Source organism: Lepus europaeus, chromosome 1, assembly GCF_033115175.1.
Source record: "Lepus europaeus isolate LE1 chromosome 1, mLepTim1.pri, whole genome shotgun sequence".
NCBI lineage: Eukaryota > Metazoa > Chordata > Mammalia > Lagomorpha > Leporidae > Lepus > Lepus europaeus.
The window spans coordinates 49,229,786-49,301,671 of record NC_084827.1 but is presented as its reverse complement, the minus strand read 5'-3'; the positions used below and the strand labels follow the sequence as shown (position 1 = coordinate 49,301,671).

The 71,886-nt window shown below is 42.3% G+C and overlaps 2 protein-coding genes across 5 annotated transcripts; one reads left to right on the top strand and one right to left on the bottom strand.

Moving 5' to 3' along the window:
• Nucleotides 1–47,786: 47,786 nt before the first annotated feature.
• DNAJB9 (DnaJ heat shock protein family (Hsp40) member B9) lies at nt 47,787–52,160 on the bottom strand. 2 transcript variants are annotated; one of them, XM_062177165.1, is made up of 3 exons: nt 51,941–52,160; nt 50,248–50,474; nt 47,787–49,300 (listed from the first exon to the last, which is right to left on the bottom strand). In XM_062177165.1, the coding sequence occupies exons 2-3, from the start codon at nt 50,462–50,464 to the stop codon at nt 48,849–48,851; spliced, it is 669 nt and encodes a 222-aa protein (XP_062033149.1). In that variant the 5' UTR covers nt 50,465–50,474; nt 51,941–52,160; the 3' UTR covers nt 47,787–48,848. The 2 variants fall into 2 exon arrangements, with proteins under 2 accessions (XP_062033149.1, XP_062033064.1); XM_062177080.1 differs by having other exon boundaries at nt 51,935–52,159.
• Nucleotides 52,161–52,357: 197 nt separating this feature from the next.
• THAP5 (THAP domain containing 5) lies at nt 52,358–70,358 on the top strand. Of its 3 annotated transcripts, XM_062176961.1 has the most exons (4): nt 52,499–52,559; nt 55,412–55,539; nt 56,803–56,995; nt 57,464–70,358. In XM_062176961.1, the coding sequence occupies exons 3-4, from the start codon at nt 56,849–56,851 to the stop codon at nt 58,364–58,366; spliced, it is 1,050 nt and encodes a 349-aa protein (XP_062032945.1). In that variant the 5' UTR covers nt 52,499–52,559; nt 55,412–55,539; nt 56,803–56,848; the 3' UTR covers nt 58,367–70,358. The 3 variants fall into 3 exon arrangements, with proteins under 3 accessions (XP_062032773.1, XP_062032945.1, XP_062032859.1); XM_062176789.1 differs by lacking the exon at nt 55,412–55,539 and having other exon boundaries at nt 52,358–52,559; XM_062176875.1 differs by lacking the exons at nt 52,499–52,559; nt 55,412–55,539 and adding an exon at nt 52,947–53,146.
• Nucleotides 70,359–71,886: the final 1,528 nt, after the last annotated feature.

Below are 71,886 nucleotides of genomic sequence, written 5' to 3'. Positions count from 1 at the left end.
GTGGCCTTACCACTATGCCATAACACAGGCCTCAGGCAACTTCATTTTTATAAATACAACAGGTCTTGGAATTACAAAAGGATGTTGTTACCTTGGAAGGAAATAATAGCATACATAAGAAAAAATGGAGACTTGGTGCCACATAAATCCCACTTCTGCACTAGTTCTAAGGGATCTTACATCACTTAAACTTTTGATTCTATTTTCTCATCTGTGTACTGGGGGTAATTCCTGTTTTATGGTTCTTTTGAAAAAACAAATGAGAGGGGTCAGCACTGTGGCATAGAAGGTGCCTGCAGTGCCAGCGTCCCATATGGGCACTTGTTTGTGTCCCAGCTGCTCCTTCTCTGATCCAGCTCTCTGCTATGACCTGGGAAAGCAGTAGAAGATGGCCCAAGTCCTTGGGCTACTGCAACCACATGGGACACCTGGAGGAAGCTTCTGGCTCCTGGCTGAGATCAGCCCAGCTCCAGCTGTTTGGGGAATGAAACAGCAGATGGAAGACCTCTCTCCCTGCCTCTCCCACTCTTTGTAACTCTGCCTCCCAAATAAATAAATAAGTCTTTAATAAAAAGAAAAAGAATAAATAAAAGTAATGCATACTAATCACTCATCTTACTCTTTCCCATTTTTTTTAAAGGTTTATTTTATTTATTTGAAAAACTGAGTTACAGAGACAGAGAGAAAGGTCTTCCATCAAGGTTCACTCCCCAAATGGCCACAAACAGCCAGAGCTGAGTTGATCCCAAGCCAAGCGGGAAGGAGGTACATGGTCACTCCTGAGCAAATAGTGTTGCATACAAGGCTATGGAATTGCTTGCAACACATCCTCATATATTTCTAAACAAACAAAAATTCACTCAGAGCTAAGGTTGGTAAATAAAGTGCTCCCGCGGGGTAACATCATCTGTGTAAAGATGTAACTCTAATGAGAGAGGGAGATCTGAAACTCACTTGGAGTCAATTCTCGTGGAAGGGTGTCCAAAGTGTTTTGAGAAATGATAAACTTTTGGGAGGCCTATGCTGTGGCACAGTAGGTTAATCCTCTGCCTGTAGTGCCAGCATCCCATATGGGCGCTGGTCCTAGTCCTGGTGCTCCTCTTCCAATTCAGCTCTCTGCTATGGTCTGGGAAAGCAGAAGATGACCCAAGTCAAGTGCACCCACATGGGAGACCCAGAAGAAGCTCCTGGCTCCTGGCTTCGGATCGGCACAGCTCCGGCCATGGCGGCCATTTGGGGAGTGAACCAGCGGATGGAAGACCTCTCTCTCTGCCTCTGCTTCTCACTGTCTGTAACTCTACCCCTCAAATAAGTAAATAAAATCTTAAAAAAAAAAAAAAGATAGACTTTTTTCAAATTAGTTCATAGATTCTCAAGGTGTTACCACAAAACAGCAACCTTAATCCAGATGATTGTGTCCACATTCATTTTTTAAAAATCACTTGCATTTTCATTTCTCTGACATAATCAAAATTAATTCTGCTTTCAGACATAGATTTAGATATTCTCATCACCTCCCTGATTCGTCATCAACCAGAGTTGAAAATTGTTTCCCATTACATAAATTATCTGGGGTTTGTATAACCAGGAATAAACTGTATCCATCACACATGTGGTACAGCCAGGAGGAAGAAGAGGTTTATTTCTCATTTTTTCTTTTTTTAAGATTTATTTTATTTATCTGAAAGACAGAATTACGGAGAGAGGAAGAGCCAGAGAGAAGAGAGAGGTTTTCCATCTGCTAGTTCACTCCCCAACTGGCCGCAATGGCCGGAGCTGCACCAATCCGAAGCCAAGAGCTTGGAGCTTCTTCCATGTCTCCCATGTGAGTTCAGGGGCCCAAGGACTTGGGCCATCTTCTAATGCTTTCCCAGGCCATAGCAGAGGGTTGGATTGGAAGTGGAGCAGCCAAGACTTGAACTGGGGCCATATGGGATGCCAGCATTGCAGGACAGGGTTTTTTGTTTTGTTTTTTAATTTCTTTTTTATTTTCTTTTTTTTTTTTTTTTTTTTTTTTTTTTTTGACAGGCAGAGTGGTCAGTGAGAGAGAGACAGAGAGAAAGGTTTTCCTTTTACCGTTGGTTCATCCTCCAATGGCTGCTGCAGCCGGCGCACTGCGCTGATCCAAAGCCACGAGCCAGGTGCTTCTTCTGGTCTCCCATGCGGCTGCAAGGCCCAAGCACTTGGGCCATCCTCCACTGCACTCCTGGGCCACAGCAGAGAGCTGGCCTGGAAGAGGGGCAACTGGGACAGAATCCGGCGCCCCGACCAGGACTAGAACCTTGGGTGCCAGTGCCGCAGGTGAAGGATTAGCCTATTGAGCCGCGGCGCCGGCAATGGACAGGGCTTTAACCCACTGCACTACAGCGCCGGCCCCTGTTTCTCATTCTGACGTGGAGCAGAACACTCCCCATATGCTGCTTAAAAATCCTTTTGTTTCAGCGTGATTGAAGAATGTGTGTTAGTGTCTGTTCACTTTGCTGTGAACTCTTGGCCCCAGTGCGCATTATCAGAAAGAGTGAGATATGCTCCCTTGTTCTCTTATTTCTCAATGTAAGAGATTTTGCTGCTCATCCCGGCTGCCATAACTGTCTCAAAGGGGAAAAAAATGGCCATGACCACAAAGTTAAATTATAGAAGAATTGAAAAAAAAAAAAGTTAGGTTTACTGATGTAAGAGGCACTTCGTGAGCTTTCAGACCTCAATTAAGGCTGTGATTTGAGAAAAAGAAAATGAATTTTCCAAGCAATTAGGTGGTAACAGATCTGATGGCTTGGTGGGGGGATGGGTGTATTTAACTTTGACAGGTGGCTGCAGTGCGTGTGTTATATGACTTCTTTTGATAAGTACTTTTGCTCCACAGGCCAAATACCTTTGCTAATTATCTGAAAATGTCTTTTGCAGGGAATTAGAAAGAGTAACAACCACAAAGGAGACAGGCCTTCTGCCCACTGAGCCAATAGCATTCATTTTCCAAAACCATCTCACGTTAATTTCATAATACTCATTTTAAAGGGTTCAAAAATATGTGCTTACCGGGAAACCATATGGTCTCAGAAGGATATTTTGCAAGAAAATGTGTCAGCTTTCATAAACTTCCACAGGGGACCCTTTTCCTTTTGAAAGAAAAAAACCTGACATTGAAAACACAGTGGAATTTGAACATGAAAAGACTTTTTAGTAGCATGAGAGTGCAACAGAACCCAACAAAATCAGTATGTTTCATATTAAAGTAAGACCCTCTCTTCAGTTCATTCAGGGGACAAAAGAATAAACCATCGGTTACAATGACAGAGTGCAGGTATTCAAAATTAATGGAGATTCAGGCTCCTCATTTATTTATTGTTAAAGGACAGGCTAAGATTGATTCATCTAAAAATAGAGTAACTCTGCTTTGCCTTATTCCAAAGATATAAACCTATTTTAAGCTTGTTCATAGTGTATAGTTTTCTTGATTATTTAACTCCACTTTTTTCCCCTACCAATTCTTTTTTCTTTTAATCTATATGTATTTATTTGATAGCGAGCCCACCCCTGGTTCACTCCCCAAATGTATGCATTAGCTGCACTGGGAGTGGGATTGGGCCTGCGGAGCTGGAAACTCAATTTAGGTCTCCTCCTACTTGGTTGGCTGGGATGCAACATCACTGCCTCTGAGGGTCTTGCATTGTCAGGAAGCTGGACTCAGGTGCCAGAGCTGGGAATTGAACCCGAGTGCTCTGATTTGGGATGCAGCTGTTTTACCTGGTAAGCTAAAATGCACACTCACCCCCACCCCCCACCCAATTCTTAAGAGCATCAAATCTTCTGAAGTCTTATGAGAGGGAACCCTCCATTCACCTGTTCTGTATGAGCAGTAAAGAAGTTCTTTGAGCTTTGTTGCCTTTCTCCTCCAGGTCCCAGAAGCCTGATCTCCAACCTATAGGAAACCAAAAGTTTCAAGCTAATAGATGAATGGGATAGCATACAGCATTAAAACAAGTAATGAATGGTTCAACCTAAAACTTGGCTGGAAACAAAGGAAGCTGAATAGCCACATTGCTGACATTGTAGTCATTGTCTTTGGAATGGGGACTGAGGCCTTACTTTCAACTGATGGGTCATGAGTAGAGCAATAGCCAGGTAAGACAGTCACTTTGGCAACCACCTGTGATGAATAGCAATTTCTAAAGGCAAACCATTCTGAAGTTGCTCTGTAGCGTGTACTCAGAAGACAAAATCAACCTGTCAGTGCCATGGTGAGATCTGAAGAGCCTTTGCTGGGCTCTGGGATGGGAGCATAATGACTTCCAGGCAGGAGTTTCCCTCACCCCAGCAGCCCTGTCCTCAAGCAAGGAAGCCAGTGGACCTTATGAGAAGCAGAGAGCGCACCCAACTCAAGAAAAGCGAACAGAACATCAGTGCCGCACAATTGGATGGTAGAAAGCAGCACCCTGTCATAGAACCAAAGCAACACATAGTCAAGCTAAGAGCAAACGCAGCTATTGATAACAGCTGGCATGTAATGAACCTGGAGATTAGTCAGGCATTGTGCTTATCTCACCGAATCTTGTTAACAACCTTTCCAGGTCAGGTGCATCCAGAGGAACTCAACCCAACGATCTGACTTTCAAATGCATGCGTTTGCCAGAACCTCTAGAGAGCACTGGACAGAAGCCAGGAAATAGCCGGAATGAGAAGGAAACTGGGATGAATCAGGAAAGCAGCAGGAATCCAGTGGACAAAATTTCCAGGGGCAGAGCCCCACAGCCAGGGTGCACAGGTGAATGTGTGATGCTGCCTTCAAAGCCTCAGTCAGAAGCCACAGCTCATTGGTCTTTCAGTAGCTGCATTTATAAATCACTATCAAGCAGGTGCAACTAGACCTAGCCATCTTGGGAACTACGGATAACTCAAAAGCAAATTCTACATTTCTGGTAGAATTTTTTCATTTCCCTCACTTACAAAAAAATACATTATGTCAATATCTATTTGAAAATCCTGTTTGAGAAAAGTGTGTTAACATGCAGAATATCACACCTTTCTTCTGAGTAGCTCAAAATATTTCATGAACACTCTCTCAATTGCCCTAGTGGAAGAATCCATGTTCCTGAGTGCCTTGAAGCTAGGATTTGCAAATGAGTGAAGATTCTAGTGTCTTCCTATGGCCCCATAGGGTATTCTGTACTTTCACGGAGAGTAGAGAGAAGAAAATAATGATATAGAAGCTGGAATTTCCCAGGTTGATTTGTAGAGATCTGTCACACTTCCGAACCTCTGAAGTCAGAGTGTGTGTTATGTTGTTCATTATGAACCAGGGAATTAGTGGCAGAGTCTAGGGGACCTGCCAAATCAATTATTCTGCTTAAGTTGATTTGTTAAGCAGGGAGAATACACGCCATATAGTCTCATACCCATTATATCATGCTGATAAACAGTAAGCTCGACTCTTCAGTAACTTTAAATGGTTACCATTATATGATACTGTTCTTAACTGATCCATCAATCTCTGCTTATACTTCTTGTATTTCTAGAAGTAAAAAAATAAAGAAATCCATCTGACCAGTAAAAATGGTACTATAGAAATGATTATCTTTATTAAGAAACCTATAGCACTTTATGGTTATAAGAGTTTTTGTTTTTGTTGTTGTTGTAGTAGTGGTTACTAGTTGTCTTTCTCCATTGGGCTGTTAAATGAGAACAGCTGCTTCACCTTATCCCTGAGGGCTAAAGGAATTCCCACCACTAAACCAGTGATGAAACAATTAGAAATCAGATGCTGACACTCAGGAAAGTGCTGGGTCATTTTCTCTTCTGATGGGGCAAAAGGCACAGAAATATGACCATGAGCCAATTTCCAGAACCTCTGTGATAACAGATACACAGGGTGGTGGATAATTTTAGGTGTCAACTTGATGGAGTACACCACGGAGGCCTCAGGTATTTGGGTGTGTCTGTAGGGTGTTCCTGGATGACAAGAACATCTGAGTGGGTAGACTGGGTAAAGCAGGTGACCCTCCTGTTGTGCACATCCCCCATCCAGTGAGCTCAGGGCCTGGATAGGACAAAAAGCTGATCCTCCCATGGGCAGGGGGTGTGCTTTCCTGACCCTTGAGCTCAGACATCACTCTTCTCCTGCCTTCAGACTTGAATTGAAAATATCAGCTCTTTTTGAGTCTTGAACTTGACAGATTTTGGACTGAAGCTCAAACCATTGGCTCTCCTAGATCTCAGCTAACAGAAGATCAGATCATCAGGGACTTCTCATCCACCATAACTGTGAGAGCCAATTCCTTGTAATTTCTCTATTCATATCTCCATTTAGATACACACACACTCATCCTATTGGTGCTCTTTCTATGAAGAACCCTGACAAATACAAATATATACACATTATTTATATATACATATATATACATATATATATAATGACTCAGGCCAAATCCTTCCCTAATTGTCATTTTACATCAGTAGTAGTATTTCTGGTGAGAATTGCCCACTGGGTGGTGTGTATTGACTGGAAGAGCAATAGGCTAAGCACTCTATGGGTAAATGAGGGCCAGTCCAGGTGACAGTGTACTTAGGATGACATAGCACACACTCAAAAAATGTCCTGAGAAACCATTGTACCCAGAAGTATAAGACAAGATTCAGGTCAAATTCTAATAAATAAACCAAACTGCAGAGCTGTGAAAAGAAAACTTTCTGGGCCACAGTCAACAGCTGCTCAGTTTCAAATCAAACCCAATCAAACCAAACTGCAGGATAACAAATAAGGAACATTCTTTAGACTTGGCCGTGATGACAGTTGACTGCTCAGACTGCCTGAATGCTCATGCTTGTTACAACTGTGGCTTTCAGAAACTAGTTAGAAGTGCATATTGACTGGCGCCATGGCTCACTAGGCTAATCCTCTGCCTGCGGCGCCAGCACCCCGGGTTCTAGTCCCGGTTGGGGTGCCGGATTCTGTCCCGGTTGCCCCTCTTCCAGTCCAGCTCTCTGCTGTGGCCCGGGAGTGCAGTGAAGGATGGCCCAAGTGCTTGGGCCCTGCACCCACATGGGAGACTAGGAGGAAGCACCTGGCTCCTGGCTTCGGATCAGCGTGGTGCGCTGGCCATAGCGGCCATTTGGGGGGTGAACCAATGGAAGGAAGACCTTTCTCTCTGTCTCTCTCTCACTGTCTAACTCTGCCTGTCCAAAAAAAAAAAAAAAAAAAAAAAGTGCATGTCTAGCACACGACTTCAAACCTTCAAAATCAGAAACTCAGGGATGGAGAAAGGCAATCTGTGTTTTTTTAGCTTCTTCAGAGGATTCTCACATCCACTAAGGAGCCATCATCAGCTTCACGTGCAAGAAAATCAAGACTGTTTCCTGGGAGCTGGCATTGTGGTATAAAAGGTTAAGCTGCCATCTATGGCACCGGCATTCTATATAGGCACTGATTCACTGGTTCAAATCCAGTTTGCTCCACTTCTGATCCGGCTCCCAGCTAATGAGTCTGGAAGAGCAGCAGATGATGGCCCAAGTGCTTGGGCCCCTGAACCCACCTGGGAGACCAGGAACAATCTCCAGGCTCCTGGCTTCAACCTGGCCTAGCTCTGGCCATTGTGATCATTGGGGAGTGAACTAGTGAATGGAAGACTTATCTCTCTCTCTCTTTCAACTCAGCCTTTCAAATAAATAAAACAAACTTAAAAAAGACTTTCCTGAAGGAAGAGAATCTTGAGGCAGATTTCTCAAGAATTAGAAGACTTGCCTGATTTTTCTCTCTTGATAAAAAGCTCTATAAACAAGACCAAAAAGACATATTAAATATTTACCTTTTCAAATAAGTTTAGACTCCATCTAAACGCTAAACCATATCATACAATTACTTTATCTGATTTGCTTTCCAGATGTTGTAGCCTCAAAAATATACTCCCTGGGGCTAGCATTTAGCTTAACCATTAAGATGCCCATGTACCTCAACACAGTACTGGTTTGGTACTCAGCTCCCCCTCCTGGCTCCAGCTTGCTGCTAATGCAGACCCTGGGAGGCCCAGTGATGACTCAAGGAGTTGGTTTACTGCCACCCACATAGAAGACCTGGATTGAGTTCCTGGATCCTGGTGTCAGCCCCAGACATTGTGGGTATTTGGGGAGTGAACCAGTGGATGGGAGCCCTGTCTCTCTCTGTCTCTCTCTCTCTCTCACCCAATATCTCTACCTCTCAAATAAATAAATAATATATTTACCTGCCAGCCAAACGGTCATTTGAAAAGAACTGATAATTATCACCCAAATACTTGAGCCTTCATGTGTTAGCATTCGAGATGAAATGTGTAGTATTTCCAATCACTAACAATTGCTATTCCTTCTCTTTACCCATTTTGTAAACTGCATAGTTTAAAGGTGCAATTTGTAGGAAATGTATAAATTCGAAAGAGGCTGCAGTTAATGTGAACATGCGACCTTAAGGATTGCTAACTTTTACATGACTTTTTTAGATTTTCTTATTTCTTGATAGGATGCAGTTTTTGTTAACACAACTATGCATAGTACAATCACTCCTTCATTAGCTCCAATTTCATTACACTACACTGTTAGTGTTCTACTTCCCCCTTGTGGTTAAAATTAGACTTCCACTCTTTCTGAACTAAAAGGTTGATCATAAATAGCAAAGATGAATAGGTAAACAAATATCACAGATCATTAAAAATTGATGAAATCAATCATTTCATTTTAATTTCTCTATTATCAAATTCAGAATTTCTAGAAATCTCTGAAGTTTGGTAGACTTGTTCCTTTGATCCAGGTTTTTGGCTTATCTAGATGGAGACAAAAACAATCTGTAGGAGTGGCCAATTCTGTTCAAACAATATTAAATTGTGGGTTTTTTTTTTTTTTTGGCTGCTTGAAAATAGAAATTACATCCTGATAATGTAATTGCTAATGACTACTGAGAAGAATTTGCATTGGGCTTTTTACCATTTGTTTTTTAAATAGTGTGCTACTTCACGGAACAAATGTAGGAGGAAAAAAATCCCAGTTTATTCCAAACTTTCTTATAAAATCTCATACTTACAGATCTAAACTGACTTCTCATCGGTGCCGGATTAAGTGTTACCAAAGTGGTATATTCTAGTCACTCATCAGAACAGACTTTGGGTTGAATCACTGAGGTTATAAAGGTAGTGCCAGTGCCAAACCTTAAAAATATAAAACCCTGAAAAGGAAAACAAATAGAAAGATGACCGTTCAACAGCTAATTTGGCATTTGTGATACATGGAGTTCTCACTCCTGTGTGGCATCCACATGCTCATCTCAGGAACACTGATTATTCGGGGGTCAAATGAGGCTGTGCTAGAACCACACAGAACTCTAATGAATGACTGTGATCTGGTTCTGCCTCAGTCCAGGCAGAAAACTGAGGGGGAAATCAATTGACTTAACCTTCAAAGAATTTCATTTTCCTCTCTCTCTCCCTCTCTCATCCTCTGCCTCTCTCCCTCCCTCAGATGATTAGGCAATGACATTTACTAAACGTTTGCTATATTCAGGATGCCAAGCTAATGAGATACTCAGAAACCGGACTGTCCTTCAAGGCTGAGCTAAAATGCCAGACTGTCTCTGAAGCCAGACAGAATTAATGCTTCCCTCCTCAGTTACATAATAGTATTTTATTCCTACCACTAGGAACACAATTCACACATTGTTTTGCCCATCTGTCTTCCCCACTAGATTCTGAATTCTTTAAGGAGAAGCCCACATACGAATCATTTACAATCTCCCACATCTAACAGAGCACCTGGTACATAGTAGGCACTCAAGTTTGCCAAACGAATCAAATAAATCAGAGTCGATGGTGTGATACCAAAAAGCCTAATCATTTCCAACAATCATCTTATGCTTTATCTGCAAATGCCCCTGGGTGAATCTCCTTCCCTTCTTAATGGCTGATTTGGCTCTTTGTAAAACTGTTCAAAGTGTAAAACCGTGCTAAGTCCTCTCCTGGGGTCAAGGAAAGAGGGAGCTCTGTCTGCTAAATGCCCTTGAATGTGCCTTTCCAGCACCTCTTTATAACTGGCCTTCCCCACAGGCAAGAAATCGCAGCCCAGTGAGGCTTGCCCCCTTTGCTTCCTCGCTCCACAATAGCTTGAAAATGCCTCCAAGACCAGGACGTAGGTGGTCAGTATGCTGTGTTTTTCAGAGCATGAGAAAACAAAAAGAGCAGCATGAAGATGAACTCCATCAGGGCAGGTGTTCTTTCACAGCTATTCAAGACACCTCTTTTGACGCCCACATCCCATGCCCACTGCCTGCAATCCAGTCATGTCTCTGCTTCCAATCCAGCTTCCTGCTAATCCACCCGGGGCAACCAATGATGAACCAGGTACTTGGGATCCAGTCATCCATGTGGGAGACCACATAGAGTTCCTGATTCCTGGCTTCAGCCTGGCCTGGTCTCAGATTTTGTAAGCATTCAGGAAGTGAACCAGTGGATAGAAGACCTTTCCCCCACCTCCCATCGCCCCAATTCTCTCTGTCACTCTGCCTTTCAAATAAGTAAATAAAATTTTTTGAAAAAAAAGAGAACCCTTTCATCCAATAATATCTTCCCCACAACCACGGCAACTAAAAATCCCACCAGAAAGTCTGAGACCTCAGTGAATCTTACGGGGATACAGTTCAGCACATCATATTAGAATGAACAGCAGATCAAGAGATTGGACAGTGGCCAGCGCTGTGGCTTAGTAGGTTAAGCCTCCGCCTGTGGCACTGGCATCCCATTTGGGCACCAGTTAGAGTCCCAGCTGTTCCACTTCCAATCCAGCTCTCTGCTAGTAGCCTAGGAAAGCAGTAGAGGATGGCCCAAGTTCTTAGACCCCTGCACCCACATGGGAGACCCGGAGGAAGTTCCTGGCTCCTGGCTCCAGCTGTTGTGACCACTTGGGGAGTGAACTAGCAAATGGAAGACCTTTCTCTCTCTGTCTCTCCCTCTCACTGTCTGTAACTCTGCCCCTCAAATAAATAAATCTTAAAAAAAAGAAAAGAAAAAGAAACTGGGCAAATGATAAGAATAGGAAAGATGAGAGAACAAAAGGTAATGATGCCTTTATGAAGGCTGGGTCACAACTCTGGCTCTGGAGCTCATAGCTGCTGATGTGCACAGGAGACTTGATCAGTTCCAAGGAACAACATGGGCTTGAATAGTGATCTTCCAGAGGCAATTTTAGTTTAGTAAACACTAGGACTCCAATGGTAAGACCCTCAGGCCATGGAGGATGAAGAAGAATATTGTAAGAAATTAGGGATTCCAAACCCTAGAGATTTCCTTCAAGACACAGTCATGGGGGCAACTCTGTGCTTTGACACTGGGAAGACAAAATGTGTCAGGAAAGAGGAGACAGACATGAAGCCACAGTCACACTAGGGTTATTTAGAAGAATAAAGCCTGAGAGGGGCTCACTCCCAGGTAAAAATGATGTGGGAAAACTTATAGATAATTTTAAGTTCCTGAGCTGAAAGCCACACCTCTTTTGCTCTGTGTTCATCAACCTGTCACTCAGGGGACCCCTCCCCAGAAAGCACCTCCTCTTACCTGGGATGTGGGGCCGGTATCACATAAACACTTCCATTTTTCTAAGCACATAAGCAGCTAGAAAAATGGAAGCACTCTCTCTCCTCCATGTGGACTCAGGACAAGCAGAGCAGAGTATGATAATTCCCTTTCTTTGGCTCCATTCACCCTTAATAAAGCTCAAATGGGCCTGTGTATTTTTCTGACTTTGTAAATAAAGTTTATCTATCATACCGCATGCCATGTTTGGGCCTGTATTTAGAATTCTCCCAAAAAAAAAAAAAGATTTATTTATTTATTTGAAAAGCAGGGTTACAGAGAGGCAGAGGCAGAGATTTGGGGGGGGGGGGTGAGGGGGTCATCCATCCTCTGGTTCACTCCCCAAATCAGCTGGGCCAATCCTAAACGAGGAGCCAGGAGCTTCTTCCAGATTCCCACATGGGTGCAGGGGCCCAAGCACTTGGACCAAGCTCTGCTGCTTTCCCAGGTCATAGCAGAGAGCTGGATCAGAAGTAGAGCAGCCAGAACTCCAACCAGCACCCATATGGGATGTTGACTGTTAGTACTGCACACCACTGTGCAGTCTTATCTATGGCACAATCTACACCCTGACACCATCCTAGGCTCTAGCCCCTGCCTCCATTGCTGGAAGCCAGGTGGCCACATGGCCCAACCACCTGAGTCAGCTCCACCCCCACCTTAATGGGATTCGATACTCCTACTTCCCTGCCCATCCCTCCACCCGCAAAGTTTTAAAAGGACCAGTTCCTGAACACGTGGCTCTCTTTCTCTTTATCTCCTGATCTTTCTGTCTCTGGCTTGGTCTCTCTCTCTCGATCTCTCTTTCACTCTCCTTCTCTCTCTTTTTCCCTCTTAGCCCTTTCCCTCCAGTCTGTCAGGTTTCCCCCAATAAACCCTTTCCCTTACTCCGGTGTTTGATGTGTTTTGTGCCGGCCTTACATTGACACTGTAGACCATGGCTTTACCCGCCACACCACAGTGCTGGCCCCTAGAATTTCTAAGTAAAAGGCAAGAACTTAGAACATTAATTTAGGCCCTAAACCTAGCCCATAGCAAATGCATGGCAGAGAGTTGCCAACAAACACACAGCAGAGAGAAAGCACCTTCCCTTAGAGATGAGTGGTTTCTACAGTACAAAGCAGCAGGAAGGGGCCTGGGGTCTGAACTAAAGCTGGGCTGCCGAGATAGAGGGAGAGCTTGGGCTCATTCTAAAGGTCCTTCGCGATAACAGTGTGAGCTGGCAGAGGTCTAGGCTGAGGCTGAGGCTGGACTCCGAGGCTGAGCTGCAGAGTTGGGGGGTGAGAGCATGGGAGGAGAGGAGAGCTCTCAGACTGATGGCTGGACTCTTCAGATAGTGGTATAGGCAGGGCGGGGCTGGTCAAGGCAGGGCAGGGCTGTATTAGTGGGACAGAGAAATGGGGCCTGCTTGTTGTTATGTAGGTGAGAGGAGAACGTGAATCTAAGGCTTTTTGTCCTTGCTCCATCAAAATGGGTCTCCAGAGTAATCAGTATTTTGTAAACAATACATACAAGAGTACTTCCGAAAGTTCATGGAAGTGGAATTTAAAAGATACATTTATTTCGGTGCAAATAATTTTGAAATCCATGCACAGTTTTTTTTTTTCATAATATGCATTTTCCAAGAACTTTTTTGAGACTCCCTCATCTTTACATATATCTCTGCACACAGTTTTCAAAAACTGCTCCCCCCCAAAAAAATCCTAAAATTAACTACAGTTCTAATTTATCAACTACCAGAAGTCGTGAGGAATCCTTAGCTTTCTATTGGCTCTTCATGGCTGAATCCTTGTCCAAAATGACTCTTAAAGTCCCTTGCAGCACCAGGGTCTGGGACGATGAATGTCCGGGTGCTAGAACCACAATATACACCCTGTAACCCCCATGTTCTACAAAAGACAAAGCTCATCTTTGGCAGGGAAGTGGCTACTGGGGACTGCGGAGACAGGAAGGCGCACACCAAGATGAGTGGCAGAGGCTGGTGTCGCTCAGAGGTGAGGTCTAACTGCCGGACTGGAGGGAATTATTTAGTTGCCCTCTCTTCTGCCCACAGACAGGACGTCTAGTACAGCGCTAAAGGGACATGAACTTGGGAGACAAGCTGCCTGGCTTTGAGTCCCAGAATCACCATTTATTCAATGTATGACCTCGGGAAGCTCGTCAAGCTCTCTGTACCCTGGTTTCCTCATCTGTTGGGGGCGAGGACAATTGCACCTCTTTGGGAGGTTAGATCTGAGGATGTGTGGACTTAGATGACGTCAGGAGCTTCCCTACAGCATCAGGCACATAGTCACTGCTGCTACTATGGAGCGCCTCTTTAAGGTCTGGATATTGCAGTTTGCTATCCACGGCATCTGGAGGATTCTTGGACTACAGATGCTGGTCGGAGCCTCAACGGCGGCTGTCACATGTCCGTAGTGACAAACCCCCAGAAGTGCTCTCCACAGTGAGCAAGGCTCATTTATTCAGGCGTGAAATGAGAATCACATTCTGTTTGTAAAGAGGGCCATGAATTCCTTTGTCAATGTTTCATAATGAGACACCTCTGTGTTGGAAACCCCCAAAGGGAATTCGCGCCTTTCTGAGCTGTTGTAATACCTTGCAATTCACAAGGACTTTACCTGCGCCCTCCCTCCAGGTGCAGGCTTCACAAGGTTTATCTTTGGTTAGGATTATTTCTCCCAGATGTGTCTGGGTTCCCTTTTCTCAGCCGAACCTTGCTTTGTCTTTTATTTTTTATTTATTTATTTTTTTCTGAAATCTCTCAGCTCCCTTAACTTGGGTGAACTCTACGTGCAGAGGGTAGCCTGCAGTGCATCATTTAAGGGTCCTCCTGGGCACCAGCACTTCATCCCCTGCTGGATCATTCAAAGCGCTGTTGTTGATAGGCACATCCAAGGCTCTGCTGAAGCTTTGTCTTGCATCCCCTCTGCTTTTGGTAGAAAAAGCACAGGACTGGCAGTTTCTTTCCCTTTTTTGAGTCTCGCTCCTTCTCTCTCATTCCCCTCCCCTGGTCCACCCTGCCCGTCTCTTGGTCATTTTGGTGTTTTGTTTTTTTTTTTTAAAGATTTATTTTATTTGAAAAGCAGAGTTACAGAGAGGCAGGGGCAGAGAGACAGAGAGAGAGGTCTTCCATTCACTGGTTCACTCCCCAGATGGCTGCAAAGGCTGGAGCTGTCCCTATCGGAAGCCAGGAGCTTCTTCCGGGTCTCCCACATGGGTGCAGGGTCCCAAGGACTTGGGCCATCTTCTACTGCTTTCCCAGGCCATAGCAGAGAGCTGGATTGGAAGAGGGACAGCCAGGACTTGAACCGGTGCCTATATGGGATGCCGGCACTGCAGGCTGGGGCTTTACCCCACTAGGACACAGCACCGACCCCCTCTTGGTCATTTTAGGTATGTAGGGAAACTTTGTCAACCAAACAGGCCAGGTGATTTCAAGAAGGCCTCTCTCTCTCTCTCTCTCTCTCTCTCTCTCTCTCTCCCCTCCCCCTTCTTGGTATAATCAGTGCAGAGATAAAATTACTACAGAACAAATTCCAATGCGATCATTTGTTTTGTAAATTATTGCCAGGGGCTCATCTGTTTTTGTGTATTTTCTTTTCTTGTCCTTAGTACCTCAGGTAATCACTTTTACACTGCTGTGCACAGGCCTCCCCATTGTTCTTATGATGTGTGACATCTGTTGTTTTACAGTACTTAACTCAAGCGCACGGGCAGCCAGACACCGACTGGAAATAACCACTAAGGGCATAAATAACACACACCTGCCTGAGTTCAGGCTCTCATGCGCCCACCTGCTAACAAACACGACCACTACCGTCCAGATTCTCTCTCGCTGGCACCGCGCTCTTCGTTTTGATTTCGAAGGGTTTAGTTTTCCTATCGGTGGAGATCTGGGCAGATATTTTATAGAATTGTTTTTCTGAGTTGAGCCGTGTGTGTGTGTGTATGTGTGTGTGTGTGTGTGTGTATAATCGTGCGCGCGCTGCTCTTCCGGAACTGAACATTCCAGAAAGGGAGGCACTCCCCAGGGCCCTCTGTTCCTGCAGCCCTAACCTTCTTCCCGGGATAGTAGTCCCTGCTGCTCTAAGATGCAGCTGCCTGCCTGCCGCCTCCGGAAAGCAGCGATTTGCATTTCTGTAGAGGTATGAAAGAATAGCAGAGGGTTATTATCTGTTATTGTTTGCTGACCACCCACAGCACTCACAATGGGGAACAAGAGAGAGAAAGGGGGAAAGGTCGGCTCTTCAACTGTGTGTGTAACCAGCTCAGAGTTGCTGGAAGCATCTTGGTGGAACGTTCATTAGCAGCTTCCAGGGTCAGGGGACTGCAGTGAGCTGCGGAGCATCTACTCCACGCCCACGGAAACTGTCACTTCACAGACCCGTGAGAGCAGAGGGCTGGCAGAGAAGAGCTGAGAGTTCTCTCGCTTCGCTGCGAAACAAGCCAGCCAGCTCCACCTCAGCCTGCTTGGTGGCAGTTGTGACGGGGGAAGCTCCAAGGATACCACTGGCACCTCTACTGGGCACCTTACATAAGCTTGAAACGCATGTTCCTCCTCAAGAAATCAGGAATGAAAAGAGGAAGGAAGGATCTGCACCCAGACGGACAGGGTGGTGCTTCAGCGAGTGGTGGTGTAATAGCAGGACAGACAGATCACTGGGAGAGAGTGGAGCTGGAACAGAAAGCCCTGGGCACGCAGCTACTGGGGTGTTGAAACCGGACGGGACTCCTCAGTCGTCTCAATAGAAGCAGCCCGCAAAAAGAGAACGCAGAGCAGCGGGCTTTGGTGCAGTGGTTAAGACCCCACCTAGGACACCCACATCCTAAATCCTGGGACCGGGGTTCAAATCCTGCTTCCACTCATGATTCCAGCTCCCTGCTAATGTGCACCTTTGGGAGGCAGCCACCCACACCGGAGTATCTGCCACCCATACAGGAGTCCTGGACGGAGTTCCTGGTTCCTGGGCGTCTGGAGAGTGAGCTAGCATATGGCGAGTCTCTCTCTTCCTCTCAAACAAAAACAACTTTTTAAAGTGAATGAATAACTGAAAAGTGATCCCTGTTAAATCTAAGAGTGGAAAAAGAGAGGGAGGAGATGAACAATTTGGAACATGCTCAATCGGACTGGCCGCAAATGGTGGAGTTAGAAATGTGCAGGGGATTCCAACACAATTCCATCAAGATGGCATGTACCAATGCCATCACACTAGTCCAAGTGATCAATTTCAGCTCACAATTGATAGCTCTGATAGGTCTAAGAGTCAAAGAGATCACACAAACAAGACAAGTATCTGCTAATACTAACTGATAGAATCAAAAAGGGAGAGAAAGATCCAACATGGGAAGTGGGATACACAGCAGACCCATAGGATGGCAGATGTCCTAAACAACACTCCGGCCTCAGAATCAGCCCTTAAGGCATTCAGATCTGGCTGAAGAGCCCATGAGAGTATAGCAGGCATGGAAAGCCAAGATATCATGGGAAAAAAAAAAAAAAAGACCTAAATGAATGATCTCTGTGAGTGAGATCCCAGTGGAAAGAACGGGGCCATCAAAGAAGGAGATACCCTTCTCCGAAGGGAGGAGAGAACCTCCACTTTGACTATGACCCTATCGGAATAAGACCAAAGTCAGCGAACTCTAAAGGCTTCCATAGCCCTGGCAACTCATGACTAGAGCCTAGGGAGATTACTGACGCCATGAACAGGAGTGTCAAATTGTTAAGTCAGCAACAGGAGTCACTGTGTACTTACACCCCATGCGGGATCTGTCCCTAATGTGTCGTCTAAAGCCAAGTGATGCTATGACTGGTACTGAAACAGTATTTTTATACTTTGCGTTTCTGTGTGGGCGCAGACTGATGAGGTCTTTGCTAATTATATACTGAAGTGATCTTCTGTATATAAAGAGAATTGGAAATAAAAAAAAAAACAAAAAACAACCTGGTGTTAAAATGGAAATGGCATAGAAAATTAATTATTTTGAAAAAAAAAATTATGTGGGATCTCTGTCTTTAATGTGCTGTACATTGCTATTTAATGTTATAATTAGTAATCCAATGGTAGTTTTTTCACTCGATGTTGCTATGGGGGCAAAATGTTGAAACCTTTACCTAATATATACTAAATTGATCTTCTGTAAAAAAAAAAATAAATAAATAAATAAATAAAATAAAGTGAATGAAGGGATTTCTTTCTTTTGTAAAGCAAAAGCATGGCTTATAACACCAACAATACTCTTATTTAGAACATTCTGGCTTTTTTCCATTTTTTAATTTTTTTTATCTAGAAACCTTTTATTTAAACTATACAAACTTCATGCATTTCACAAATATAAATTTGGGAACACAGTGATTCTTTTTTTTATTTTTTTTTAATTTTTTATTTAGTGAATCACAGTGATTCTTTCCACCTTACCCTCCCTCTGGTCCACACTCCCACTCTTCTTTCTCCTCCCTCTCCTATTGCCATTCTTATTTTTTACAAAGATCTATTTTCAATTAAGTTTATACACATATGATTAACCCTACACTAAGTAAGGAGTTCAACAAATAGTATGAAGAAAAAAAAAATGTTCCTCAACAGTTGAGACAAAGGCTGTTCAAAATCATTGCATCTCAAAGTGTCAAATTCACTTCCATAGACTACCTTTTAGGTACTGTTATTACCACAGATCAGGGAGAACATACGGTATTTATCTTTTGGGGACTGGCTTATTTCATAAGTAGAATGTTCTCCAGTGGCATCCATTTTGTTGCGAAAGTCTTTCAAATATCTCTAAATGGCAGAGCATTAGGACACAGCATTATGTTTGCTTATTTTGGTGGATGAAAGAGGAAGGAGCAAGTTGAAATAGGTCTTGTACAAAGCATGCCTTTCAAACAATATCCGGGGTTTTTGCATCAGAGATGAGAGGGAAGCTTTTGATATTGATACACATGACAATATGACATTATTTAAAAAAAAAAACTAGATATCTAAATGTCCAATGATACAGAAATGGATTAATTATCGCTATATAGTGGAATTATTGGATCACCATAGAGTGATACCTCAAGTCATTCTGGAAAATGAGCACTATATACGCCAAGTGGAAGAATCACAATACAAAACAGCAGCTTCTGCGTGATTTTGTTTATCCATAGGTGTTTACAAAAGTCTATACACGGACTCACACAGGAAGGAAAGACACAAAATTGTCAATAGCTCATCTCCTAATGTAGGGGTTAGAAAAATTTTACCTTTCTTTTGTATTTTTTTCTACCTTTCTGTGATGACTGTTTCACTCTTAAGAGAATAAGCAAACATATTTAAATATCTGGGCTTTTGTGAAGAGCATCAGTATAATAAACACTCACTTATGTTATAGAAATTTGAGAATGTATAGAAACCCATTTCACCCCCCAAATCTCTTCTACTAGTATCCTGAAGGTACCCAAAATTCCCCTAAGTTGAAATTTACCCCACAACATATGTCAGTGAACATATCTATTACATAATCTATTTTTTTAATTTTTTTATGATTTATTTATTTATTTGAAAGGCAGAGTTACAGAGAGAGCGGGAGAGACAGAGAGAGATCTTCCATCTGCTGGTTCACTCCTCAAATGACTGCAGTGGCCAGGCCAGGTGGAAGCCAGGAGACTGGAACTCCATCCGTGGCTCCCACATGGATGGCAGGGTCCCCAGTCCTTGGCCCATCTTCTGCTTCTTTTCTAGGTACATTAGCAGGGAGCTAGATAGGAAGAAGAGCAGCTGGGACTCACACTGGCTGGCACTCTGATATGGGATGCCAGCACTGCAGGCTGTGGCTTAACCCACTGCCCCACAACACCGGTCCTTTAGATTTGTTTTTAAGTGAGCGTTTTTAAAATTTTTTATTTTACATTGTTGTTTATGTCCTGGGAATTTGCTTATGACCATTAGGTTCTTTTAAAAAAAGAGAGAGAGAGAGAGAGAGAGAGAGAGAGACAGAAACAGGAAGAAGAAAGGAGAGAGAAATCTTCCATCCGGTTCACTCCCCAAATGGCTGCAACAGCCAGGGCTGGGCCAGGCTGAAGCCAGGAGATGAGAAATCTATCTGGGTCTCCTATATGGGTGGCAGGGGCCCAAGGCAGGAAGCTGGATCAGAAGTGGAGCAGCTGAAACTCCAATATGGGATGCTGGCATTGCAAGCCATGGCCTAAACCACTGTGCCACAACACTGGCCCTGGTAGGTTTCTTTTCCTAGAACAACCTCTGAAGGTTAAAAGTAGGTGATAAGTGATGCTGCCTCATACAACTGCCCCATTACGGGGTACGATGACCGCCAGTCTCACAAGAACTCTTGCTGAGGAAACAAAGATTTATAAGCAGGCACCAACACAGCCATAATCTTCTCTCTTACTTCAAAGAAGTCCCTGTTCTCTGTTCCCTTAGACAATCCAACTGACCTTATGGTAAAAGTGTCACTGGAGGCAGATGTGACAGTCGTCTACCTGGAGCATTCAGAAGCCCTAGCTGGAGGTGAGTGATGAAACTCTCCCTACAACTGCAGAGAGAAGAGAGTGGAGCCCTCACCCTCATGGACTATGCCAAGGGAATAGGGCTGGACTTAAGGACATTCTTGCTCTCTATTCACCAGGGGCAAGAGGGCCTGTATAATATTTCTAGCCAACTCACACATCTTTAACACGAATAATTTTGCTAAAGAAGAATTATTCCAAAAATCCATTATGAACAATAAATAGCTGGAGAGTTTGCAGTAATTCCAAGAGTGTAGCTTTCTGATTAGTACCTCAGTGCTAAGTCACCATCCCTAAAGAGTTTATCTTTAAAAAAAAAAAAATGTACTTACTTATTTGAAAGGTAGAGTTACAGAGAGAGGGAGGGAGGGTGAGATAAAGATCTTCCATCCGCTGTTCACTCACCAAATAGCTGTAACAGCCAGAGCTGGGCAAATCTGAAGCCAGAAGCCAGGAGCATCTTCTGGTTCTCCCACGTTGGATGCAGAGACACAAGCACTTGGACTGTCTTTCGGTGCTTTCCTGGGCACGGTAACAAGAAGCTGGATTGGAAGTGGAGCAGCCAAGATTCAAATGGGTGCCCACATGAGATGCCTCTGCTGCAGGTGGCAATTTTACCCACTAAGCCACAGCACCGGCCCCGAGTGTTTGTTATGATTAGGGCATGCATGTCAGAGGATAACTGATCAACCCTAAAGAATGTAGTAAAATTGAGGCCAGCATTGTGGCACAGTAGGTAAAGCCTCTGCCTGCAACGCTGGCATCCCATATGGGCACCAGTTCCTGCCCTAGTTGTTCTACTTCCAGTCCAGCTCCCTGCTAATGGCCCAAGTGCTTGGGCCCCTGCACCCATGTGGGAGACCTGGAAGAAGCTCCTGGCTCCTAGCTTTGGCCTAGCCCAGTGCTAGCAGCTGTGACCATCTGGGGAGTAAACCAGTGGATGGAAGATTCTCTCTTCTCTCTCTCTCTCTCTTTCTCCTCTCTCTCTCTCTCTCTCTCTCTCTGTCTCCCTCTCACTCTGTACCTCTGACTCTCAAATAAATAACTAAACCTTAAAAATAATGGAGTAAAGCTACCACAAATTATAGACTGTGTCATGATGTACATCATAAAAACAAGTCTGAAAGAAAAACTAGCAACTTGTCATTGATGGTTACCCACTAAAGGAATGGAATTGGGAAGAGAAGACATTTCCTTTGTACCCCTTCTATGTTATTTGAAGGGTTAACAAAAGCAAATGTTACTTTCTCATACATATTTATACGAACAAAACTTTTAAAAGGCTAGGATGCATGATCAATGGAGATTTATGCATTTGAATTACAGAGTTACCTCTGCACATCTTCAGAAGTACACAGCAGTGTGCCAGGGAGTTGTAAAAAGCACAGGATGAACAAGACCTATCTTTCAAGAGAGTACCTTTGGCTGGAAATTTCCGAAAATTTAGGGCATCAAGTAATTTCAATGGTAAGCAATTTAAAACAGGTTCTGAAGCACTTTCCTTCAGTCCTGCCTTCTCCAACCCTACCCACCATTTCTGTGCCCCACTGGAGACAGTCTCACATCTTTTCATCATCAGAGGGTATTAGTGGAACAGTTGGAGGAGCTGTGCCTTTTGTGGTTATCATCCATCCATTCCCGAGAATTAGTTTACGAGATGATCAGAAACCATCATCCCACATTCACCCACAGGGCCAGAGAGTAGCTGGGAAAAGGGTGAAAGACAGCTCGCAGTGTCAGGGCACTAAGGAGGACAGGCTTGGAGAAGAGAAAAAAAAAATGGCAAAACTCAGAACAGTCAATGACAAGGGAGCCCTGACCGCTGGGGGCAGCCAGGCCACCAGCACACAGGGGAAGCACACACTCCGCAAAGGTGGGTGCTGGGGGACGAAGGGTCAAGGGCACTCATAGGAAAGACTTGTGCTTCATGATCTTATCCCTCCCAAGGAAATACGTGGATATACATTCAGCAGCCACTGGGCCCTGTCCATCATAAGAGCTGCTGCCGATGATAGATGTCTGTCGGCTTATTTGCATCAAGCAAAAGAGCTGAAACGACAGTGTGTGTCCATGATAAATGGGGATTTGCAAGACATTTGCTTTATCCTGCCTCTTGCTTGCTTAGGCATCATGCAGATACAAAAAAACACTGCCAAAATTTGCTTAGACAACACTGAATGTAGGGGTGGGAGAGAGAAGGAAGGAAGACGATCACTATGAAATATTGCCACTTCCATTGCAATTCTGGAACCGTCCTTTTAAAACTGTGAAGTGCCCACCACTGCTCCAGAGGAGAGGAGCCTCTTCGGATTTGAAGGCAAGTGGCAGGAGGCTTCATTTGTCAAGAAAAGAAAATGCATAATTCAGAACCAAAGTCACCTGTTCCCTGATAACGTGAGACAAATGAAGCAAAACTTCCTTCTGTGGTTCAGCATCAAGGAGCCACTCCTGCCTCTCCAGATAGAGCGAGTTCTGCCCCTCCCAATTCTCAGATCTCATTAGAGGTTGTAAGTGCCTAAGAAAGGAGAGGGTTAGGTGAGGGTTGGCACCCGAACACCAGCAGCCCAGCACCATTTGACACCAGGAAAAGTAGCCCTCTTATCTCTACCTCGCTCGGGCACTCTCCTCCTCTGGCTCTGGAAAAGGACCCATTGCATCCCCACGTCCCTGCGTCTGGAAGATTACAAACCACTCCAGGGTGTCTCTGCCTCTCTCCGCCCTGCACACTCTTCATCGCAACGTCTGTTCCAGGTTGAATTCGGGCAGCCAGTTTAAGATAAAGAGCTTTCCATCCAGCCATCCCCCCACCCCCAGCTTGCTGACAGCTATTTGCTTACAGCCCTTTCTGGATGAGATGCCTGAGATCAGATCCTTGTCGCTTTCTGCAGTCTGGGTTCCTAAGAGGTTCTGCAAACTCTGCCCCTAGTGCGACCATAACCAGTTGACAGCTGCTATCTGTACAGATGTACAAAGAGAAGGTATTACATAAAAATTACAAATCTATTCTAACAATGCTCAGTGATTCCTGGCTGAGTCCTGCCCCTACCCCACCCTACCCTCCTCCTTCAGCTGCTAAATAAAATGAACCAGCAGAACAAATAGACTCTGGTGCCCATGGCAACCTGCAATACTGCTTTGAACTTGTCAATCCACACAAGGAAATCACATTAATGGGATGTTTTTTCCTGCTACAAATAGCTTTTGTTTTCACATTTTAATTACAGGGCTAGATATTTTTTTTCTTGATTTTAAAATTCTTCAAAGACCTGGGCAAAAAGAAGCAAGGGGAGAGGGGAGCAGTGTTTCAAAAATGTCCTTAAAATTCCAAGCAGCCTTTAATTGAGGAAGGAGGGATAGAAAAAGAAGGATGATACGTTCATCCCTGTTTTCCCCATACGTGATTGTGAAAAGCCAAAGACTGAGACACGTGCTCTTGTAGCATTTTGCTTCTTGGTCTGTTTAAGATGGTTTCCTCATCCGGGAAACACAGAACTCACAACACCTGCTCACCAGAGTGTTAGGAGGCTTAGGGAATGTCTGCAAAGTCCTAAGGATGACTGCGAAGGGATCATCAAGTAGAATTGCTAGTAAGTGCTGGATAGGGGAGCCCCTGTCTCACCTTGGGCCCTGAGATCGCTCCTTCATTTGGGCATTATCAGCCAGGAAGATGCTCATTCTCTCTCTCTCTCTCTCTCTCTCTCTCTCATTGCTAAGTGTGGACCACAGCTGTAGAAGGTTATGAATACATTTTATGAACAAATTAGCACGTCCATAAAAGGGGCTAAATTGAACTAGTTTCCATCACTCACCGAGAAAGCTGAGGAAAGAGGAGGCAGCACCTCAGTACCCGCTGTGTGTACAACTCTACAGGAGGAGGAGCTGGACGATGAGAGAGAAAGAAAGGCGCACTTTGCTCAGAGTTGCCGATCTCAGGATTCTCCCTTCTTCCCCCAAAATTGGCCATGCGATAAAACAGAGAGGGAGGAGCTACTCCAAGAGAGAGAGAGCGCCTCGGCCTCTTCCCATCAGTTACTGCCACCTGGCTGCTTGCTTCCAGGAGGACCAATTTGCCGGACAAAGTGGTCCCCAAAGGGTTCAGAATTCAGGGAGAAGGGAGCCACCCCCGTGCCCTCAGTTCCTCCCTTGTGCTCAACCAGCGAGCTGTTTCTCTGACCTGGAAGGAAGTCCTGGGAAGGTCCTGTAGATTTCCTGGTCAATCTCAGGTCCTAAACCATCCTCCGAGGGGCTGGCGTTCTGGTGTGACAGGTTAAGCTGCCACCTGTGATACCAGCATCCCATATGGGCACCAGTTCCAGTTCTGGCTGCACCACTTCCGATCTAGCTCCCTACTAATACACCTGGAAATTAGAAGATGGAGTTGCAGGCTCCCAGCTCTGGCTTGGCCCAGCCCCAGCTTTTGTGGCCATTTGGGGAGTGCACCCACAGACAGCAATCTCTGTCTCTCCCTCTCTCCATAACTCTGCCTTTAAAATAAATATATAATTCTTTTAAAAATAGTAAGAAGAAGAAGAACAAGAAGAAAGAAAGGCATTAAGTCCCTCACTGTGCAGCGACAGTTGTCATCTTGCTTTGGGCCCGCTGTGCTAAGCAGAGGGCCAAAGAGAACTCTGTGGTAGAGAACTTTGCTGGGCGCCATGTGTACTGCTCCCCAGAGGGTCACACTCAGAGGTCTCTTGTCTGAGTTCCCTTGGTGCAGGGGGACCCCTCCCACAGGTGCTGCTCGGCTGCCCAGTTACCTGTTGTCTGCCCTTCTATTGGTGTTCCTCGGAGCTCAGAGGCAGTCCTCAAGAATGGAGGCCCTCAAGGCAACCCAGTCCAGTTGTCTTCCATAGCGTCCCTATCGTCAAATGCCGATGCTTCTCCCAGTGCTCTGGAGGAGGGGCCATTCCCAGCGCAGCGCTTTCTCTGCCCTCGTAGCCCCCTGGGGCCACTCCAGCCCTGGCCTCTCACTTGAGATTTCCAAACACGAGTCATCTTTCAGTCCCACTGAGTGTCACATTCTAGGAGACACACACCAAGTTATTCTAGCTTTCCTGGAGCGCACCTGGGGTGAGGTGTGTGTATGGGAGAGGGGGAAAGCAGGTCTGGCCCGTGTCTCCTCTACCAAGGAATCCTAAGACTCTGCTTGCTTTACCTTCTGTGAGTGCTGCAACAACGGTGTGGAACCTGACTCCACAGAGCCTTCACGTGTCTGGTCCTACGCCTTAGATTGAACGTGGGAGCACTGGACACCCACTCTACTGCTCTCTGCCTTTGAGGCTTCTGCCTTCCTCTGACACAAGAGTTAACTGCGTTTAGCATTCTGCTACAAAAGGGGTTTGGGTTTCTGGTGTCTCTTCTTTTTCTGTTTTTGGCTTGTTTGGGGCTTCTGATAGTAAGAGGTCCAATAACAGGGAGATGTAAACCATAACATGTATGCATGGCAAACACAGCACCAAGAGGAACTACTGGAGGTTGCTGGAGGGTATGAACTAACTTGTGTTAAGTAGCTCAGAGGCCTCTGGAAAAGAAGGGATCCAAACACCAAGCCTTTGTCTCAAGAAACAGTCATTGAAATCTGTGGACTGAATTAGTGCCGGCCGAAGTCCAGAGGCAGAGAAGGCCAAGATGTTCCTTGATTAAAAAAAAAAAATCACAAAGAGAGAGAGAGATCTGAGAGTGACAACTAGCTGGGCCCAGAACTGAGTCGGGTGATCAGTGGAGTAGTGATGTTAGGTCTTATCTGAGGCTGACACTAGTACTTGCGGTGACAGCTGGAAAGATGGTTACCTTTGGAGATCTGGGGGATTCACAGCTCCATTTTCCCCATGTCTCTTAGCCCTACCAAGAAATGGGATATTTGATTTACTAAACATTGTCATTTATTATTATCTCTCACAAGTCAGTCTTTATATTAAAAAGAAAACATAGTATATGCTAAAATCCGTTATTTCCAATAAATATAACCATTAGACTTGGGACAACTGAAATCCATAATCTTTCATCCAGGATTCAATGAGAGAGGAGAAAACTAGAGCAGTACCAGTGGGTACTGACCTCCTAGCCCACACGGCACACCAGAGATGCTTTAGTTGGCTGTGTCTATCCTACTTCCCGCCAGGAAGGTTGCAAGTTCTTTCCTTGTCCTGGGGATCAGCTCACTCCTGATCCCTTTCTTCCCCATCGGTGCTGTGGAAGCACTAGCTGGAGCTAGGGGTATCCTCAGTAGCATTTTTCATGGGAACAGTTGGTGTCCCAGAGAATGCTGGTTCTACACAAGAAGGTCCTTAAACACCAGGGACATGCAAGGAAGGGTTCTTTTTCCTAAGGGAGCAGAAATAACATCAATGGGTGAGAACTTCCCACAGCCAGAAGTCCCTGGTAAAGAGTCAGGGAAATCTTGAAAAAAACCCAGAATTTTAATAATGTCTATCATCATATACTCTATAAACATATTGGATCATAATATTAAGATGTTGTTGGAATGTGTACAGCCTGCCAGCCTGGAAAACATTTTTAGCCTATGACCTTCCTGGAATAGCTAACTACCACCGGCTAACAGAAGACTCATAACCTCTGACCCATGGCTTTGCTGTGAGAAGTAGACCACTGACGTAATAGGGCCCAGTACCATCCTAACACATAAACAAAATCTGAGAAGAGCACTGTGTGATCCCGAATGTGAACTTGAACCTGTATGAGGGCAAAGGACTCTACTAAGGTAGATTCTGATAGGTATCAGGAAAACCTAAGGAACAGAGGCCCCAGGCAGTCATGCGCAACCATGGATGCAGGATCAGGGCAGGAGATGCTAACAGGGAAAAAGGAAGAACGGAAGTGCAAGCTCAGTGTCCCTCTCAGTGGAGCTTGTGCTAGAACCAGGTTCACCCTCTGGTTTCCCCACTCTTCCCTCTTTCTGATTTGATGGCTTCTTGCTTTTATCCCACTGAGTACAAGAGCATGTGCAAGGCACGGTGATGGTGCACAACAGAAACAGAGCAATGGAACACAGAGGGAATGGGAGAAACCCTGCCACAGTGGCCATGCTGTGCACAGCTTAAAAGCAAAGCAAGGCCTCCATCTAGTGGGGAAGCAGAGGTGTCCAGCACCAGTGTTTGCAAATTGTGAAGAAATCCTCCTCCACCCCCAGCCCCAGCCCCATATGAAATTTGGCAGCTGTTCTAAAGCTATATGCCAACTAAATCACGCTTGACAATCACATTTGTTTCTGGCTACTTAATTCATTCATTTAGTCCAGTAATAGATATTAACAACATTATATTCCCTACAGCTATGCAAACAATTACAGGCATTTGTAATGTTCCAGCTTCCACTGTGTCACAAATGCTAATGTATCAGTGAAACTAAATGAAAAAAATACATGTCCCTCAGGCGGTAGGCTAAATAGAATAAGGGTGATTTTATCTTTGTGCCTAGTAATCGTAGAACATTCTGAAAATCATTTTCACCCTTGGTAAACATATTTTTTAATCCATCTGATTAAAACAAATGCTGTATCTTAAACTGCAATTCAATCAATACATACCAAGTGATTTTTATTAAAAATAATAATAATAGCATTGAAAATGGCAAAGTCACTCTTTATGTTGTAGTTTATTATGGAAAATGTTCCAAGATATGTGAAAAAGCACATCTGACCACCCAGTCTTCGTCAACAAGGGAAATTTAGTGTCAGAGTTTGGTCTCCAACTCCCCATCACCATTCAGAGTAGCTAAGAAAAGAATGGCTAGCCAAAAACATGGCAAAGCAGCACTAATCTGAGAGCTTTATAAAGCCCGAGTAGTCGTATGCTTCCACATGCAATAAAGTTGAACTTAATGTATTGACATTCTTATTATATAGAAGAAGGTTGATAAATGGCTACAAATCAAACTCTCACTTAAAAACCTCAGGCCTGAGATGGCATCATGGTTAAGACATCCATTGCGAGGCCCACATTCCATATTGCAGGGCCTGGGTTCAAGACTCGGCTCTGCTACTGACTGATAATAGCATTCTGCTAGTGCAGTTTATGGAGGCAGAAGTTGATGGTTCAAGTCGTTAGGTTCCTGCTACTCATGTGGGAGACCCAAACTGAGTCTCTGGCTGCTTGGCTTCAGGCTGGCCCAGCTCTAGCTGTTGCAGGTATTTAGGGACTGATTGTTCTGTCTCTCTCAAATAAATAAACAAGAAAAACAAGCTTTGGGCAGTTGGTAAACACATGATAATTATTTTTAATAAACTGCTTAGAGTCCAGAGGAAAGATAGGAAAAAGTAAAGTTCATGTCAGATAAAAAAAAAAACACTTTCAACAAATTGCAACCAGCAGAGATTAAAGAGTAGGAAGACTAGTTTAGAACCCTGATGGAGGGCAAATTCATCATCTCTTTTTTTTGAAGGTCTATGCCTGGAAGACAAGATACAGGACAAAAGGATGATTTCAGAAATGAGGGTGAAAGGAGGCACACGGAGGGTCTGGGCCCCATGACTGTTCACTGAGGCAGGAGAAGTGGCCAAAAAGAGAGAAGAGGGGCTGGTGCAGTGGCAGAGTGGGGCTAGTCACAGCTTGTGATGACGGCAGCCCAAATCACAGAGCAGGTGCATGTCCTGGCTGCTCCACCTTTCTGCCAACTCCTTCATAATGCACCTGGGTAGCCAAAGGAGGATGGCCCAAGTCCTGTAGGAGGTCCAGATGAAGTTCCAGGCTCTTGATCTTTGGCCAGGGCCAGCCTGGCTGTTGCAGCTATTTGGGGAAGTGAACCAGTGGATGGAAGATCTTTCTGTATGTCTCTCCCTCTATCTCTCTGTCATTCTGCCTTTCAAATAAGTAATAGGAAGGGCCGGCACCGTGGCTCAATAGGCTAATCCTCCGCCTGCGGTGCCAGCACACCAGGTCCTAGTCCTGGTCGGGGCGCCGGTTCTGTCCCAGTTGCACCTCTTCCAGGCCAGCTCTCTGCTGTGGCCCAGGAGTGCAGTGGAGGATGGTCCAAGTGCTTGGGCCCTGCACCCCATGGGAGACCAGAATAAACACCTGGCTCCTGCCTTCGGATCAGCACGGTGTGCCGGCCGCAGCGTGCCAGCCGTGGCAGCCATTGGAGGGTGAACCAACGGCAAAAGGAAGGCCTTTCTCTCTCTCTCTCTCACTGTCCACTCTGCCTGTCAAATAAATAAATAAATAAAAATTTAAAAAAATAAGTAATAGGAAGAATAGGGAGCAGATGAGCTTTGTAGTTAACTGGGTACTGCTGGAAGTGGATGCAAGTTAAAAAAGAAATCACACAAAATTTAGTGAGGGTTATCAGTAAAAATAGAGAAGGGCCAATGTGAATGCAGATATCAACAGGAAAAAGCACAGGAACTTCAAATAGTAGAAATCCTCTAGCAAAAGGGCAGACACGGTGGCTCAGTGGGTTAAGCCACTGCCTGCAATTCTGGCATCTCACATGAGCTACAGTTCAAGTCCCGGTTGCTCCGGTTCTGATTCAGCTTCCTACTAATGCACATGGGAAAGCAGTGGAAGATGGCCTGAGTAGCAGGCCCCCTGCCACTCATGTGGAAGACCCAGATGGAGTTCCAAGCTTCTGGCTTCAGCCTCGCCCAGCCCTGGCTATTGTGGCCATCTGGGGAGCAAGTCAGCAGATGAAAGATCTCTTTCTCTGTCTCCCTCTCACTCTCTGTAATTACCTCAAATAAATAACATAATCTTAGAAAAAAGAAAAGGGATGACACAATAGTAAAGACTCAACATTAGTAATTGATTTACAAAACATTAACAAAGTATGAATGAACAACATTCAAAATTGATCTTAACATAATTGATAAGTAATATAATTGGATAGAAATGTGTTCCATGATTGTGGTGCAAGAACCTAATTTTCCAGATCAGATCTGGGTAGGATCACTCACCTACTTGCCGATGGGATGGTCACTACCATCATTACTGATGCCCCTGCCATCCCTCCAAGACATGGACAAGGACTGTGGGATAAACACGAGTGACAGCCAAAGAAGCCAGGTCTGTCTCTTAGTTCCCATCTGTCCTTGTCATTACTGACCCTCCTCTGTTGCCTGATTCTCTGCCAGGCACTGAACTTCTCCTTCTGTGGCATACTCTATCACTTTCCTATTGTAGCTGTAGCAAATCACCACAAGCATAGTGGCCTACAAACACCACAAACGTACTGCATTACAGTTCTGGTGGTCGGAACAGCCTGGGTGCCAGCTGGCCTGTGTTCCTTGGTAGCTGGCCTTAGTGGAGAGCCCGCCTTGTCTCTCCAGCCCCTGGAGGCTGCTGCCTGCATTCCTTCATTGGTGGCCTTGCTCCTACTTCAAAGCCAGCCATGGCAGCTGCAGTCTACCTCCAAAAATGCCACAGCTCAGATTCTGACCCTCTTCCCCACTGAAAGACATGTGTGATAACATTGGGCCCACCTGGATAAACCAGGCTTCACTTCTTATCATAAAGCATCTGGTTAGCAAGCTTCATTCCCCTTGTCATGTAACTGAACATAGTCACTGGTTCTGGGGGCTAGGATGTGGACATCTTTGGGGGACAATGATTCTCCTGTTTGGGCTCCATAGCAGATAGAAACCCTATATGACAAGTCCTCTTCCAGTGCTTCCCAACCTGTTCTTACATCAGGGAACCCAGTGAAAACGAAAGCATTTGCAATAGTGACACAGCTGTCAACCATCCTGAGCCACGGCACAGTATCTGGGAAGCCCTGAAGCCCATGTCGGCCATAGGATTGGTCGCAGGTGCTCACGCTTCTGCTCTCAAGGCTAAAATTCTTCGGCAACAAATCACTAAAAAGGTGCATTATCTCCGTGGGCTCCTCCAGGACAGCAGAGAGGAAAAGGAAGTTCTGCCATTCACAAATCAGCCATTCCGATTTCCTCTCAGTCTCCTTCCCCACCAGGCCAACATCTCCATCTTCCTATCTAAGCATGAGCTTCTCTTGTGCTCCTGTTTTCTTCCTTCTCTGGGAAAACCCAGTGTAACTGCTAATTGCTTCTAACAATTCATTGGGTTCATTGAGTGGCAAGTGCTAGAATTCAATTCATCTTGACTCAGCACAAAGAACACTTGTGTGTGTGTGTGTGTGTGTGAGAGAGAGAGAGAGAGAGAGAGAGAGAGAGAGAGAGAAAGGCAGGCATTGGTTTTTGGTATAGCTGGATCCAGGGAGAAATGACTCTGAAGTCCTCTATGGAAGCTCTTATTTAAGTCCCATAAAGAAGTCCTTGGCATTATCAAGCTCACACCCCGCTTTTCTGTTCACAGCCCCAGCAGAAACATTGAAAACTATGTACAACAGGAATTCACAGAGATGTCTTTAAATGTGCTACATGGTTGATTCGGAGAAATTCTAGACATGTTGGAAAAGATAGAATTGTCTTGTTTGTAATTACAACTAGGGGAAATTTTCAGTACACCACTTATGATAGCCTTAAAGTGAATTTTTAAACTTTTTATTTATTTTATTTATTTGAAAGGCAGAGACAGGGACAGACAGAGGTCTTCTACCCATTGCTTCACTCCCCAAATGCCCACAACAGTGAGGGTTTGGCCAGGCTGAAGCCCGGAACCTGGAACTCAATTCAGGTCTCCCATGTGGGTGGCAGGGACCCACCTACTTGAGCCACCACCTGCTGCCTTCCAGAATGCGCATGAGCAGGAAGCTGGAATGGGAAGCAGAGCCAGGACTCAAACTCTGGAACATCAATGTGGGATACAGGCATCCCAAGTGGCAGCTGAACCGATGCCCAAACACCTGCCTCAAAAGTGAAGTTTAAATTGCATGTTCAAGTCATTGTGCCAACACAAACAGTTCACAGGAGTTCAGACAGGAAATATGTATTCTTTCAAAGATCCTCAAAAGATTAAACTCATGCCCCCTACTCAGAAAAGGCTGTATGCCTGAAAAAAAAACTTAACACTGGGTCTTAACTTCTTAACTCAGTATAAAAAAATGCTTAAGTTCCCCTGTGATCTTACGACTGAGGGGCTGTATCCTCGTTTTCTGAGTTTCTAAAGATCCACCAGTATTGCTATAAACACTGATTTTTGTCTCCTTCCAACCATCATTTCTTAAAAGATAGGATCTCTGACAGTCTGGACAATGGTATAATTTACTTTCTCACACTAATGTGTTTAAAAGAAAAAAAATAATAGAAAACTTAGCGCAAAAGAGATGTTATTGCTTGGGGCTAGAAAACATTTGATGGGTGACTGAATCAGTATCCCAATGTCTCTGAGAGAAGATATCATTCATTTAGTATAATCAACATGTACTAATTCACATTCATGCATTTTATCATGTAAAGGATTGTATATGACTCAGAAAAGCAACTTAGCCAATATATGTGTCTTATAAGACATCTAACTCATTCATTCACTAAATAGTCATTGAGAATCCACTCTAGGCCAGCCACAGATCTTGGCACATAAGACACAACAATGAACTAAACAAAGATCCGTATCCTGTAGCTTACACTGTCAGGAGGAAGCTGATAATAACTAAGTAATAAAACAAGTGTTGTGTAAAACAGAGTAACAGGGGAAGAGGGACACAGTGGAACATCAAATAGGGTAGTCAGGAAGCCTCCCTGGAAAAGGAGACAGGGCAGGCGTTGTGATGCAGGGGTTAAGCGGCCGCTTGCAACATCTGCAGCCCTTGTGGGAGTGTGGGTGAGAGTCCTGGCTGCTCTGCTTCCCAATCAGTCCCCTGATAACGCGCCTGAGAAGACAACAGAAGATGGCTCAAGTACCTTAATCCCTATCACCCAGTGGGAGATCTGACTGAAGTTCCTAACCTTGGCTCTGGCCAGGCCCAGCCCTGGCTGTTATGGCCATTTAGAGAATGGAACGTGAGCAACTGGAAGAATGGGTTTGCTCTGAGACGGAGCAGGCCTGAGTTGGAATGATAACAATTCCATATTAGACGTGTAAAGCCAAGGAGTTTTGAATATATGAATCTTGGGTGGAGATAGAAATTTGGAACTGGCAGGCCTGTTGATGACATTACACCAATGCAATGAGTATTATCAGGAAAACAAGAGAACGGGAGGGAAAAAAGGAAAAGGCAGGCAGGAAAGGGGAGGGGAGGAAGAAAGAAGAGGAGGCAAGAAGAAAGAACTGAGGGAGAGAGGGACAAGGACCAGGATGGAGAAGATGCAAATGAGAGGGTGTGTTGTCAACACAGGACACTGAAAAGGAGCAACCTGTGGAAAACAAGAAAAATCTGGTGTCTGGGAGCTAACGGAAGAATGAACACCTTGAAGGCAAGTGTTGAACCGCGTGTAAGATGAGAAATTACCAATTTCTCTGTTATTTGATATTAATTTCATAATGTGCAGTTAATTAATAACCCTAACAAGAGAAGTTTTTTTGGTGGAGTGGTGGGAATGTAGAGTTTTACTATAGGGGTCAGGGATTTAACCCAGTTTGCGGTGCCAACATCCCACAGTGGAGTGCCTGCATTTGGTTCCCAGCTCCAGTCTGATTCCAGCATCCTGCTAATGCAGACTCTGAGAGACAGCCCAAGTAATTGAGTCCCTGCTGCCACACAGGAGACCTGGATGGAGTTCCTGGCTCCTGGCTCTGACTTGGCCTAGCTCCAGTCCTCAAGTGCATTTGGGGAGTGAGCAAGCAAATGGGAGTGTCCTCTCTCTCTCTCTTTCCCTCTCTCTTTCTCTCTCAAATAAATAAATAAATGCCATTTCTCTGTAAAGTTTTACTATAGAGGACAGAAATGAGACACATTGGTGGGAAAAGTAGAGTCAAAAAAGAAATGTATTGCAATGTGGTAGAAATAGCAACAAGCTTGTTTGCTGTTGACAATTGCTGAATGAAAGCAAAACATTGATGATAACACAGCAGAAGAAGGGAGGAACCCTGAAGCAATGCCTCTGAATGCCCTGGGTGACGGGATCCAGTGTACACTGGAGGAGATGGCTGTACAGGCAGGAATGAGAAGAGTTTGTTGATGGTAGTGTGCTCATGGAGAGACAGAGAAAGCAAACCACTGCTGCAGGCTGATGGTGGGAAAAGTGAGAAGTTCTTTTCAGATTACATCAACTTTCTCAATGAAATAAGAAGAGCAGAAGCTATGAATGAGAATGGATGGATTATCTTTGCATAATTTTTTTCATCTAGGTAAAGTTTCTAATATCACTAATCCTGGCTTTTTGGAATTTTTATGTCATCTTCCAGATGACAGACAAACACCAAGGTTGATGAAATAAGACAAAGAGGACTTTGAGGCTCTTGCTCACCAAGATGCGTGCCTACTAAATCTCTCTCTCTCTCTTTTTTTTTTTTTTTTTTTTTTTTTTTTTTGACAGGCAGAGTGGACAGTGAGAGAGAGAGAGACAGAGAGAAAGGTCTTCCTTTTTGCTGTTGGTTCACCCTCCAATGGCCGCTGTGGCCGGCGCATCTCGCTGATCCGAAGCCAGGAGCCAGGTGCTTCTCCTGGTCTCCCATTCAGGTGCAGGGCCCAAGGACTTGGGCCATCCTCCACTGCACTCCCGGGCCACAGCAGAGAGCTGGCCTGGAAGAGGGCAATTGGACAGAATCCGGCACCCCGACCGGGACTAGAACCCGGTGTGCCAACGCCGCAGGCGGAGGATGAACCTATTGAGCCGCGGCGCTGGCCAGCCTAATAAATCTCTTAAATCGTGGGTATTCTATTTGGATGATCAACATCCAGCTGTAATCTGGAGCTTCTTAATGTTCATGACAAAGAAAAGCAAGATAACATCATACACACACACATCTTACTCCTTCAAGGTCATGGCTGTCTTTTCCAATCAGTACTTTAGTATAGTAAAATTTCTCCATTTCCTTAGTAATTCTATAGGGGATATTAGGCCTAACATTTGTTCATGGCAAGCTTTCAGAGTAAAGTTTTTAGAAGTTTGCCTTTCCACAAAAGTTTGTCCTTTAATTAGATATAAAGGTAAACCTAGCCCAGAGTTTCCAGAGAGCATTATACAGAATTCTTTTTTCACTTAATTGGTCCAGAGAGATGCTCCTTGAAAAAGGGTTTCTTGATCATAGGTTTCAGAAGTGCCTCAAAGGCTATCTACTTCTCTGAGAAGTCCAATGCACATTACCATATTAAAGACTTCCTGAGGAGTCTTCAGATAACAAGGAAACTTTTGAAATCCACTGTTTCCCATACTTGACTACAGAATTCTTACTTTTCACTGAACACAAACATAATACACTTTGGAAAAGGCTCACTTACAGATGTTCATTCTGCAAATACATAGTATTCCACAACCAAATCATTAGAAATGCTTTATTTGATAATATTATTCCAATATTTAAGAAAATGAATGTGAAACATATTTTGCTCTAGGATGTTTTACTGCCCTTATCTATTTTACTTGTGAATGCAAAATACATACATCCCATTGGTGCAGTCCTATTTGCTCGCATGCAATCATTGTCAGGTATGTATTGAGTTGCAAAATTGAGATCATCTGCCTCCAAAGAATTCCCTACAACCTACAAAATACCTCCGGAAGGTAGGTATTACTACCATTCACCATTTTCCAGCTCTATTTCCCAGCAGCATGGATGGTTATATTGCCAGATCCCTTCTCATATATGGCATCGTAAGCCAACACTGGGCCAAGAGGCTGATGTCTATGTCACTTCAAGACCAAAGTATTGCCCAGTCAACCAAAGAAGACTTTCATTGAGCTGGTAGAGCCACAGTTGATAAGACAGCATTGGTGACTCATTTGCAAGATGACTGCCCTACCCTGGACACACAGCACATTTTGTGTGGATTAGAAACAAACTCACAGAATAGGCATTTGGCTCAGGAGTTAACATGCCTCTTGGAATCCCCACATACCATATTAGAGTGCTTGGGTTCACATCCCAGCCCCACTTGCAATTCTAGCAAGGTATACTCTGGGAGGTAGCAGATGATGGCTCTCAAGTGCTTGGGTCCCTGATACCCACATGGGAGACCTGGATTGAGTTCTTGGCTCCTAACTTTGGCCCACCAACTGTTGTGGGCATTTGGGGAGGGAGTGAACTAATAGATGGAAGCTCATTCTCTCTCTTTCTCTCCCCCCCCCCCCGCTTTTCAAATAAAACAAAATGAACAAAATAAATATTTAAAGAAATAAACTTTTGGGGCTGGCATTGTGGTGCAGTGGGTTAAGCCACCATCTGCAGTGCCAGCATCCCATATGGGCACCAGTTCAATTCCCAGCTGCTCCTTTTCCCATCCAGTTCCCTGCTAATGCTCCTGGGAAAGCAACAGAAGATGGTCCAAGTCCTTGGCCCCTGCAGCCACATGGGATACCTGGAAGAAGCTCCTGTATCCTGGCTTTGGCCTGGCCCAGCCGCAACCGATGGGGTCACTTGGGGAATGAACCAGCGGATGGAAGATCTCTATCTCTCTGTCTCTCCTTCTCTAACTCTGCCTTTCAAATAAACAAATAAATATTTTTTTAAAAAGTACACTTTTGTGGTACTAACTTACTATTTGGGGATTGTTATTGCAACATCAAGGAGCCTACACTAACATACTTCTCTGCCTACAAAGAGAAGGCAACAGAAATAAACAGATCAAAATGCTTCCTAAAAAGACAAGCATTTTTCTTCACATTGTGTGGAGCTTACCTGGGATACTTGGTGGGAAGGAAATGTTTACTAGCTAATGGCAGTGGAAAGTTCCCAGTTCCACCTAAAAAAGCAACCATGTCAAACCTATCTCAATAGATGCCAAATATAGCTCTTTTAGCCAGGGTTCATCTCCATTTATAAAAGAATTCCAGGGACTCACCATAGCCTTTGATATGATTTTTCACCACAAGCTGCATGCATGAGGGAGACCCACATCTTCTGATATCTGACCCAAGGACGGACTGTTGACAATCATTCCAGCAACCCTCAGGATGCATGGCCAGGCAGAGATGCAATACCAGATGCTGAACCCATGAACTTATCAGGACAGAGATTCCAACAGAAAACACTGAGATTACATTGATCCCATACTTAATTGATGGAATGAAAAAGACCACCAACAAGCATACACCAAACTACAGGAGATAACATAGAGCCTAATGAAAACCCCAACCTATTTCACTCTAGACTGGCTGAAGCCATGGGAAAATATACTTAGACCCTGAAGGCCAGAAAGGCCTTGCCATCCTGGCTGTCCACTTCATCAGTCAGTCTTCACCAGACATCAGAAAAAAACTTCAGCAAGCAGACCAGGGCCCACAGACTCATTTCCACAATTTACCAGACATGGCCTTCAAGGACTTTAACAACTGAGCGCAGACTTTGAGGCAGAAAAAGGAAAGAGAGGCCCAATACATGGCAGCCGCCATCACTAGTTTCTCTGTCCATCCAGGGCCCTAAGGGGTGATGAATGGCTACAGGACCAACAGGTGCCGGGGCTCCTCATACTTGCTTGTGCTACCTACCACCACTGGAAGTGGAATTGCCCCTCTCACCTTCACGGGAGAGGTTCACCCTACAACCAAGGCCCAAACCGCAAGGTAATCAAAAGAAAACATCAGATGCCCCTGACTCTAGTCCTTGAGTAGGAGGATCCAGTGAAACCTATGGGGACAACTTCCTCCTTGTCTACTGATGGGGCCCAGAGGATCCACGACTTCCTGTATTTTCCATTTCCATGGCTGAACTTTGGGTCATCCTGAATGTGACCCAACAGGTTACAAAATAGAATTATTAGTGGGCTCAGGGTCCATATACTCAACCCTTACAACTTTCTCTAGGTCCACCTTTTGGTCATAGAGAGCCAATCCAAGCCCAGCCACTTCACTTCCCCTGTAGCGTGCACTCAAGGAGAAAGTATCTTGACTCATACCTTTTTTGTCTGGCCAAATTGTCCCACCCCTTTATTTGGCACAACTCCCAGAGTGGGGAACTTGACTTCTACCCTCCCTCTTGCTCCTAGAAATTCCTCTAAGATCTCTCCTGCTCATCCTAACTCTTTGGCCTACTCTTTTGAACAAACTAATTCAGTGTATCTCCTCCAGAATACAACATATCCATTTCCAAATGGTAATGCAATAAGGATATTAATCTCTTCAAAATCAAATTCTTCCAGATGAGGCCACCTATGGTCCCCTGAATAACATGGGCAGACATTTCTGGAACAGATGAGTCCCTTATCCCTCAGGATCTACCACCTGCTGAATCCCAGCAGCCAAGATCCCAGGATACCCTGACCCACTGGCAGACTGGCAGTCTTAGGCAGGGTCAACACATCACCTCTGTACAGCAGGAAGCAGTTATGAAAGACAAGTCCTCTGCTTAAATATGAAAGATCTGTCACTGTTGACCTGTCAGGGGGAATTTGGGATACGCCTGGGGCTCTTGGGAGGCAAGAAAGTCCCTAGTTAATGGTGGTGGAAACTCCCCAGCTGCATCCAGAATGACAACCCACCTGACTTACAGTAAAAACCCTTGGGCAGCAAGAAAACTAAACTCAGCCAAGTTACAGGGAAGCTGCCCACCCCATATAAGCTCAAGTCACAGCTCCTGCACAACACATGTACTTTTAGCTGTCCTGTCCACTGCTCCCTTCTGGTGTACTCAATAAACCTGTCTTTACTCTGTATCTGACTGCTCTGGTGATCTCTTACCACCTGTGACACTGATCCCAATTGGTTGCTTCCCTTCACACATGTGCTGTGATCCATATCAATGTGAGCCTTGATTACTGATCCATGTACCAGGATCAGTATTACTTCAGTGATAAGAATACATACAAATAACCAAATACTATTCACTAACAAATGCCAGTCCCTTTCATTTCTAGTAATGTAATATGTAATATAAAATCCATCTTAGAATGACCATTTGGAAAATGCTAAGGTAGCATTCATTTAAAACAAGAAAATGTAGCACTTTTAAGTAATTGCCTATATATTAATACATCTAGTTGTAACTAAAAGTAAATTGTGAAATGTGAGCAGAGAATTTCATTTTAATGACTTTCCCCCATATATGTAATGAATCATACAATGCTTGTTCAACTGATTATTGGTACGTGAAATTATATTTAAATAATAGGAAATTATGTTTTAAAAATTAAGTAGTTGAAAGTGTTTGCAATAGTGACAGAAACAACTAATTTAATGACTGATAATTGTATAATGTATCATAACTCGCAAAGGCTCCACCATGTGGTGTCCTGGGCACTTCAGCAGCTTAAGTTGGCGGGCAAAGGGTGAAAACAAGGGCTTTCCAGGGCTAAGGCTGAGGGAAATAATCCAGGTGTACATTTGACTCCCTAAAGGCCACTAGTTTAAAATTCAAAGCTAGTATCCAAATAAATGAGGGAAATTAGGTTTGTGCGTGGATGAGGCAGATGGAGAGGTGCAAAAAGCAAAGGATTTGACCAGATAAATGAGCCATGATACCAACCAACTCCAAGCAAAAATAGCCCTTACCTTAATGAAAGAGACTCCAATGTACTGAACACCACTTAGCACTTAATTTTCCTATTAAATTGCCTACATGAATTGGGGCCAGTGCAGTAGCACAGCGGGTTAAAAAGCCCTGACTTGCAACGCCAGCCTTCCATTTGGGTACCTGTTCAAGTCTCGGCTGATCCACTTCTGATCCAGTTCTCTGCTGTGGCCTGGGAAAGCAGTGGAAGATGGCCCAAGTGCTTGGGTTCCTGCATACCTGTGGGAGACCCAGAAGAAGCTCCTGGCTTTGGATCAGCTGAGCTCTGGCCATTGTGGCTATTTGGGGAGTGAATCAGTGAATGGAAGACCTCTCTCTCTGGCTCTACCTCTCTCTGTTACTATTTCAAATTTCTTTTAAAAATTGCCTACATGAAGTCATTTTATTTTTAAAATAAAAATGTTTATTTGCAAGCCCTCCAAAGATATTTGGATATGGAGATGTTAATTAGAAGCTAGGTTCAGTTTACTACCTGAATTGATAGTGCACAATTATGCAATTCAATTTTGTACTTCAGAAAAATCACAAACTATTACATTAGGGAACTATGGGATCTGTCCCAAATAGTTGAAACCATGAATAAATCTAGCAATGCAGTATTTGAGTTTTGTTCCTAACTAAAACAAAAACTCAGTCATTTTTAAAGGTATAAAGAAAAGAGCCCAACCTTCTTTAAACATATTGAAGTCATCCAATGGTAAGACAGAAATTATAAATAGAAACATTCAAGACCACTGAGGTCTTTAAGTTTTAATAGTCAACGGATTGCATGCAGCCTACCCATCTTCCCCCTCCAATCCTGTAACTCCTAAGAGAACACCCACATTTCTTTCCATGTTCCTACCTCTTCCAAATGACCATGTGTTTTAGGTGAGAACAGATCGAGCCACCATGCTGGATCCTGACTGGCCTAAGCCAACAGTGGTGGTCATATGTCCCTTGCTAGTGATTGGACTGGGCCTGGACAACAATAGAGAACATTTCTAGCCAATAGGACAGGATGGAAAGCTTTATGAAGGCATCCCAGAACAAAATTCATTAACTGCCCTTTTATCACCAGCCGGAAAAAGCCAACACACAGAAGTCAGAGCCTAGAGAGCTACCAAGAAGTAAAGCCAAATCCTGGCATACTGCTCCCCACAGCTGCCTGACCTCTGCACTTCTTGTTAGAGAGGAAAATATACCTTTTATTCCTTTAACTTAGGCTGTGCTGTTACCTGCAGTTGCAGGCATCCTGATATACCAGGCCCCTTTTTTGTTCCTTAAAAATCTACTAATGTAGCGAAAATCTCTTCACAAACAAAAATTCAAACATTCCACATTGGAGATGAAAGGCAGGATTCCCCTGCCTCCCAGTTCCACTCCTTAGAAGCTACCAGGTTACCAGTCTCTTCCATATTTAGAATACTATGCCTATATCTTTAGTCTTTGGGAACCTTCGCCTGAATCACTTGGTCACCTACCACGAAAGGTGATAAAACTAACACACTAAACTTTTCTTCCACCTCACCTTCCCTGCTTCTTTCTCTTCCATTTCCCAATGTTAGGTACATTTCATAATTACCCTACAAACATGCCTTCTGTGTTTCGTTTCTAAATTGACTGGAAAACATTCATAATATAATAAACAACTTCACTGTAAATTGAGTGATGAGATACTTCAAAGAAATCAAATCTACCTTGTTTTCCCAGAGAGATTCCCAAGTGTCAAATTCTAATGAACACTCTTGATTCTTTTTTAGATTGCTTTATTCCTTCATAGGGATTTATACTCAGACCTTGAGATGATCACTTATTTATATCATAACATTTACATTCATCTCTTTATTTTGCAGATACAAAGATTATTTCACCAAAAATATGCACAGAGATGTGTTGTACATGTTTATTCTATTTCTCACTGACTAGGCATACCTCAATTCACTACTCAACTGTCAGAACCTGTTTAACACTACTGTTAACATTGATCCAATCTGTAAAATGAATGTAATTTCTACTTTTTTGAGAATCAGATATAAAGAGCTCCTGGCCACAGGTTCATTTGCCAAATGACCGTGACAGCTGGGACCAGGCCAGAGCTGGCCTAGGGCTGGAGCCAGGAACAGAATCTGGGTCTCCCACATTGGTGGCAGGAACCCAATTACTTGAGCTATCCCTGCTGCCTCACAGAGTCTGCATTAGCAGGAAACTGGAGTCGGGAGCTGGGAATCAAACCCAGGTGTGGGACTTGGTTTCTTTCTTTTTTTTTTTTTTTGACAGGCAGAGTTGGACAGTGAGAGAGAGAGACAGAGAGAAAGGTCTTCCTTTTTCCATTGGTTCACCCCACAAATGGCTGCTATGGCCGGCGCGCCACTGTGCCTATCTGAAGCCAGGAGCCAGGTGCATCCTCCTGGTCTCCCATGTGGGTGCAGGGCCCAAGCACTTGGGCCATCCTCCACTGCCTTCCCGGGCCACAGCAGAGAGCTGGACTGGAAGAGGAGCAACTGGGACAGAATCTGGCGCCCCGACTGGGACTAGAACCCAGTGTGCCAGTGCCGCAAGTGAGGATTAGCCAAGTGAGCCACGGCGCTGGCCGGGACTTGGTTTCCTAACCATTAGGTTAGACATCTATTCCAGTGAAAGGTTTAGACTCATACAGTCATTTGCCCTTTATCTTAACAGTCACAATTTCATTTTTCTGTGCTCAAATGCAGTCTTACTTTAAAAATACAATTTAGTACAATAATGACTTCTATTTTGTTGAGAATCGAGGAGTTTTCATTTAAATTATACTCTCATTATTTGCATGACGCTGGCTATGATAGGTGTAAACTGCTATTTAAGTAACTAGTGCAGTGGCAGTGAACAAAAGAAGAAAAGCCGATGAAACGCCTGCTCGGTTAAAGGAAATCATAATGCGTTCTGACAAGATAATCCTTTTCAAGCAGTTATTTCAAACACACACATAGTTCGGTAATGGGAGCACAAGTATTAAGATAATATATGCTATCATTTTTGCTTTATTTTTATTCCGTATGTGTCCAACCATGTTTCAAAGATTTTATTTTTTCTTCTACTGTTAAGGCAGTTTTGGAGGGACTGGCACTGTGGTGTAATGGTCTAGGTAAGCCTCCACCTGCTGTGCTGACATCCATATGGGCATTGGTTCTAGTCCCAGCTGCTCCTCCTCCGAACCAGCTCTCTGCTATGGTTTGTGAAAGCTGTAGAAAATGACCCAAGCGTTTAGGCCCCTATACCTACATGTGAGACCCGGAAGAAGCTCCAGGTTCCTGACTTTGGATCAGCTCAGCTCCAGCTGTTGCAGCCATTTGGGGAGTGAACCAGCAGCAGATGGAAGACCTCTCTCTCTTTCTCTCTCTGTCTCTCTCTCTCTGTAATCCTGCCTCTCAGGTAAGTAAGTAAGTAAGTAAGAAATAAATAAATCAGTATTGAATATGATTAAGGGTGCTTGTTAGAAATGGTCCCAAAGGGGGCTGGCATTGTGGTATAATGAGTTAAACCACCACTGATTCAAACCCAGGCTGTTCCACTTCCAATGCAGCGCCCTGCTAATGTGCCCAGGAAAGCAGCAGAGGATGGATGGCCCAAGTGTTTGGGCCCCTGCACCCACGTGGGAGACCAGGAGGAAGCTCCTGGCTTCTGGTTTCGACCCGGCCCAGCCCCAACCATTGCAGCCATTTGGGGAGTGAACCAGCAGATGGAAGATCTCCCTCCCTCTCTCTGTAATTCTGCCTTTCAGATAAATAAAGTTTGTTTGTTTAAAAAAAGACAAGAAATGGTTCCAAGGGCCAGTAGGTTTGGCAAACAATATAGTTGTCTCTACACCACAGATTCACAATATAGATCAGGATACTGAAAATCCTGAGAAACCCACTGTCCTAGCCTGGCTGCCTTATGAAAAACCATTTCTCTTTCACAGTTCTGGAGGCTAGCAAGTCCAAGATCAAGGCAACTAAAGATCTGATGTATAGCACAGGCCCTATTCCTGGTTCACAGCCAGCTGTCTTATACAAACTCACACAGTATAAGAAGAGAGTGGGTTCTTAGACCTCCTTGATAAAGCAATCGCATTTTTGAGGGCTCTGCTCCCATGACCTAACCACATTCCAAAACCCAGCCTCCTATCGCCTTGGAGGTGAGGATCGCAATGTATGAATTTGGGGGGAAGAAGGTACATAACCACTGAGATCATAGTACCCTCACACAAAAACATACTTAACAAGTTTCAAATATTAATGCAGCCTTCCCAAATTTATTTGAAGCTGATTTTTTTCACAGCATACTTGATAACATCTTGTAGAACACTATTCTGCAGAACAAGCTGCTGTGCACAGATGGAATCATAACTGAAACTCTACTAAAATGTCCAAGTTAAAAATTCTGTCCAGAAATGCTCACTATAAATTCTTTTCCAAATAATTTGTTTAAACATGTAACTTTGCTGCCATTCTGTTCTCAACCTGCCCCAATCAGGCATATCCCCACCACTTGATAAAAATTTGTTTTCAACTTCATTTGCGACATCTCTATTGCTTTAAAGAAAAAAAAGTCAGTTTTCAGCCATCATTTTATCAGTAGCCTTATTTTATCTATAAACTTTCACCTGGTGATTTCATCCAGTCTCAGGATCCTAAGTCTAATCTACATTTGGAAAATTCCATGAAGTACATTTTCTGTTTAGCATTCTCTCCCAAACTCCATTTTCTCATCATCTCAACTGTGGTGTACCCAGATGGAAAAATCACCATTCTGAGTTTCCCTCTTAAGTCTCCTGCAGACTTCCCTATGTAGTTTCTTAAAGGAAATTCTACTTTTCCAGTTATTCAGACCGCCAAACTTACTATTTTGTTTTCTTCTTTCAGGTCTACATCCAAATCATAAGCAAATCCTAGCAATCTGTTTGCAGAATATATCTGCAATCCAACTACTTCCCACCATTTCTACTGCTACCACCCTGGTGGGATGCACAAGCTACGAAGATTTCTCATCCTGGAATACCGAAATAGTCTAACAGCTCTCCCCATTCCACCATTGCCCCCTGTATAGTCTATTTAAATCAACACAGCAGCTACAGCAATCCTTTGAAAACGTTTAAAAAATGAGTCACTTTTCTGTTCAAAATTCAGCCCTCATGAGATTCCAAAGCCAAATCCTTTACAAAAGTTGACAAAGTCCTACAATGGTCTGCAAGGCCACCTCCGACTTCCGTCACTTTTATGAACTCTTTTTCCACTACTCTCATTTGCTCATTGGTCTCCAGCTACCCTGGCTGCTTTGCTAGTTCTTAGAATGTTTCACACAAGCTTCCAGCCCATGCACATAATTTCAAATCTTTGTGCAAATTCACCTTCTCAGCAATGCCTATGCTGACTCTCCTATTGAAAACTCCAATACACCCTCAACCTTTGTACCCTCCCAATTCTTCTCCCTGGTGCTACGTTTCCTTTTTTCATAGGGTTTAATCACCTCATGTAATAATTTACTTACTCATTATGCTTAGTGTTCATCTCCTTCCATGTGACTGTAAACACTCCCATCCTGCTCACTCTTTAGGCATTATAGTGAATGTAGATACAAGTACACAATAAATGATGTAGGTAGTTCCACCTTGGGGAGAATTCTAAAGAGTAAATGGGGATGGGATTGTTGAGGAGCAAAGAAATCTAAATTTGTAGGACAAAGTATGCTGGCATGGTAGGAAACACTCATACTGCATATCTGTTGTTATCCCCCCTCACTTTGATGTAATGTTAACTAAACGTGGATTTGCATTGATTGACACCATCATTATACAGAAGGAAACCCTGGAGCAATTAGGTTAGGAACCCATGTCTGATTTAGTGATGTAATATGCATCATAAGCCTGATACTACTGGAATTTTCCATTACCTTCCAGTCCATGAATGTCAGGGATCTTTGTGGGGGCATCTCTTCCTTGCTGCTAATTTGCCTTAAACACCTTGCTAATCCTTAGGCATCTGTTACAGAGCACTACATCAAAGGGCAGATAGCTAAGAAAAGCAGTTTCCTCAGAGGTTATTTACATCTGCATTGTCTTTTTTGAACAGAAACCATGATTCTAGGTAAGTTGTGAGAGTTCTGTGCTCAGCATGCAGAAGCTGTTGTTCTCCACATGTGCAAAACTGGAAAAAGGCTTTACTCTGGGAGCCCAGACATTTTTACCAGCACTGTCACCTCTTCCAAGTGGAAATTCACTTCACCTTTACTCTGCCTTCCTATCATACCCCACTACTTTCACTGGGGAGCTTTCCTAAGGATAATCCTTTTTTTTTTTTAAAAAAAAAAAAAAGATTTATTTGTTTGTTTATTTGCAGAGTTACAGAGAGGCAGAGGCACAGAGGCGGGGGAGGGTGGTCTCCCATCTGGGCAGGTACTCTCTACAGTTGGCCATAACGGCCGGAGCTGCGCCAATCTGAAGCCAGGAGTTTCTTCCGGGTCTCCCACGCAGATACAGGGGCCCAAGGACTTGGGCCATCTTCTACTGCTTTCCCAGGCCATAGCAGAAAGTTGGATTGGAAGTGGAACAGCCGGGATTCAAACCGGCACCCATATGGGATGCTGGCACTGCAGGCAACAGCTTTACCCGCTACGCCACAGTGCCAGCCACAGGACAATCCTTCTTTCGATACTGCTTCTTACTGCCTTGGACATTAGGGTCCCCATTGGGAGAGCTGCCAGCAAACCTAGCCCCAAGCCCACAGACAGTTCTGCTGTAGAATCCACAAGCTTGGGGCAGACACTGGGCTGGTTCAAGTAGGTGGAAATCAAACCCAGCCACTCCACCTGGAACTCCTTAATGGAGTGAGCTGATCTTCAAGTGGAGCAGATTTGTAGTCAAGAGTGGGCACAGGAACCACAAGCTAAGGGTGGAAGTCACTGGCGAGGGCCTTCCAGGAAATGGTTAAATTGCCTCTTGAAGCACCTTGTTGAAGTCCCTGCTTAGTTTTCTGTTCTAGCCTCTTGCTAATGCTGCCTCACCCCCATCCCCTTCCCATGAAGGAGGTGATGACCCCCAACACCCACCTGGGATCCAAATTTCCCTCCCGCCTCTTGGCTTTGGTGCTCTGGCCATTATGGGCCTTTGGGGGCTGCACCAGCACATGGAGGGTAAGGGCAGGTGTGGTACTTCAGGATAAGCCACTACCTGCTGTATCAGCATCCCCTATCCAAGTAAGGGTTGAGCCCCAGCTGCTGTTTCCAATCCAGCTCCCCGCAAATGCACCTGGGAAAGCCCTTGCACCCACATGGGAGGCTCCTAGCTTCACCCTGGCCCGGCCTCGGGGTAGTGAACTAGTGAGACTTAGGTAGTCATTTGTTTAGGGTATGTAGACTAAACTGCTTCACTGGTCATTTCTTCAAGTGTAAGTTTCTCACTGTCTAACTTTGTATACTCAATCTGTATGAACCATAAAAGGGAAAATTTTCAAGTTATTGGGGAAGCTTCTCTGTTGACTAGAGGTGTAATTTTCCAACTGCTTATATACCAAACTACTCAGACATGTGTAATGATAGATTATCTAAGAATCTTGATATTTACTTTGTATCTTAAACCTATATGATTCAGAGTCCAAGTATGTAAATGGCCAAAAAGATCAGAAAAAAAAAATCCCAATAAATGTTTAGAATAGGGAAAGCAAGGAAGATAATCAAGCCCTGGAGGAAAAAGGACACATGCAAATATAAAAATGCATCCTTAAAGTTAAACCTGATTATAAAATGACACATTTTGGGGGGTGGAGGACCTTATTTGTTTAACAGACTACAGATCATTTTCAGCCCTAAATTCAAATTATGGCTATTATTATCAAACAAAAGCACTAAATATAACTCCCAGACAACAAGAAAAAAACAAATTCACTTTCCTAAGTTTTCAAATCAAAGATGACTAACAAAGCTTTATGCAGTGTTTCCACTATCCCCAACCAGATCTAAAGAGGAAAGAACTGAGGACAAAACACTTGCACCTGGCAAACAAATACCAAAATTGTAACAAAATCTTCAAGCTCCAAAATTTGTGAGGGAGGAAGCATTAAGACAGCAATGGAAATTATCAAATGCCATCAATGCTGTTCTATCAGCGTTTTCAGGAAAGTCACAAGTTTGGGAATACTGCCCATGATCAGCACATGCCCCACGGCTTATATACCATCCATTCCTCCAGAACCGCATCATAAACTTTTAACAATAAAATGACAACAGAGACTATCAGGTTGTAAATGTTTATATTTCTCTCACACACAATGCTGTATGCGACATTTACTAGTTTTAATATGTATCCATAGGATTAATACTCAAATGGAGTATAATGTGGAAAGTGCAGAACTAAAGAAATAAGTCTATCTGAAAACAAAAGCACACATTTTTTTAGGATTTAAAAATATTGCACATAATAAGGTTGCACAGAAATTACTGGCTGGTTTTACAAACAGAATGAGGTATTAGTCAATCTCTAGATAAAGACAAGTGCAAAGTAGAGGAACTACACACACACACAAAACACATAAATTCAAATTAAGACCTAGAATGCCAACAACTAAGAAAGAAATGTGAAAAGGTGTCTAAGTTGCCATGATTTCAACATTATAAAATCATTAGCCAGGGACCAAACACATGACTGTCTCTTGGCAATATTTCATAAGTTTGCAACTTTTCTCAGCCTAAATGACAACGAGCTATACAATCACTTACTTTACTTCAGTTTTACTATAGAAAGGCATGGTTCTGTGGTAAACAACAAACCTTCCCTTTCTAAAGCTTTCATTGGCAATTAACCAAGATACTGCTTTCCTTTGCTAACACAATTATACAGTCCCATGTATGTTTAGCAACTCACGTCACAGATGCTACAGAGCATGCAATTTAAAATTAGCAAAGGTTTCACTGCAAAAATCATTCAAGTTCACACAATTTAAATGTACAGTAACTCTCAAAGTTTAGTCTAATGTTATTAGGCAAACTCAATTCCTTTTTTTGGTAATAAAATTGGCCACATTAGTGAGCCCAAGAGTATGTAGAAAAAAAGGACCAGGCAGAACTCTTTTTAGAAAGAAACTTTCCTAATTAGTGAAATTAATAATTAGATTTTATCTACTGCTGAATGCTGAATTTGTCAAAAACAATTTAAATACATTTAACCACCATACCAAATTGCTTAAATTAAGTGAAATCATGCACTTGTCAAAAATAGTTCACAGAAAACTGCTTTGCCTCAAAGACACTGAGGAGGAGTCAACTAGTTGAATTTAATGAAAACAGAAAAAGAACAAACTACTGTCCTGAACAGTCAGTGTATGTGGTAACCATATTTCCTCTTCGTTGAGTGACAGTCCTGCAGTGCTTGCTAGATCCATGGAATCTATTTTCAGTCTGTACTGTGTGCTGATTTGTGGTGTCAAAGCCACTAAAAGAAAACATTTTCTCCATATCTTCAAACATGTCATCAAACAGTCCACCTCCGAAAGAAAACTCCTGGAAATGATGCCTTTGTCTACTGGAACCATCCTGGTGTGTCTGGAAGTGATTTTCAAAATGCTTCTTGGACTGAGTGTTTTGGTTTTGACCAAAAAAACTGAAGTCTTTAAATAAGTCATCAAAATTGAAGTTAAATGATTGCTCAAAAGGACTTCCACTACCTCTCTGTCCTTTACCATTAGTGAAAGCAGTGTGTCCAACTGTATCATACTCTTTTCGCCTATTAGCATCTGAGAGTGTTTCATAAGCTGAAAAAGATAAAAATGCTTTAGTAACTAAAATATTCAAAATTACATTTATTCAAACCTCTTCAAATAAGTGAATTCAAACCATAGGAAAGGATTTCACATCGTAAATAAAAGCAAAACGCTACATACATAAGATATTAAAATGAAAGTTATAAAATAAGTTAGGGACTTTGTCTTGTTGTCTGCTGTTATCAACAGTTAGCTCAATGCCACCTGTAGTTAAATACCCAACAAATAGTTGTTAAATAAAAGCTAGCACTGCTGCATATATTGCTATGTATGTGGGCAACAAATGGAATTCTTCAATCTTTGTATCATCTGTATAAAATCATTATTTTCTTAAAGAACTAAATCATCAAATGTAACCAATTAGTAGAATTTCAGATGTTTTACTTCCTTACTAGTTGAAGTAAATATTTAATTCCAGCTCCTTAGTTACCTACACCCATCAATTACTGAATGCTCTGGAAAAGCAGTTCGCTTTAGAACTAGTTCCAAGTGAAAATCTGTTTCATACTTTTCCTTCACAGACAAATGCAGCTGTGAAATGCAGATCAAATAAATAAAAAGTAATAAGGTGTTTGAGCATATTTTAATTGTTTTATATTTAATCTACATACTTAGTGTAACATGTGTTTCATATATTATTTGACAAGTATTTGGGGCAGCTAAAATTCCTTTCACATACAAAAAGCAATCTTTAAAATAATAGAACAAAATAACACATTTTTCAACATTTTTAGATCTGTATGTCAATAAAACTATTAATTATCAATTATTCACTCAGGCAAAAAAGTTATATTAAAAAAAAAAAACTCCAGAGAATCTCATTACATCTAAGTCCCACGTGCTCTCCATTTCCACAAAACCTTCAAATACATAGACACTTCTTAGCTATCATGTTATTACTACCTAATGCCTACAAGACCCCCGAGTCATTTACTTACCTTCTGCAATCTCTCTGAACTTTGCTTCAGCATCAGGACTCTTATTTTTGTCAGGGTGGTACTTCATGGCCAATTTGTGAAAGGCCTTCTTGATTTGGCGCTCTGATGCTGTCTTTGGCACACCTAAGATATCATAGTAGCTTTTCGAGGCCAGAATTAGTTCTGTTATCATCAAAATACAGATTGCAAAAGTGAAGACTGACTGGGGAGTAGCCATCTCTCAGATCCTAAAAAGGAAAAGAAAAAACTGGTTACCCGCGAAGCTAATCTTAATACTTTTTCCTTTAAAAAAAAGAATCTCCAGAATACAAAGTAAATATAATGTAGTATTAAAAAATTAAACTTAGTATCTTATACCTGTTCCTGTTACTTCATTTATATAGGCTTTGTAACTCTGAAGTCCACCTAATCTTTTGAGCAATCAGAATTTAGCCAAGAAAACTCTCTTGGCTTCAGCTTTTCAGTAACGCCCTGGCCATACATGAAGAAGGCATGGCATTCTGATATCTAATTTATCAAATTTTTATCAGTGAATATTGAAGATGCATCATATGGAAGAATTGTTAAAAAGGTAAAAGACCTAAACATTTTAAAGGGTTTCAATCTTCAAGAAGTCACTTTCTGAGAGGGTAATATTTAATTATCAAGGTAAATAACCCAAAATGTCTAAATGACTTTGCTCCTCCCCAAAAAAGCAACAATCCAGGCTTCACTCTATCAGGGAAGTTAAGCACTGCAAGCAGCGAATCTAAACAGCATAATACAGATACTGACAATATACGACAACACGTTCCCCCAAATGTTTAACAAAGATGCAGGGTTAGGCCAGTTCTGTTCAAAAGTCGTAATGAATAAAATTGAAGATTTCTGCTAAGGCTGTAAAAAAAAAAAAAAAATTGACAGTCGAGTATTTTAGGCTAAGTTTTTGTTGTTTTTTTTAAATTTTCTTTAACTTCTCAGAGATTAAAATACTCCCCTTACCTTGAAGCCACTCAAGGCGTTTTACCTTACATTTCACGGTCCTGTATCTACCCAATGACTTACGCGTCAAAGCCAGGTGGCTGTTTTTGAACGACGACTGTGCCACCAGGGCCCTTCCCTAATAACCTATGATGACACAACAAGGCTGACGAAAAGGCACTCTGGTGAGTGGAAACTGCCTGCCTTCCTCTCCTGGGGCCTCTCCCGAGCTCAATTAGCAGGTGCATTCCTTTTTGCCAGAGAGTTAGTCATCGTCACGGGGACCAAGTACAACCTCGGGTTTAAAGAACACGAACGGAGGGTGGCCGGCGGCCGGCCGGCCGGGACTAACACGGACACACAGGGGCACCTTGCTGTTTTGGGAAGCCCAAGGCGCCTTACACCGATCTCTCCCCCTAGGACGGATCGGCCAGCCAAGCGGCCGGGAGTGCCGGGCCCACCTTCGCCCCAAGGAGACCCACACCCGCCCGGTCCGTCCAGGGGCTGCCCGGAAGCCCTAGAAAGCTAGCCAGCAGAGCCCTAACACCAAACGCACTATTCTGTGCTTCGACCATCTCCTTTCTCTGCCTCCCGTCAAGAACACGCAAGCCGAAGCCCCGGTCTCCCCACCAAAAAAAAAAAAAAAAAAAAAACAGGCCAGGGCCCCGGGGACGCTCCAATCCCCCCCCCCCCCCAATTCCGCCGCGACCCCGGCCTCGTCCCTCACCCGCACCCTCCGACGGCCGCTGCTCTTCCACAGAGCGGAGGCGCAGGCGAAGCTGACCACCGGCTCCGCTCGGCTCCGGGGGGCCCAGCCCCTCACCGCGGCCTCCGCGACCTCCGGGAGCCGGCACCCTCCCCTCGGCCGCTGGCACCCGGGCCTCGCGCTCCCTCAGCCGCCGCGGCCGCGTCCTGTCGCTACCCGCTCCTCTCTGGCGGGCAGCCGTTGCTGGCGCCACCACCTCTGGAGAGGACCTACACGAAACGCTTCCTCATTGGCTCCTGCCTACCCACCTGACCGCGGCGCGCTACGCGCACGTGGAAAACTGTTGTTGCCGATCAGGCCGTGCGTCACTTCCTTCCCCGCCCCCAAGGGGCGGTGCTGAACCCTGACGGAAGTGAGTGGACCGTAGCGGCGACTTTCGCCTGACAGGGTCTCCGCGCAGGCGCAGTGGCTCGGCAGGCCTGGCCAGCAGGGGCTCCCTTGCCTTAGTCTCGGAGTGTGGGGTCGTGCCGCCCGCCCGGTCTCCCGGGTTCTCAGTCAGCCGAACGATGCCGCGCTACTGCGCTGCGGTTTGCTGCAAGAATCGCCGGGGACGGAACGATAAAGACCGGAAGCTGAGTTTTTACCCGTAAGTTGTCCCGGGAGCAGCGGCGTCCGCTCCGCCTTGGGGCCAAGGTCCCGTGGCCTGTGGCCGGGGTGCGGGTGTCTCCTGTGTGCTCGCCCAGCACAGGGAAGCCGTGTTTGCTGTGAGTGAGGAGCCGGTTGCAGTGGTTCCAGATCCTGGTGACACTGCTTTGTAGCTGAGGGCCCTGGGCGCTTCCGCTGTCACCCGTGAAGTGGGGCTGTCAGTAGCGCGTCAGTCATGCCTGGTGCGAGAGGCACCTGTGCGGGTCACGGGGCTGACACAGAGGAGAACGAACTGATTTTAAATATCTCGTTTCCTCTTTGGGGGTTAAACATAACTTATTCAGCTCTAACCCTGCTTCTTACTTTCTCCCAGTTTTCACCGGTTATTTTGTGAGAGTGACTAGACCCAAAGCCCTGATTCGTTAATGACAGTCAGCTGCTTCCATCCCTCTGCCGGCAGTACGTCCTGGGCTGTCTCTAGGGAAGATCTTGTCTAAGATGCAGAAGAGGTGTTGGCAGAGAAATATCTAAGCCAGGGTCCAGCTGATAGAGAAATGCTGCTATAATGGTGTCTTCTAGTCTGAGAAGGTTTGTAGCTGAAAACCACGTTGAAATTTGTTTAGCCCCATACTTCCCAGGTTTATTTGGCCGTGGATGTTCAAATTAATCATTGTTGTTTGCAACTTATTTCTGTTGTGCCTATATGCTAGGTTACCAAACTAGCCTTCTAATTGGATTGCATAGGCTTTTCAACAGTTTTTTTTAAAGAAGGAATGATAATAATTCTGAAGATGTTTGTCCTAAAAACGTGCATTTAGTGAAAGTAGAATTTATTTTAAAATTCCATATATAATCCCAAATTAAAAGTTGAAATAGTTTTATTCCCCTAACAGCACCAAACTTGGAGAAAACTGAAATTGCTCATGCTAACACTGTAGCAGGCTGTGGTATAAATCTGTATGGATTTGGGAATGTGGTAAATAGATACATGCATTGTCCAGTTTCACTGTGATTATCTTATGCTTGGGGGGGAGATTACATAAAACAGTGAAACAAAATTACCTAATTGAACCAATATAAAGATAGTAAGTTGTTACTAAACATTTTCCAGATGATTGACATGTTGAGAAAACCATGTAATCCAGTTAGAATGATGGTCACAGTATATATTTTTAATGGCTTGATAACTCAGCATATAGGTGCAATAGGAATAATTTTCAAATAGCATCCTTAAATGTGAACTTACATAAAAAATGAATTGTAAAGGGCATATTTACATCTTAGATGTAACAGGAGTTACACCTGTTAACTAGCAAAATTCAGGTCCTCCAAAAGGAAAATTAGTTTTGCCTTATAAATGCCTTTTCTGTTTATGCCTATCACCCTTACACAATAACATGTTTTCAAAACATGTTTGAATATTGTTTTTATGGCCATAGCTTCCAAAGGTAGATAATTGATTTTTTCCAGATAAGAATCTCTTGGTTAAAAATTATTACCTACAAAGTACCCAGAATATCCCTACCATTTTATAAAATTAACAAAACTTAGGAGGAAAAATCATGCTGCTCCAAAGTAAACAAAATGATTGGGAAGAGGGTGAGGGAGATATGTCATAGCTATCTTTTCCATGAGAAACTTTATATTCTTACTGTTTGTTAAAAAGCAGGAAGTTAATATGTAGTTTGTGTCTTGGACTATATTCTTGAAAAATCATCAAATTAAATAGAAACCACTGTCAACTGTTTAATATACTTCAGCTTACTGAAACTGGTGGGAAAGATTTGCTGTCACATTCTTCATTAATCTAGGTTGCCTACAAAACACATTGCAAAACATTAGAGACAATTGTGCATATGGGTTATCACCATGTAAGGAACAGAATACAGAGTGAGCCTTTCTCTTCCTTTTCTATTTATTTCATTTAAAGTATCTGAATCTGTCCTTTTTAAACATATTTCATTCTTTTCTTGCATAAGAGTTCCTCTTTCAGAACTTGAATTTTGGCCTTCCCACATTGCGTTTGAGTAGAATTGAGGCTGATGCCAGCATTTTCTTAATGGAATACTAGTAGTTTTGTGAGGGTTAGTTTTATTCAGCTACCCCATTTGTTTGAATTGACAGCTTCTTGTTTAAAAAGCATTAATATGTTGCAAGGCTTACGTGGCATATGAAGGAAATCACCCAGCACAAATGAGAAAGAAATAAAAAGTTATTGTTGTTTAAAATAGAAGTACTTCTATCAAGAAGACCTCTCAAAGTGATAGCATTTCAAAATATAGAAGTTTTCCTAGTTGTTTCTGAATAAGGAAATCAACCTTTTGTACTATAGCAGTCTTTTTCTTGAAAATGTCTGTTTTGTTACACAATCATTGTCCTATAGCAGTACTTTAGCATGTGTACCAAGTGAATGACTGTTATTGAATTTTTTGGTTTTGCTTCAAAATACAGCTAGCAAGTAAATCTAATTTAGAATAGTATTTGCTGAGTGTCAGGTGCACCTGTCAGCTCATTGAATCCTCACAAAAGCTCAGTGAGAAGGAAATTACCGTTATTGCTGTTTGACAGATGCTGAAACTTCCTCATAGGTAAGTCAAGTGGAAAGTCAGAGGTCACTTGGTTGTGAGGGGAGGGCTGGGGTTAGAGCCCCACCTGTCACCACTAGAGCTGTTGCTCCGCACTTCACACTGCACTGCCCCTCCTGGGGAAAGAGCTGTTCAGATCCAGCTGTTGAACAAAGCTGTATTTGACGTGTCCTGATGGGTGTGGATCTGAGAGTGCTGACTTTGAAGAATACCATTTTATAAGAACATTTATTCAGGATTAAATGACTGCCTTTAATTGCATCCACAGCTGATAAACTGCCAGTGACTTTGCACATTTTTTCTTCCCCATTCATAATAACCCTCTGGGATAGATAGGAGGACGATGACAACAGTGATGAGGCACACTTCCAGATGACGGAACAGTATCGGAGTGAGGTATATCACCCCAAATCAGTTATTTCTCTCGCTCCAAAGTCACTGTAATGCACAATTTTCTTTAATCAACATTATGGATATCTCAAATCAGTATTGCTGAAACTATTAGCAAATGATGATGGTTATGAATAGGAAAGAAAGCATATAATGGAAAATGTCTTCCAGGATCCCAGGGGGAGAAAAAAAAAAAAAAAGATGGAAAGAGTCTGGTGGGCAGCTTCATGGCACAGTGGATTAAGTCACTGCTTGTGATGCCAGCATCCCATATCAGAGTGCTACTTCAAGTCCTGACCATTCTGCTAACAGCCAGCATCCCATATCAGAGTGCTACTTCAAGTCCTGACCACTCTGCTTACAGCCAGCCTCCTGTTAATGCTCCTGGGAAGGCGACAGATGATACTCCAAGTGCTTGGGTTCCAGCCACCCATGTGGGAGACCTAGATGGAGCTCCAGGATCCCGACTTCAGCTTGGCATAGCCCTGGCTTTTGCAAAAAGGGCATTTGGGAAGTGAACAAGCAGGTGGAAGATCTCTCGCTTTCTCATCTGTCATTCTTTGCCTTTCAAATAAATAAGTATCTTTTAAAAATGGCAAATTCCTCTCCAAATGTGTTTTGCTAATACTGCAAGTCAAATGGTGTGCTGTTTGTAATTTAAGGCAGTATTAAGATTCAAACTCCTTTTTAAAAAATTATATGTTTAAAAGGTAGAGTGACAGGGGGAGGTGGGAAAGAGAGGAAAGGAGGGGAGAGACAGGCTACCATCTGCTGTCTTTCTAGGTGGGTTAGCAAAAAGGTGAATTGGAAACTGAGAGTGGGGACTAGAACCAGCACACCAGTATGGAATGAGGTGTCCCAAGGAACAGCTTAACCTGCTGTACCTTGGGAATTTGTAGTTCATAAAAAGCTCTTTCCTAGTTCTAGACAAACTACAATAATATAAAAGTAGAACATAATTCATAGAAAACATTAAAAGATTTTTACCCTTGGTAGGATAAAACACATACAATTCACTTGAAGGGACATTGAATTATATTTACAAGCAATTCGCAGACAGTAGCCACGGCTGTGTATCGTTTCTTAGTCCTCTTATTGCAGAGAGAATGTGGTAGTTTTCATGAAGATTTTCTGTTTTGGTAGAGATGATTGCCTTGCTTTTGCAGCACTTGATGTGTAAGTTACCTAAATGTGTAGTCCTAGCATCTGACAGATTGTAAAAATACAACAAAGTTTTCATCTTCATTCTTTTTTATTTTTTAATTTTAGGTTTCCTTTACATGACAAAGACAGACTTGAAAAGTGGTTAAAGAATATGAAACGAGATTCGTGGGTTCCCAGTAAATACCAGTTCCTGTGTAGTGACCACTTTACCCCAGACTCTCTTGACATCAGATGGGGTATTCGATATCTGAAACAGACTGCAGTTCCAACAATATTTTCCTTGCCGGAAGACAACGAGGTATTGGAGTGGGGATGGGGGACCCTAACGTTCGAGCCAGGTTGCAAATTGCAGAGTGGCAGGTGATCAGGTAGAGAAGAGAAATTGAGAAGGAAAGATAACTATTTAAAAAGGAACACTAATTTGTGCTTTTATGTAAAGTGATTTTTTTAAAAAAACTAAACTGTCATGAAGTACAGTTTAAGAAAAGCAAAAGATACAACATATAAACTTTATTAACTTATTTATTTATTAACTTTTTTCTGGTCTTTTGAAGAATCTGAAATGTTTCACATATTGAATAGGCTTCATGCTCTTTTAAGAAAAAACTTTAAGGTATATTAAAGTTGTTATATACTTAAAACATTTTGTTAACTGAGAGTTTGCTTGGCCAGTATACTACTAAAGTTATAGTTAAATAGCACTAACTAGTAAGAAAATAAGTCTATAAGGAAACCTTTTTTAGAATTTGAAAATATTATTTTCTAGGGAAAAGATCCTTTCAAAAAAAAATCTCAGAAAAAAAAATTAGAAAATGAGAAGGAAGTATACCTAAAGGCCAAGTCGGAAGAATCCTTTGCATCAAATGTGGCAAACAAAAATATCGACACAGGTATGCTGCCTAAACGTGCAGAACTGCTTGATTCATTTGCCTTGGTCACACCAGCTCCAAAAACAGGAACCATACAAAATAACTTACCAACTTTTAATCTAGTTAAACAAGATACTGAAAATCCAGAATCTACCTTGGAAACATCAGTTAACCAGAATACAGATATAGGTGGTTTTCACACATCTTTTGAGAATCTAAATTCTACAATTATTACTTTGACAACTTCAAATTCAGAAGGTATTCAGCAGCCTTTGGAAACCCAAGAGGTCCTTGAAATAACTACCAATCATCTTGCTAATCCAACCCTCATAAATAATTCCATGGAAATTAAATCACAGGAAAGTCCATTCTTACTCAGTACAATTAATCAAACAGTTGAAGAATTAAACACAAATAAAGAATCTGTTATTGCCATTTTTGTACCCACAGAAAATTCTAAACTTGCAGTTAATTCTTTTACACCTGCCCAAAAAGAAATGGAAATGGAAGACGTAGATATTGAGGACTCCTTATATAAAGATGTAGACTATGGGACAGAAGTTTTACAAATTGAGCATTCCTACTGCAGACAAGACATGAATAAGGAACACCTTTGGCAGAAAGTCTCTAAGCTACATTCAAAGATAACTCTTCTTGAGCTACAAGAGCAACAAATGTTAGGAAGATTGAAATCTTTAGAAGCTCTTATAAGGCAGCTAAAACAGGAAAACTGGCTATCTGAAGAAAATGTCAAGATTATAGAAAACCACTTCACAACATACGAAGTTACTATGATATAAAGAGGCTTAAAGCTATGACTTGTATATAAGCTTTTTCCAGCCAAACCAGAAGTTATATGCAAAGTGCACTTTTTCCTGTATAAATTCTAATACTGATGAAGCAGTGAAAGTCTTCTGATATTATAAATGGAATCTTATTCTTGTAATGCTCATTTTTGAGAAAAAGAGTTGCTGTGCTGGATGAAAAAAGTTTTTTTTATCACTTGATGGTTTTTCCGAATTAAAGATAAAATACAGTGAATAAATGTAATAGTCATGGCTGGCACTGTGACGTAGTGGGTAAAGCCGCTGCCTGCAATGCTGGAATCCCATATGGGCACCGGTTCGAGACCTGGCTGCTCTACTTTCGATCCAGCTCTCTTCTATGGCCTGGGAAAGCAGTAGAAGATGGCCCAAGTGCTTGGGCCCCTGCATCCACATGGCAGACCTGGAAGAAGCGCCTGGCTTCAGAGTGACGCAGCTCCGGCCATTGCAGCCATCTGGGGAGTGAACCAGTGGATGAAAGACCTCTCTTTCTCTCTCTGCCTCTGCATCTCTGTAACTCTGCCTTTAATACATCTTTTAAAAAAAAAAAAATGATAACAGTCATAAAGAGAGAACAAAGAGCCAAGAGTAGAAGTCAGGTATGGGAATTGGTCCTGGTTCTACAATAGTATGACTTGGGTAAGTTACTTCTCAAGCTTGAGTGTCAGTCCCTGAACAGTAAAATAATAGATCTGTTAATAGCCTATTTCTTTATAGTTCCTTCCCTTACTATTAAGATACATTTATCAGATTTTCTATAATATAAACTAATATTGTAGATAATAGAGCTTGATTAAGTGTTGGAATCCCCTCAATATTTATTGAATCTGTGTTTTTGACTTTTGGCTAAAATTATAAATCTGTAATATAATGGATAATACTACTTTTATAATTTTATGTTAGTTGAACTAAGGAGCCACCCATTAGCTCAGTTCTTAGGAGAGATACTAAACTTGAAAGAATATTGTATTTCAGTACCTTGTAAGTTACTGACTATTATAATACATAGTCATTTAAAATTGTAACAACATCCTGTATTTATGGTTATATTTATAAGCCAAAAATTTTAATGAAGTTGGTTAAAAAATATGTTTTTTAGAATTCATAGTTTGTTTCTTGATAGGTATACCTTTTTAAGTGTCTGCTATCTCATTTCAAATTCCAGAATAATAGAGTAATAATTAATACTGTATCTCCCCACTTATATATAATTCATTAAAATTCACAAGCAAGAAATTTTAGATAAGTGATAAGGACTATAGGGGGAGAGTGGTAATGTTTATATAAATAAAACTACTGCTTATAGGCATACAACTTAAGAAAAAGGAATGTAATAGCAAACTTTGTTGTGAAAACACAGTCTTTGACAGATTATATGTTTCCTGAAAATTGGCCATAAATGTAATTAATTGTGTTACTGCCAGTGGTGTTAAGCAAGTTCCTTTCAGTCTGATTCTTAGTTTTCTCATCTGTTAACTAGAAATACTGTTATCTGTCTTGAAGGATGATTTTGAGAATTTAATAAGGTAACATGGTTTGAAAATAGGAGGTGCTCAATAAATATTGTCTCTGATTAGTATATTAGAGAAAATAATATACTAATTAACTGCATGATGGTTTTTCTTTTTACTAGATTTCATTTGGCTTCTTCAGGCTAATAAAATTAATTATATGAAAGTTTACTAGCTAATTATAAAAAGATTAGAGGTGTCTATTAGGTGATCATTGGGAGAACAAAAATTTTTAACATATGTGCAGATAATTAGTAGAGTTAATATAATATTTTTAAGTATTCCCATGTTGGATTTTGCTAATACTTAAATAATATAGACAAAAGTAACTCACAATAAAGTAGTGATATTTCAAGTCAGTTTTCAACAGTGTACATCATAATTTTGTTTGCTTATAGATTCCTCAGAAATGTATCTATGTATCTAGTTGTTTCTTTAAAATTAATTATAGGTATTTAAGGTGTGTTCATGGCTTATCTATATTCAGTTGAAGATGTTCTCAAGCTAACCCAGTTAGCTTTCAATTATATTTTCAGGATCTGGCCAACTTTATTTCTTACCTGGACCATTACAGTAGCCTGTAAGCTAATGCTGCTTATATTTTCAATTTTTAATCTTCATTTCATCCTGGACTCTGCTGTCAGCTTCTTATCTAAACTATAATTCTAACTATATCACCCACTCACCACTTAATTTCCTATCTCAAAATACTCTCTAGTATCTATAAAATAAATCCAAACTTGTTACCATTATGTATTTGCATGGGTTTAAAAAATTATTGCACCAAAATATGTTTATTTTTTAAATTCTATTTTCCATAAACTTTTGAATTATCCTTGTATGATTCTCTGTGATTCTGTTCATCCCATGTTTTAACCATACCAGATTTCTCAGCATTTCCCAAATATAACAGGTATTTGCCTCTGGTTTTCTTTCATAAATTCAACCAGCCTATAAAAATTGTATTTCAACTTCGGTGGAATTTCATTTTTTTTTTGTTTTCTAGTCACAGTTGTTTTCTTTATAACACTAGAACAGCGTTTACCTTACGTTTTTAATGTCATGATTCTATCTGTGACTGCCTTTTCAATTAGATTGTAAGCTTTCTGGAAGAATGTTCCTGTAAGCTCTTCTGCAGTATGACCTTGCTGTCCTGGGTCAACAGGTGGAGTTATTTCCTCTCCCTTATTCTGGGAAGGTTCTGTGATGATTTTGAAAGGTAGAATACTGCAAAAGTGACACTGCCAATTCCAAATTCAGCCCTTAGTAGACCTTTGAAACACTCCCATTTCCAAATCTAGGTGCCATGTGAGACATGTGATTACCACAAGTTCATGCAACAAAGGCCCATGCCATGTGGAGCAGTTCTGAAGAATGTGACATTTGAGTGAAAAAGCCGTGTTGGAAACTGAGCCTCCAGTCACAGCTTCTCAAGATGGCATGAAATGCATTAGAGACAACCAACTAGCTGAGCTCTCCTCAGATTCCTTAATGATGAAATTGTGAACAGAGTAAAATATTTGCTTTAAGCCAAAAATATTGGGCAGGATCATGAGTAATGAATAACCAACAACCTCTTTCTCCATTCGCCTCTGTCCTTCCTGTGCTGCTGTGAACCATAGTAGCCATTCTACAAAATCTCAGCAGTATTATGCATCCCTGTGTTAATCTCACTTCCCTGAAGCCCGTTCCTGGTTGAACTCAAGGGCTTTTTTTGTTCCTAGATCAGAGCAACTAGCTGGAGAAAATGACACAAATGAGCAGACTTCATTCTAAATTCATGAACACAAACCTCAAATGACCCACAAGTATATCTTTAGTAAGTTCATAATTCCATTCTAAGTTCTCCTTCACATTCCTCTCCTGCTCCTCCCTTGTATTTGCCCAGGCTGAGGATCTCATCACATGCTTCATTGAGAAAATCCACAGTTATCAAAACCCCTGATTATGGACTGGATTGTGCACTTATAATCATGTAAGAAAGGCTAATGAGATCATGAGGGTGAGGCTCTGATACAGGATTAGTGTCTATGCCAGAGAACTGCCCTTTCCTCCCTGTGAGGACATAGCAAGAAGGCAACCATCTCTAAGTCAGGAGAACTGTCACCTTTAACCTGACTGTGCCGGCAGCCTGATCTCACATATCCACCTCTCGAAGTGTGACACAACAAACCTCTGTTTAAGCCACCACCCAGTCTGTGATATTTTGTTAGGGCAGCCTTAGCTGACTAAAACACCCTTGTAATCCAAAACAGAATTGTTAAGATGATAAATCTATATGCATCAACATGAATAAATCTAAGTTGAGAAAGATTTGATAATAGTATACTACTTAATTTAAAAATTTAAATGCATAAAATAATAACTAATGTTTTAAATATATATGTATGTATGTATTTTTTCATGCATAGTTAGAAAATAGATGAGACACCATTTGGCTTAATGGTTAAGAAACTGCTTGAGATGTCCATATCATATCAGGTTTCCTAGGTTTGAATCCCAGCTTTACACCCAGTTCCAGCTTCCTGCTCATACACTTCATGGGAGGTAGCAGATGATTGTTCAAATAATTGCGTCTAACACATACCTGAGAGACACTGGGATTGAGGTCCTGGCTCCTGGCTTTGCCCAGTCTCAGCTATTACAGGCATTTGGGGAGTGAACTAGCAAATGAGGTATCTCCCGTTCTCTCTCTATCCAACCTTTCAAATAAGTAAAAAAGTAAATAAAAAATATATGAACACTGATTTTACGATCATGATGACCTTTAAGGAGGCAAGAAGGTGAATTAGGATACAGATTTTGTTTCTTTTAAAAAGAAAAATGAGGTAGCTGAATAAAAATGTTAAGACCTATTTATGCACCTGGTTTATTAACCTGTGTTTAAAATATTTCAAAGTTTGAAAATTACATAAATGATTAAAATGAAAGGGTATGTTAGCCTTATGAAATTTAATTCTAGGAGTCATTATGTACAAACTTCATTCTTACAGTTGGTTATGATTCTTCTCTATTTTAAGACCCCTTAGGAGAAAGGGTTGAATGGAGGGAGATTACACTTAAATAATTAATTTGAAATCAATAAGCTTACATTTTAGAAGAATTATACCTCCCTCCCCAAAGATGTCCACAGGCTGAGCTCTAGGATCTATGTCTTACCTTACATGGCAAAAGATAGTCTACAGATATAATTAAGATGGAAGAGTATGGTGCATTGTGTGATTGTGTGGATGGACCCAGTGTAAGAGTCCTTAAAAGTATAGAACCTTTTCCAGATGCAATGCAAGGACTCAAGATTGTTGCACGTTGTAGGGATGGCAGTAGGAGATCCCATCTAAGGCACACGGGTACCCTCTAAAAGCTGGAAACAGCTCTCATTTTATAGCCAAGAAGAAGGTCTCAGTACTATAACCGCAAGGAAATGAATGCTGCCAACAATCTAAATAAGCAGAAAACAGAGCCTCTCAGAAGGAACACAGTGTACCAACACTGATTTTGGTCTAGTGAGAGCCTTACCCAACTTACCTACAGAACAAACATTGGTTTGTTAAGCCACTAATTTTGTAGTAACTGTTAATTACAGCAGTATGAGAGTAATACAGGTACTTAATCTGTGATTCACCTTTGTTTCATTCTCAAGTTTTTCCCCCACATACCTTTACAGAGTACATCCCACCTTAGCCTGTTTGATTTACTGAAGACTCAGCTTCCTTATTGAAATACAAATAGTGCTGTAATCACCGGCTCACTAGGCTAATCCTCCGCCTTGTGGCGCCGGCACACCGGGTTCTAGTCCCTGTCGGGGCACCGATCCTGTCCCGGTTGCCCCTCTTCCAGGCCAGCTCTCTGCTGTGGCCAGGGAGTACAGTGGAAGATGGCCCAAGTTCTTGGGCCCTGCACCTGCATGGGAGACCAGGAGAAGCACCTGGCTCCTGCCATCGGATCAGCGTGGTGCGCCGGCCGCAACGCGCCAACCGCGGCGGCCATTGGAGGGTGAACCAACGGCAAAAAGGAAGACCTCTCTCTCTCTCTCTCTCTCTCCCTACTGTCCACTCTGCCTGTCAAAAAAAAAAAAAATACAAATAGTGCTGTAATCAGAGGTTGTATATATTGAATGTCATATATGCAGTTGTGCTTTGCAAACTATAAAAGGTTATAGAAATTTCAACCATTAATACTACTACTTAATTACTATTTAATTTGCTTTTGGTAGTGGTCTTATGCTAAAAAACAAAAATTGTATTCTTATGCCTATGTTCATTCATTTAAGCCTAAATATATGCAAACTTCAAAATGTGTCACTGTCCTCAGAGTGAAAAAAAATTGTCATTTCTCATTAATTATTTGTTTCTGTGAAAACCCATAACCATGATCCACATTGGGGATTGCCTGGTGAAACTGAGTTTGTCATCTGAGGTAAAATAGGCCACAGATTTACTCCTACAGCACACATCCTGAAACTGAAAGATTGCCTGGTTTATGGAAGAAGAAAGTCTAAGGATCAGCATTGTGGCCCAGCAGGTTAAGCCTCCCCTTGTAATGTTGGCATCCCATATCAGAATTCTGGTTCATGTTGCAGCTATTGTGCTTTGGATCCAGCTTCTTGCTAAAGCATCTGCCACCCATCTACAAGAGCTGGATGGAGTTCCAGGCTCCTGGCTTTGGCCTGGCCCAGCCCCAGCCACTGGGACCATTTGGGAAGTGAGTCAGTGGATGGAAGATTTTCTGTCTGTCTTTCACTGTGTGTCAATCTATTTGTCAAATAATTCCTTTTTTAAAAGATTTATTTATTAGAAAGGCAGAGTTACAGAGAGGCAGAGGCAATGAGAGAGGGAGATGTCCTCCACCTGCTGGTTCACTCCCCAAATGGCCAAAACAGCTAGAGCTGAGCCAGCCCGAAGCCAGGAGCTTCTGATGTGTTTCCCATACGGGTACAGGGCCCAAAGGACTTGGGCCATCTTCTACTGCTTTCCCAGGCCATAGCAGAGAGCTGGGTCACAAGTGGAGTTGCCGGGACTTGAACCGGTGCCCATATGGGATGCTGGCACTGTAGGCAGCATCTTACCTGCTACACCGCAGCGCCAACCCCATATAGAAATCTTTTGGCCGGCGCTGTGGCTCAATAGGCTAATCCTCCACCTGCTGCGCTGGAACACTGGGTTCTAGTCCCTGTCGGGGCGCTGGATTCTGTCCCAGTTGCTCCTCTTCCAGTCCAGCTCTGTGCTGTGGCCCAGGAGTGCAGTGGAGGGTGGCCCAAGTCCTTGGGCCCTGCACCCTATGGGAAACCAGGAGGAAGCACCTGGCTCCTGGCTTCAGATCAGCGCCGTGTGCTGGCCGCAGCGTGCCGGCCGCAGTGGCCACTGAGGGGTGAACCAACGGAAAAAGGAAGACCTTTCTCTCTGTCTCTCTCTCTCACTGTCCACTCTGCCTGTCAAAAAAAAATCTTTTTAAAATGTCTAGGAATTTTTGAACTTCGTAAGAATTACAGTGATCATTCCTCAGTATCTGTAGGAAAGGAAATACGTGTGGGTGAGAAGGGTAGATGAAAAAGGAAGGCTGTGTGAAAGTGAAGGAGGGAGGGTGGGTGAGTGGATGGCTAGGTAGATATATAAATGTAGAGAATTTAAATTTCTCTTTTCTGACTACTGCTTTCCTATATAGTAGCCAGGACTTAAGATTATGAACAAGAATGTGAGGATTCTTTCACAGTCTCCTCAACATCCAGGAGCTGATGAGGAAATCCTCCCTGTGAACTGAGAGTCTGGATTCCTCACCCCCTTCTCAGCAAATAAGAGACCCTCATTGCTAAAGGAGTCTCATCGGGTATTGGATGTCAAGAACTAAGTTGGTGTTTTGATGTGCTCATCTACAAATCAAATTGGGGCAATAAAGAAGGTAATACTATGGAATGTTCTCCCCTAATTTAGACTCTGTTCCTGAATTCCTTCTCACCACCACCAATGAACCTGCCTAAGGTTTCAGTTAGTGACCAAAGCAGCTCTGAAATAGTACAGGAGGGAATTTTGAATTCGAGCTGTTTTCATTGCAAAGGATAGAAACTCAGTGCAACTCCAGAAAGGTTTTCAAAAGAGAGCAGAATTGAGGCCTGCGCCGTGGCTCACTTGGCTAATCCTCCGCCTACAGCGCCAGCGCCCCGGGTTCTAGTCCTGGTTGCTCCTCTTCCAGTCCAACTCTCTGCTGTGGCCCGGGAGGGCAGTGGAGGATGGTCCAAGTGCTTGGGCCCTGCACCCGCATGGGAGACCAGGAGGAAGTACCCAGCACAGCGCTGGCCGTAGCGGCCATTAGGGGAATGAACCAACAGAAGGAAGACCTTTCTCTCTGTTCTCTCTGTCTCTCTCTTACTGTCTACAACTCTCTCTCTGTCTCTCTCTCTCTCTCATTGTCTAACTCTGGCCAAAAAAACAAAAACGAGAATTGAATTGCTCTAAGAAGGGTCTTCCAAGATTCCAAAAATGAGTTGCACCACAGATCTGCCTTTGGTGATTGGCACTGAAAGCCATCTGAAACATCCTGACAACAACCTCCTGAATGGCACCTGTTCCTTGCTTTCTTAGCCAAACCTTATAAACTTGGTTTACAAACTGGCCTCCTAAGCTCCTCCACATCATGAGCACCTTTGTGACCCACTATTAATGAGTTGACTCATTCAGTTTTTCAATTCCAAATTCCCAAAGTGATCTAGTTGACCTGGGTTGTATTTTTAAGCCAGTGGTACTCTAGCAAACCTGTGAATTGACTTCCCTTTTGTCAAGTCTCATGAGCTGCAGTTGAAGGCACTGAGAAGGGTGGGAAAGGGGTACAGAATGAAGTCTAGGCTACCTCATTAAAACTTTTAGTAATATCCCTTTGAGAAAGAGGCTGTTGAGTGGACAGGCAGAACTGACTGTTCTGTTCAGCAGTAAAATGTGAACCAAATGAAAATGGCATTTTTATACACAATTGTTTGCTTTTCAGGCAGGTTTCTCTAGCTTCATGCCTTTCCTTGATCCTTTAGCAGCCCACTAAGCCTCTTCTCTATTCCCAAAGAAACTAAGAATCAGGTAGTACTGGACAGGATAACTTACAACCTTGTAAAAGTGACGGTAGTTTGGAAGATAATATAATGAACTAAGTAGTTTTAATATGAATTATTTATAAATGTAAATACACTATAGTTATTGGAGTTATTCCCATCATTAAATGAATAAATAACCTGGGGATATCTATATTATACATATTTAATATGTTAATAAAAGAAACTAAAGTATTAGTCTCACTTAATACACAGTCAATTTCAGAGAAACCTTAAGGACAAGGAACAATTCATCCTTAACCTGTAAGCAATACATCAATGATTTGTTCCAAGGTGACAAGGTTTAGATTTTTAATAGCTTCCCTGTGGCATATAAACAAATAGTGTGTGGTATCTGATTAAATATGGTGTCCCTGTGTTCTGCTGCATCACTAGTGGATTTATTCATGTATTCGCTCTCTTCCTAAATTCTACATCTGGACAATGGGAAAATATTTTCTTATATTTTCATACTAGAGAGAATATATTCTCTTAATAGACATTCTATTCCTGATTCCCATTCTCTTTGGCCCTCTCTGCCTCCCTCAACACCCTTATACCAACAGCCTCCAGGCTACTCTGGGTCCCAGAGTCTTTGGCATTGTGATGACTGTACCTCACATATCTGTGCTGTTACTTTTATTGAAGTGTTAGTTTTCCCATCTGCATTGTGATACAGTTTAGCATTTTTGTCAGTATTGGATATGAGGACTTGATTGTATACATTCCAATAATGGAAAGTTGATGAATATTTCACGACAGAAACTGGAACTGATGTGTTGTAATGTATATGAGGTACATTTTAAATGTTCTTATATATGTTTAACTGCTTATATTTTAATTTAATTTAGCATAAATGAGCAAATATCTTATATTGGTTTAACTCAACATACCCCCCTTATTTCGCTTACTTTAAAATATTAGTGAAAATATTAAAATTATTTTTATTGCCTGACAACTACACAAAGATGCTATATTAGTATATACATTTTACATGCTTCTGTATGTTTGAAAAAGACTACATTGGTTAATATTTAATATAAATAATAATTATTTTTAAATGCCTAAAATTAAAAGTTGCCCTTAATAAGATGGAAAAATTACATTAATTAATAAAGTGCATTTTTTGTTTGCAAATGATATAATTCTGCAAATATATATATATAAAGATTCCACCGGAAGACTATTGGAATGAATAAATTTAAATAAATTAGTAAAGTTTCAGGATGCAACATGAAGATCAGTGGTATTTTTATGGCTTGTTGAAAAGGAAATCATGAAAGTAACCCTCCCTTCACACTAACTACAAAAACAATAAAATACCTGGAATAAATTTAACCAAGAAAGCAAAAGGCCTCCACAATGAAAATTACAAAACACTTATGTGAAAATTGAAGACATAAATGGATTGGAGGAATTAATACTGTTAAAATGACCATATTACCCAAAGCAATTTGCAGATTCAATGCACTGTCCTTCAAAATATCAATGACATTCTTCACAGTGATAGAAAAAAAATCCTAAGTTTCATATGGAAAATACCCACCAAAACAAAAGTAATCTTGGACCTAAATAACAAAGCTAGAGGTATCACAATACCTGATTTAAAACATAATATAGAGTCATAGTAACCAAAACAGCGTGGTACTGACATAAAAACAGGCTCATAAAGAAATGGAAAAAAAGAAATTCCCAAAATAAACCTAGACATCTACAGCCAATTGTTTTCTGTCAAGAGCACCAAAAACATACATTAGAGAAAGGGCTACTTCAATAAATGGTTCTGGGGAACTGGATATCCAAATGCAGAAGCTTGAAACTTGACCCTACTTCTCACCTTATACAAAAATCAGCTCAAAATGGATCAGAGACCCACATACAAAACCTGAAACAATGAAACTACAGAAGAAACTTCGGGGAAACACTACAAGATATCAGTATAGGCAATGATTTTATCGACAATGGAATAAAATAAATAGACTAAGTAAATTATATGAATATAAGAAGTTTCTTTGCAGCAAAGGAAACAACTAACAGAGTGAAGGGACAAACTACAGAATGGGAAAAAATAGTTTGAAACTACTCATCTGGCAAATGATTCAGAATATTTAAGGAACTCGAACAAAAAAATCAAATTTTGAATTGGCAAATGAGCTAAATATATCTCAAAAGAAATATGAATGGTCAACAAATATATGAAAATGGTCAGTATCATTAGTCATCAGGGAAATGCAATCAAAACCATGATGAGATAATATCTCACCCTTGATTGAATGGCTATTCTTAAAAAGACAAATACCAAATGCTGGTGAGGATGTGGAAAGGGGGAACTCATCCACTGTTGGTGGAAATACAAAAACAGCCATCATGGAGAATAGTATGGGAGTTCCTCAAAAAACTAAAACCTATAATATAATCTAGCTATTTTGGGTCTGTGTATATATATCCAAAGCAAATGAAATCAACATACCAAAGAGATACCTGCACACCCATGTTCATTGCAGCATAACTAACAATAGTGATACAGAATCAACCTAGGTACCCATCAGTGGATGAATGGGTAAAGAAAATGTGGTCTACATGTATGATAGACTGTTATTCAGTCACAAAGAAAATTGAAATCCTGTTATTTGCAGAAAAGTTGATGGAACTGGAAGATATCATATTAGTGAAATAAACCAGGTACAGAAAAATAGATACCACATATTGTTTCTCATATATGGAAGTTAAAAAAATCTAAAAATAATGAATATGAGAAGTATGGAAAAGATAGAGGCAGACTGATAAATGGACAGCAAAACAGAAGTAATAGGTTCTAGAATTCTATAGCACAGAACTACAGTTCACATAAAAACTTACATATTTTATGAAGAACTGGAAGAGAGAATCCTAAAGGCTCCAAACATAAATAAGGAGCTAGAAATGCTAACTAACATGATCTGCTCAGGAAATAAATGTATTCAAATACCACACTGTACCTGATAAATATGTGAAGTTATTATGTGTTAATAAAAAAAATGTATAAAACTTTTGTGGAATGTAAAAACAGTACATTAAAATTATAGAATAAGTGGATTTTTTTCAAGATGTGCTGGCTGAGGGTGAAGGTGGTTTTTGTCCTTTTAAGGACAAAAAAGTCATTTTTAAATGACTTCGGGGCCGGCGCTGTGGTGGAGCGGGTTAAAGCCCTGGCTGAAGCACCAGCATCCCATATGGGCACTGGTTCTAGTCCTGGCTGCTCCTCTTCTGATCCAGCTCTCTGCTATGGCCTGGGAGGACAGTGGAGATGGCCTGGGTCCTTGGGCCCCTGTACCCAGGTGGGAGACCCGGAAGAAGCTCCTGGCTCCTGGCTTCAGATTGGCGCAGCTCCGGCCGTTGCAGCCATCTGGGGAGTGAACCAGAGGATGGAAGACCTCTCTGTCTCTACCTCTCTCTGTAACTCTTTCAAATAAATAAAATAAATCTTTTTAAAAATGACTTCAATATGATTATATTCATCATAGGCATTAACATGTATGTTGTTTTTTCCTTTGAATGAAGATATTAAAACTGTTATTTGTAGAGAATCAATAAGATGGGTAGCTAATTAGCATACTAACACTCTAGCCTAGGTAGACATGCCTTTAACAGTGTGAAGCCAACTTTACAGATACCAATAATCAAGTAGGTCTGTAATAAAACATTCTAAGGGATGAGTGACTGTGTATATGGATTATAAGTAAAAATAAAACCTGAAAAGTTTATGGAGTAAAAATGAGATGGAATTGGATCACATTACAGATCTAGAGTAATGAGTAGAAAGCAGCTTTTTAAAAGATCTTTCTACTTCTCTTTGTCTTGATTGAAACAACTAAAAAGTAAAAAGGAAAGTGGGCAGAGGGAGGACATACATATATCATCTGGAGCAGACTGTAGCAACCAAGAGTGAGCAAGTTAGGTATGGACATAAAGAGAAAAAGAATTGATATCTGTGAATCACAGATGAAAAAGTGACAGTACATTTCAGGGAAATATAACAGGATGGGTAGGTGGATGAATGGATGGATAGGTGATGCAGATAAATGAGGTTTATTTAAAGATCTAAATACCATGTGACACTGGAATTGCTTTCCAGAGTAATTTCTTTCCTCTCTGGGTTTTATTAATGTAAAAATTTTTGACATAATAAAGTATGACCAGTTCCCATGATAGTTTTGGCAGTATTTCTAATCTAATTTCTCCAGATAGAAATTGGCCTTCCCTTGCTTTGCTTTGCCTTGCCTAGAGTGAGTCTGCATTAAATTTAATGCCACATCTGTCAGTTATGTCAGGGCTCCCACACTATATTTGTATGTCTTTTGTCATGCCTCTCACTCTCAACCCCACATATCTTCCACTCTACTGATCAGTAAAAATTTCCAATCCTTTTTTGCATGCATGAATATTCAAGATTTTATTAAGAGAAATGCACATAAGGGCCCTATTAAACACAGATCACATACTAGCTTAGTCCATTTGTGCTGGTATAATTAAATACCTGATAATAATTAATGAAGAACAGAAATTTGTTTCCTTGCCATTCAGGAGCCTGAGATCAAAGCACAGGCATATCTGATGACGGTCTTCTAGCTGTGTCTTCATGTGGAGAAAGAATGAAGGAGAACTTGATCTCACAAGCCCCTTTATGGCAGTATTAATCTATGAAAGCAGAGTCTACTTGATCTAAATAGCTTCCCAAAAGGCCCCACCTCCCAGCACAGTTGCAATTGGGATCGTATTTCCAAACATGCATTTTGGAGGGCACATAGCATGGCTCAGCATAATTAAGAGGAAAGGGCAACCAAGAGGAAACAGATAATGTAGGAATAGCAAACGTTAAGGAAAAGAACTCAACTATACTTAATGTTCTTAGCAAACAGAGACTATATTGTATC

What these genes read in the sequence shown, in the direction of transcription:
- DNAJB9 (XM_062177165.1), bottom strand. Translation starts at nt 50,464, where the DNA reads ATGGCTACTCCCCAGTCAGTCTTCACTTTTGCAATCTGTATTTTGATG. An exon ending in GTTCAGAGAGATTGCAGAAG is followed by an intron (nt 49,301 to 50,247) that starts GTAAGTAAATGA and finishes TATCTTTTTCAG; the next exon opens with CTTATGAAACACTCTCAGAT.
- THAP5 (XM_062176789.1), top strand. Translation starts at nt 52,480, where the DNA reads ATGCCGCGCTACTGCGCTGCGGTTTGCTGCAAGAATCGCCGGGGACGG. An exon ending in CGGAAGCTGAGTTTTTACCC is followed by an intron (nt 52,560 to 56,802) that starts GTAAGTTGTCCC and finishes TTTTAATTTTAG; the next exon opens with GTTTCCTTTACATGACAAAG. An exon ending in CCTTGCCGGAAGACAACGAG is followed by an intron (nt 56,996 to 57,463) that starts GTATTGGAGTGG and finishes ATTATTTTCTAG; the next exon opens with GGAAAAGATCCTTTCAAAAA.